This window comes from Sinohyriopsis cumingii, chromosome 3, assembly GCF_028554795.1.
Source record: "Sinohyriopsis cumingii isolate HCF-2022 chromosome 3, ASM2855479v2, whole genome shotgun sequence".
Classification (NCBI taxonomy): Eukaryota; Metazoa; Mollusca; class Bivalvia; order Unionida; family Unionidae; genus Sinohyriopsis; species Sinohyriopsis cumingii.
In genome coordinates this window covers 121575090-121647178 of record NC_142963.1, presented here as the reverse complement: position 1 = coordinate 121647178, position 72089 = coordinate 121575090, and positions in this window count along the sequence as shown.

Genomic DNA, 72089 nt, shown 5'->3' with positions numbered 1-72089 from the left:
GATTATAGGTAATTTTCTTCGCTTATAACGCTAATGTACACGAAAATTTAACGTCAGGTATCCCAATTACATTGCTATACCCTTTCTGTAAGGAAGAAGACTGAAATACAGAAAATCTCTAAATGTATCAAAATCATCACACCAATGAAAGGTGCCTTGCCTCATTTCTCATGCACACAAGTTTGCATGCACAAACGAGCAATCAGGTGGGTTCATCTACTTTCGAGTGTTTCCTCTAAGTACAAACATTCCGGTGGGCTAAGTGATTAGAGCGTCTGTCTCGGATGCGGGAGGTCGCGGGTTTGAACCCAGGCCGAGTCATAGTAAAGACTTTTAAAAATGGTACTAGCAGCTGCCTCGCTAGGCGTTAAGCATTAAAAGGTTAGTGTTAGGACTGGTCGGCCTGGTGTCAGCATAATGTGACTGGGTGGAACATGGTGCTACATGTCTGCAGCATAATAGCACTATGCCCTGGAGGTAGACATCATTATAAACTGCCACACTGCAGACATGGTAGCGATAAGACTGAAAATTGGTAAAGCTACGATAAAAATCCAAAACAAATACCCCTCTAAGTACGACGAGGCGATAAAATCTTTCAACAAAGTTTTGTCACCATCCCGTATTGAATGTGAAGAATTGTTGTTGGCTGTATCAAGTATATGCTCAAATATTTGTAGAAGAAATATTATTTCTGGCCGCCTTGTCTTTAAAAATTTCTTTTAACTTGTGCATCTACCTTCAGTCTGTCCGACTGTTTGTCTTTTTGTCTTCTATTTTTCAATCTTTCGATCACTTTATATCAATACTTTGCCTGCCATACCGTTTCATGAAATGATCTGCATCCGGTGTAGAACAGAGTGCTTATAGAAATGCAGTGTCAGAAAAGGTCATAACAGTAATCAGATGTACTTTTGTCTCTCGGGATGATTTCATTCTGAAAGAATTACACATAGCTGCGGTATACTAACATCTAAACAAGTATTCTGGAGTTTCCTCCCGTACATTTCTAGACGGTGTGATTGTTTTCAACGAGAATAATTACTATTTATAGCAACGCTAAGCGTTAATGAATAAAGTCAGTCCTATGAGACTGGGTGAGCCATGGCACGGTGGGTTATCTATCATCAAACTAAACACAAATCTACTGAGACTAAAGCAGTCAGATACTCCCCTGTCATGGAGACTTCGGTTGAAGTGGTGGGGGATCCGCCGGGCTAACTCGACACTCACCTTTTGGGGTTCAAGTTTCATTTCATTTATTCGAATTTTAATTTTCCACACACACAATTGTTTTAAATGCATGGTTGGTGGTTCGAATCCCTAACCAGACAGCAAATTTTGGCATTACCATAACGTGTGTTTTTTCATATTTTCTTCTTGCCCTCGTTATTCAATCACATTTTTGTTTCTGAAACTGTTTCATCTCTCTTTCCTTTTCTTCATTTCTCGACCCGAGTTATCTCTAATTTCCGGAACAATGATATATTTCTTTCCGACGCTTACAAGTAATATAATCTTGATTAAAAAAAAAGAAAATCTTTCTTGTGTTTTTTTTTAAGTTTACCGTGAATTAAATATACTTTTGGCAGAATATTTTCAAATTTTGTAATTGATAAGGATTTTATACGAAATGATTTATCGTAAAAAATTGGGGTGGGGCTCTTATGCAGTTATTAATTTGGACGTCTTTAAATTAATTCCATAGGACCAATATTGTGCTGACATGCTGCCGAACCAAATGCATACACAAATGTATAGACTGCTGTTAATAAGGAAAATAAATCTAACGTACTTTTATACAGGTTAATGCATCTCCATTCATGCTTTCCCTCTAAAATCAACCAAGCGATATAAACTTGGAAAAGTGTTCTTTCAGCTACCTATATTGAATGTGAGGAAGTTTTGTTATGGATGTATCAAGTATATATTCATACATTTGTAGAAGAAAATGTATTTCTGCCATATTTTGGGGGGAAACGTTTGCTTTCATATGTGTATTTGATTTAAGTCTCTCTGTCTGTTGGATTGTCCTTCTCGAAGTTTGTTAGTTTTCTATTGCTGAATGAATTTACGTTAAAACATACCCCAGTAAAAGATTAATTAAATGATCGTGGGTCCCATGTGTAACGGAGTGCTTATAGCAGGTACTAACCTTGTCTCCTGTACAGTATGATATATTGGGTCCAGTGACAGGTATGGTCATGATAGCAATCTGAGGGACGTTTGATAATTCATAGGAGTTCGTTCCTTCAAACTATTGTCCTCCTTTCAACCGGCCACGGATGGCTCAGTGGTTTAAGGCGCTCGCCTTTTCAGATCACCGACATCTCACCCCTGAATGCGTCGGTACTACTCTCAGGCTCAGCCAGCGTGGGTTTGTTGGAAAGATTGTCATTAACTTTCCATGCCTTGGGGTTCCTCTCGCAATATTTATGGGGTTTTCCTCCACCAGATATACTACTCGACATGTATAGCCTATCATGTGTAGAGAAATAGTCTTAAACCAAAACAACAACAACAAAAACGTCCTTTCAACGTGAAGTTTCCGTTAGCCATCCGTGGTTCAGTCAGGAGTTCTCGAGTATTCTCCCCTATAGAGTGAGAAGGAAGGTTTGTTTTGAATATGTCATCACTATTTATAACCATGCTAAACATTTATAAATAAATTCAGCTCTATATTCCCGGGTGAGCCGTGGCTCGGTGGGTTATCAAACACTTATCTTCTGAGACAAAAGCAGTCAGATACTCCCCTGTCATGGAGACTTCGGTTGAAGTGGTGGGGGGTCCGCCGGGCTAACTCGACACTCACCTTTTTGGGTTTTTAAGTTTCATTTCAATTATTCGAATTTTAATTTTCCACACACACAATTGTTTTAAATGTATGGTTGGTGGTTCGAATCCCTAACCACGTAGCAAATTTTGGCATTACCACAACGTAATTTTTTCATCTTTTCTTCTTTCCCTCGTTATTCCATCACATTTTTGTTTCTGAAACTGTTTCATCATTCTTTTCTTTTCTTCATTTCTCGACCCGAGTTATCTCTAATTTCCAGAACAATATGATATATTCCTTTCTGGTGCTTACTAGTGCTATAATCTTGTTGTTTTGATTTTTTTAAAAAAAATTTAAAAAAGTTTACCTTTAATTAAATATACTTTTTTTTTGCAGAATATTTACAAATTTTGTAATTGATTTTTTTTATTCGAAATAATTTATCGTAGAAAATTGGTGTGGGGCTCTTGTGCAATTATTAATTTGGACGTCTTTAAATTAATTCCATAGGACCAATACTGTGCTGACATGCCGCCAAACCAAATGCATGTACACATGTATAGAATACTGTTAATAAGGAAAATAAATCTAACGTACATTTATACAGAAATTGAGGCAATGATTGAACAAAACACGGTGTGATCAAGATTTCGGGATATTAAACCTACTGTAAAATGAGCTTTTTCTGAAATTTGCAACAATGTGCACAATTTCGAATCCCACAAGCGTTACAGTGAGACATTTGCACAATTCCTTCTCTCTTTCATAACATCATACAGCATTCATAAAGAATAAAATAGACGTTTATATTTCTGCAATCTATGAAAATAAGCTAACTATGCGTTGTCTGCTGTTCCTCGTACAACTTAGAAAGATTAGAAATGTTTCCTTGGCGTTTGTGTACGTCCTGCGACATCCATCCGCACGTTCTTGAGAAATTATTCCGAAAGCATCACACACATACTATTGCATTCGCTCAATGAAAAATCCTTATTTTATGTCCAATGTAAATTGTCTCATTGTCCATCTCTCTATGTATCTACCATTCATGTTTGTTCAATATTTTCTCACTTTCTTGTGAACTGAATTAGTCGTTTAATTTCCCTTTGTATGCATGTGTTCATCTTGCATTTAAATCTTTTGACCATATCCGGAAATTTGACTATATGAACAGACCTACAGTATGAGTAAGTGAAACGCAGTCTGATTGTGTTAACTTAGCCAGAGCTCGCGGGTCTTCAAATCATCTGATCTTCCCAGCCGTGCTCACAAAGATACTGTCACCCCTGGCCAAAAGCAGATGAGGCGTACTTCTGTGTCGATGTTGAGAAAAACGATGGGCTCTTCTCTTTCGACAATCACGTTTTATCTTTTCTGTCTCAATTTTCGCGTAATTGTTTATCATTTCTTAAAGGTTATTATTAATTTATTTTGCTTCTTCTTATCTATCAGAAACTGTATTTCGGAGTTTGTTTCGGCATATAAAAATTAAAAGAAAAGCATAGTTGTCATTCTTTTCTATAGTTTTCAAGCCAACTATCACCAGAAAGGAATACTAGTGATATGTACCGTGGAAAAATGTCATAGCATTCGGACAGCAGAGGGGACAAATTCAAGTCAAGGAGTTTTAATTGATGAGGTTACAATCTCAATATCAGTTGAAACAGAATACTTTGCAAGAAAGAAACCAGGATACTTCTTCAGTGATGTTTCTCCCACTGGTCCAACTTTAGACTATTGAGTTTGGGGATTATAGGTAATTTTCTTCGCTTATAACGCTAATGTACACGAAAATTTAACGTCAGGTATCCCAATTACATTGCTATAACCTTTCTGTAAGGAAGAAGACTGAAATACAGAAAATCTCTAAATGTATCAAAATCATCACACCAATGAAAGGTGCCTTGCCTCATTTCTCATGCACACAAGTTTGCATGCACAAACGAGCAATCAGGTGGGTTCATCTACTTTCGAGTGTTTCCTCTAAGTACAAACATTCCGGTGGGCTAAGTGATTAGAGCGTCTGTCTCGGATGCGGGAGGTCGCGGGTTTGAACCCAGGCCGAGTCATAGTAAAGACTTTTAAAAATGGTACTAGCAGCTGCCTCGCTAGGCGTTAAGCATTAAAAGGTTAGTGTTAGGACTGGTCGGCCTGGTGTCAGCATAATGTGACTGGGTGGAACATGGTGCTACATGTCTGCAGCATAATAGCACTATGCCCTGGAGGTAGACATCATTATAAACTGCCACACTGCAGACATGGTAGCGATAAGGCTGAAAATTGGTAAAGCTACGATAAAAATCCAAAACAAATACCCCTCTAAGTACGACGAGGCGATAAAATCTTTCAACAAAGTTTTGTCACCATCCCGTATTGAATGTGAAGAATTGTTGTTGGCTGTATCAAGTATATGCTCAAATATTTGTAGAAGAAATATTATTTCTGGCCGCCTTGTCTTTAAAAATTTCTTTTAACTTGTGCATCTACCTTCAGTCTGTCCGACTGTTTGTCTTTTTGTCTTCTATTTTTCAATCTTTCGATCACTTTATATCAATACTTTGCCTGCCATACCGTTTCATGAAATGATCTGCATCCGGTGTAGAACAGAGTGCTTATAGAAATGCAGTGTCAGAAAAGGTCATAACAGTAATCAGATGTACTTTTGTCTCTCGGGATGATTTCATTCTGAAAGAATTACACATAGCTGCGGTATACTAACATCTAAACAAGTATTCTGGAGTTTCCTCCCGTACATTTCTAGACGGTGTGATTGCTTTCAACGAGAATAATTACTATTTATAGCAACGCTAAGCGTTAATGAATAAAGTCAGTCCTATGAGACTGGGTGAGCCATGGCACGGTGGGTTATCTATCATCAAACTAAACACAAATCTACTGAGACTAAAGCAGTCAGATACTCCCCTGTCATGGAGACTTCGGTTGAAGTGGTGGGGGATCCGCCGGGCTAACTCGACACTCACCTTTTGGGGTTCAAGTTTCATTTCATTTATTCGAATTTTAATTTTCCACACACACAATTGTTTTAAATGCATGGTTGGTGGTTCGAATCCCTAACCAGACAGCAAATTTTGGCATTACCATAACGTGTGTTTTTTCATATTTTCTTCTTGCCCTCGTTATTCAATCACATTTTTGTTTCTGAAACTGTTTCATCTCTCTTTCCTTTTCTTCATTTCTCGACCCGAGTTATCTCTAATTTCCGGAACAATGATATATTTCTTTCCGACGCTTACAAGTAATATAATCTTGATTAAAAAAAAAGAAAATCTTTCTTGTGTTTTTTTTTAAGTTTACCGTGAATTAAATATACTTTTGGCAGAATATTTTCAAATTTTGTAATTGATAAGGATTTTATACGAAATGATTTATCGTAAAAAATTGGGGTGGGGCTCTTATGCAGTTATTAATTTGGACGTCTTTAAATTAATTCCATAGGACCAATATTGTGCTGACATGCTGCCGAACCAAATGCATACACAAATGTATAGACTGCTGTTAATAAGGAAAATAAATCTAACGTACTTTTATACAGGTTAATGCATCTCCATTCATGCTTTCCCTCTAAAATCAACCAAGCGATATAAACTTGGAAAAGTGTTCTTTCAGCTACCTATATTGAATGTGAGGAAGTTTTGTTATGGATGTATCAAGTATATATTCATACATTTGTAGAAGAAAATGTATTTCTGCCATATTTTGGGGGGAAACGTTTGCTTTCATATGTGTATTTGATTTAAGTCTCGCTGTCTGTTGGATTGTCCTTCTCGAAGTTTGTTAGTTTTCTATTGCTGAATGAATTTACGTTAAAACATACCCCAGTAAAAGATTAATTAAATGATCGTGGGTCCCATGTGCAACGGAGTGCTTATAGCAGGTACTAACCTTGTCTCCTGTACAGTATGATATATTGGGTCCAGTGACAGGTATGGTCATGATAGCAATCTGAGGGACGTTTGATAATTCATAGGAGTTCGTTCCTTCAAACTATTGTCCTCCTTTCAACCGGCCACGGATGGCTCAGTGGTTTAAGGCGCTCGCCTTTTCAGATCACCGACATCTCACCCCTGAATGCGTCGGTACTACTCTCAGGCTCAGCCAGCGTGGGTTTGTTGGAAAGATTGTCATTAACTTTCCATGCCTTGGGGTTCCTCTCGCAATATTTATGGGGTTTTCCTCCACCAGATATACTACTCGACATGTATAGCCTATCATGTGTAGAGAAATAGTCTTAAACCAAAACAACAACAACAAAAACGTCCTTTCAACGTGAAGTTTCCGTTAGCCATCCGTGGTTCAGTCAGGAGTTCTCGAGTATTCTCCCCTATAGAGTGAGAAGGAAGGTTTGTTTTGAATATGTCATCACTATTTATAACCATGCTAAACATTTATAAATAAATTCAGCTCTATATTCCCGGGTGAGCCGTGGCTCGGTGGGTTATCAAACACTTATCTTCTGAGACAAAAGCAGTCAGATACTCCCCTGTCATGGAGACTTCGGTTGAAGTGGTGGGGGGTCCGCCGGGCTAACTCGACACTCACCTTTTTGGGTTTTTAAGTTTCATTTCAATTATTCGAATTTTAATTTTCCACACACACAATTGTTTTAAATGTATGGTTGGTGGTTCGAATCCCTAACCACGTAGCAAATTTTGGCATTACCACAACGTAATTTTTTCATCTTTTCTTCTTTCCCTCGTTATTCCATCACATTTTTGTTTCTGAAACTGTTTCATCATTCTTTTCTTTTCTTCATTTCTCGACCCGAGTTATCTCTAATTTCCAGAACAATATGATATATTCCTTTCTGGTGCTTACTAGTGCTATAATCTTGTTGTTTTGATTTTTTTTTAAAAAAATTTAAAAAAGTTTACCTTTAATTAAATATACTTTTTTTTGCAGAATATTTACAAATTTTGTAATTGATTTTTTTTATTCGAAATAATTTATCGTAGAAAATTGGTGTGGGGCTCTTGTGCAATTATTAATTTGGACGTCTTTAAATTAATTCCATAGGACCAATACTGTGCTGACATGCCGCCAAACCAAATGCATGTACACATGTATAGAATACTGTTAATAAGGAAAATAAATCTAACGTACATTTATACAGAAATTGAGGCAATGATTGAACAAAACACGGTGTGATCAAGATTTCGGGATATTAAACCTACTGTAAAATGAGCTTTTTCTGAAATTTGCAACAATGTGCACAATTTCGAATCCCACAAGCGTTACAGTGAGACATTTGCACAATTCCTTCTCTCTTTCATAACATCATACAGCATTCATAAAGAATAAAATAGACGTTTATATTTCTGCAATCTATGAAAATAAGCTAACTATGCGTTGTCTGCTGTTCCTCGTACAACTTAGAAAGATTAGAAATGTTTCCTTGGCGTTTGTGTACGTCCTGCGACATCCATCCGCACGTTCTTGAGAAATTATTCCGAAAGCATCACACACATACTACTGCATTCGCTCAATGAAAAATCCTTATTTTATGTCCAATGTAAATTGTCTCATTGTCCATCTCTCTATGTATCTACCATTCATGTTTGTTCAATATTTTCTCACTTTCTTGTGAACTGAATTAGTCGTTTAATTTCCCTTTGTATGCATGTGTTCATCTTGCATTTAAATCTTTTGACCATATCCGGAAATTTGACTATATGAACAGACCTACAGTATGAGTAAGTGAAACGCAGTCTGATTGTGTTAACTTAGCCAGAGCTCGCGGGTCTTCAAATCATCTGATCTTCCCAGCCGTGCTCACAAAGATACTGTCACCCCTGGCCAAAAGCAGATGAGGCGTACTTCTGTGTCGATGTTGAGAAAAACGATGGGCTCTTCTCTTTCGACAATCACGTTTTATCTTTTCTGTCTCAATTTTCGCGTAATTGTTTATCATTTCTTAAAGGTTATTATTAATTTATTTTGCTTCTTCTTATCTATCAGAAACTGTATTTCGGAGTTTGTTTCGGCATATAAAAATTAAAAGAAAAGCATAGTTGTCATTCTTTTCTATAGTTTTCAAGCCAACTATCACCAGAAAGGAATACTAGTGATATGTACCGTGGAAAAATGTCATAGCATTCGGACAGCAGAGGGGACAAATTCAAGTCAAGGAGTTTTAATTGATGAGGTTACAATCTCAATATCAGTTGAAACAGAATACTTTGCAAGAAAGAAACCAGGATACTTCTTCAGTGATGTTTCTCCCACTGGTCCAACTTTAGACTATTGAGTTTGGGGATTATAGGTAATTTTCTTCGCTTATAACGCTAATGTACACGAAAATTTAACGTCAGGTATCCCAATTACATTGCTATAACCTTTCTGTAAGGAAGAAGACTGAAATACAGAAAATCTCTAAATGTATCAAAATCATCACACCAATGAAAGGTGCCTTGCCTCATTTCTCATGCACACAAGTTTGCATGCACAAACGAGCAATCAGGTGGGTTCATCTACTTTCGAGTGTTTCCTCTAAGTACAAACATTCCGGTGGGCTAAGTGATTAGAGCGTCTGTCTCGGATGCGGGAGGTCGCGGGTTTGAACCCAGGCCGAGTCATAGTAAAGACTTTTAAAAATGGTACTAGCAGCTGCCTCGCTAGGCGTTAAGCATTAAAAGGTTAGTGTTAGGACTGGTCGGCCTGGTGTCAGCATAATGTGACTGGGTGGAACATGGTGCTACATGTCTGCAGCATAATAGCACTATGCCCTGGAGGTAGACATCATTATAAACTGCCACACTGCAGACATGGTAGCGATAAGGCTGAAAATTGGTAAAGCTACGATAAAAATCCAAAACAAATACCCCTCTAAGTACGACGAGGCGATAAAATCTTTCAACAAAGTTTTGTCACCATCCCGTATTGAATGTGAAGAATTGTTGTTGGCTGTATCAAGTATATGCTCAAATATTTGTAGAAGAAATATTATTTCTGGCCGCCTTGTCTTTAAAAATTTCTTTTAACTTGTGCATCTACCTTCAGTCTGTCCGACTGTTTGTCTTTTTGTCTTCTATTTTTCAATCTTTCGATCACTTTATATCAATACTTTGCCTGCCATACCGTTTCATGAAATGATCTGCATCCGGTGTAGAACAGAGTGCTTATAGAAATGCAGTGTCAGAAAAGGTCATAACAGTAATCAGATGTACTTTTGTCTCTCGGGATGATTTCATTCTGAAAGAATTACACATAGCTGCGGTATACTAACATCTAAACAAGTATTCTGGAGTTTCCTCCCGTACATTTCTAGACGGTGTGATTGTTTTCAACGAGAATAATTACTATTTATAGCAACGCTAAGCGTTAATGAATAAAGTCAGTCCTATAAGACTGGGTGAGCCATGGCACGGTGGGTTATCTATCATCAAACTAAACACAAATCTACTGAGACTAAAGCAGTCAGATACTCCCCTGTCATGGAGACTTCGGTTGAAGTGGTGGGGGATCCGCCGGGCTAACTCGACACTCACCTTTTGGGGTTCAAGTTTCATTTCATTTATTCGAATTTTAATTTTCCACACACACAATTGTTTTAAATGCATGGTTGGTGGTTCGAATCCCTAACCAGACAGCAAATTTTGGCATTACCATAACGTGTGTTTTTTCATATTTTCTTCTTGCCCTCGTTATTCAATCACATTTTTGTTTCTGAAACTGTTTCATCTCTCTTTCCTTTTCTTCATTTCTCGACCCGAGTTATCTCTAATTTCCGGAACAATGATATATTTCTTTCCGACGCTTACAAGTAATATAATCTTGATTAAAAAAAAAGAAAATCTTTCTTGTGTTTTTTTTTAAGTTTACCGTGAATTAAATATACTTTTGGCAGAATATTTTCAAATTTTGTAATTGATAAGGATTTTATACGAAATGATTTATCGTAAAAAATTGGGGTGGGGCTCTTATGCAGTTATTAATTTGGACGTCTTTAAATTAATTCCATAGGACCAATATTGTGCTGACATGCTGCCGAACCAAATGCATACACAAATGTATAGACTGCTGTTAATAAGGAAAATAAATCTAACGTACTTTTATACAGGTTAATGCATCTCCATTCATGCTTTCCCTCTAAAATCAACCAAGCGATATAAACTTGGAAAAGTGTTCTTTCAGCTACCTATATTGAATGTGAGGAAGTTTTGTTATGGATGTATCAAGTATATATTCATACATTTGTAGAAGAAAATGTATTTCTGCCATATTTTGGGGGGAAACGTTTGCTTTCATATGTGTATTTGATTTAAGTCTCTCTGTCTGTTGGATTGTCCTTCTCGAAGTTTGTTAGTTTTCTATTGCTGAATGAATTTACGTTAAAACATACCCCAGTAAAAGATTAATTAAATGATCGTGGGTCCCATGTGCAACGGAGTGCTTATAGCAGGTACTAACCTTGTCTCCTGTACAGTATGATATATTGGGTCCAGTGACAGGTATGGTCATGATAGCAATCTGAGGGACGTTTGATAATTCATAGGAGTTCGTTCCTTCAAACTATTGTCCTCCTTTCAACCGGCCACGGATGGCTCAGTGGTTTAAGGCGCTCGCCTTTTCAGATCACCGACATCTCACCCCTGAATGCGTCGGTACTACTCTCAGGCTCAGCCAGCGTGGGTTTGTTGGAAAGATTGTCATTAACTTTCCATGCCTTGGGGTTCCTCTCGCAATATTTATGGGGTTTTCCTCCACCAGATATACTACTCGACATGTATAGCCTATCATGTGTAGAGAAATAGTCTTAAACCAAAACAACAACAACAAAAACGTCCTTTCAACGTGAAGTTTCCGTTAGCCATCCGTGGTTCAGTCAGGAGTTCTCGAGTATTCTCCCCTATAGAGTGAGAAGGAAGGTTTGTTTTGAATATGTCATCACTATTTATAACCATGCTAAACATTTATAAATAAATTCAGCTCTATATTCCCGGGTGAGCCGTGGCTCGGTGGGTTATCAAACACTTATCTTCTGAGACAAAAGCAGTCAGATACTCCCCTGTCATGGAGACTTCGGTTGAAGTGGTGGGGGGTCCGCCGGGCTAACTCGACACTCACCTTTTTGGGTTTTTAAGTTTCATTTCAATTATTCGAATTTTAATTTTCCACACACACAATTGTTTTAAATGTATGGTTGGTGGTTCGAATCCCTAACCACGTAGCAAATTTTGGCATTACCACAACGTAATTTTTTCATCTTTTCTTCTTTCCCTCGTTATTCCATCACATTTTTGTTTCTGAAACTGTTTCATCTTTCTTTTCTTTTCTTCATTTCTCGACCCGAGTTATCTCTAATTTCCAGAACAATATGATATATTCCTTTCTGGTGCTTACTAGTGCTATAATCTTGTTGTTTTGATTTTTTTTTAAAAAAATTTAAAAAAGTTTACCTTTAATTAAATATACTTTTTTTTGCAGAATATTTACAAATTTTGTAATTGATTTTTTTTATTCGAAATAATTTATCGTAGAAAATTGGTGTGGGGCTCTTGTGCAATTATTAATTTGGACGTCTTTAAATTAATTCCATAGGACCAATACTGTGCTGACATGCCGCCAAACCAAATGCATGTACACATGTATAGAATACTGTTAATAAGGAAAATAAATCTAACGTACATTTATACAGAAATTGAGGCAATGATTGAACAAAACACGGTGTGATCAAGATTTCGGGATATTAAACCTACTGTAAAATGAGCTTTTTCTGAAATTTGCAACAATGTGCACAATTTCGAATCCCACAAGCGTTACAGTGAGACATTTGCACAATTCCTTCTCTCTTTCATAACATCATACAGCATTCATAAAGAATAAAATAGACGTTTATATTTCTGCAATCTATGAAAATAAGCTAACTATGCGTTGTCTGCTGTTCCTCGTACAACTTAGAAAGATTAGAAATGTTTCCTTGGCGTTTGTGTACGTCCTGCGACATCCATCCGCACGTTCTTGAGAAATTATTCCGAAAGCATCACACACATACTACTGCATTCGCTCAATGAAAAATCCTTATTTTATGTCCAATGTAAATTGTCTCATTGTCCATCTCTCTATGTATCTACCATTCATGTTTGTTCAATATTTTCTCACTTTCTTGTGAACTGAATTAGTCGTTTAATTTCCCTTTGTATGCATGTGTTCATCTTGCATTTAAATCTTTTGACCATATCCGGAAATTTGACTATATGAACAGACCTACAGTATGAGTAAGTGAAACGCAGTCTGATTGTGTTAACTTAGCCAGAGCTCGCGGGTCTTCAAATCATCTGATCTTCCCAGCCGTGCTCACAAAGATACTGTCACCCCTGGCCAAAAGCAGATGAGGCGTACTTCTGTGTCGATGTTGAGAAAAACGATGGGCTCTTCTCTTTCGACAATCACGTTTTATCTTTTCTGTCTCAATTTTCGCGTAATTGTTTATCATTTCTTAAAGGTTATTATTAATTTATTTTGCTTCTTCTTATCTATCAGAAACTGTATTTCGGAGTTTGTTTCGGCATATAAAAATTAAAAGAAAAGCATAGTTGTCATTCTTTTCTATAGTTTTCAAGCCAACTATCACCAGAAAGGAATACTAGTGATATGTACCGTGGAAAAATGTCATAGCATTCGGACAGCAGAGGGGACAAATTCAAGTCAAGGAGTTTTAATTGATGAGGTTACAATCTCAATATCAGTTGAAACAGAATACTTTGCAAGAAAGAAACCAGGATACTTCTTCAGTGATGTTTCTCCCACTGGTCCAACTTTAGACTATTGAGTTTGGGGATTATAGGTAATTTTCTTCGCTTATAACGCTAATGTACACGAAAATTTAACGTCAGGTATCCCAATTACATTGCTATAACCTTTCTGTAAGGAAGAAGACTGAAATACAGAAAATCTCTAAATGTATCAAAATCATCACACCAATGAAAGGTGCCTTGCCTCATTTCTCATGCACACAAGTTTGCATGCACAAACGAGCAATCAGGTGGGTTCATCTACTTTCGAGTGTTTCCTCTAAGTACAAACATTCCGGTGGGCTAAGTGATTAGAGCGTCTGTCTCGGATGCGGGAGGTCGCGGGTTTGAACCCAGGCCGAGTCATAGTAAAGACTTTTAAAAATGGTACTAGCAGCTGCCTCGCTAGGCGTTAAGCATTAAAAGGTTAGTGTTAGGACTGGTCGGCCTGGTGTCAGCATAATGTGACTGGGTGGAACATGGTGCTACATGTCTGCAGCATAATAGCACTATGCCCTGGAGGTAGACATCATTATAAACTGCCACACTGCAGACATGGTAGCGATAAGGCTGAAAATTGGTAAAGCTACGATAAAAATCCAAAACAAATACCCCTCTAAGTACGACGAGGCGATAAAATCTTTCAACAAAGTTTTGTCACCATCCCGTATTGAATGTGAAGAATTGTTGTTGGCTGTATCAAGTATATGCTCAAATATTTGTAGAAGAAATATTATTTCTGGCCGCCTTGTCTTTAAAAATTTCTTTTAACTTGTGCATCTACCTTCAGTCTGTCCGACTGTTTGTCTTTTTGTCTTCTATTTTTCAATCTTTCGATCACTTTATATCAATACTTTGCCTGCCATACCGTTTCATGAAATGATCTGCATCCGGTGTAGAACAGAGTGCTTATAGAAATGCAGTGTCAGAAAAGGTCATAACAGTAATCAGATGTACTTTTGTCTCTCGGGATGATTTCATTCTGAAAGAATTACACATAGCTGCGGTATACTAACATCTAAACAAGTATTCTGGAGTTTCCTCCCGTACATTTCTAGACGGTGTGATTGTTTTCAACGAGAATAATTACTATTTATAGCAACGCTAAGCGTTAATGAATAAAGTCAGTCCTATAAGACTGGGTGAGCCATGGCACGGTGGGTTATCTATCATCAAACTAAACACAAATCTACTGAGACTAAAGCAGTCAGATACTCCCCTGTCATGGAGACTTCGGTTGAAGTGGTGGGGGATCCGCCGGGCTAACTCGACACTCACCTTTTGGGGTTCAAGTTTCATTTCATTTATTCGAATTTTAATTTTCCACACACACAATTGTTTTAAATGCATGGTTGGTGGTTCGAATCCCTAACCAGACAGCAAATTTTGGCATTACCATAACGTGTGTTTTTTCATATTTTCTTCTTGCCCTCGTTATTCAATCACATTTTTGTTTCTGAAACTGTTTCATCTCTCTTTCCTTTTCTTCATTTCTCGACCCGAGTTATCTCTAATTTCCGGAACAATGATATATTTCTTTCCGACGCTTACAAGTAATATAATCTTGATTAAAAAAAAAGAAAATCTTTCTTGTGTTTTTTTTTAAGTTTACCGTGAATTAAATATACTTTTGGCAGAATATTTTCAAATTTTGTAATTGATAAGGATTTTATACGAAATGATTTATCGTAAAAAATTGGGGTGGGGCTCTTATGCAGTTATTAATTTGGACGTCTTTAAATTAATTCCATAGGACCAATATTGTGCTGACATGCTGCCGAACCAAATGCATACACAAATGTATAGACTGCTGTTAATAAGGAAAATAAATCTAACGTACTTTTATACAGGTTAATGCATCTCCATTCATGCTTTCCCTCTAAAATCAACCAAGCGATATAAACTTGGAAAAGTGTTCTTTCAGCTACCTATATTGAATGTGAGGAAGTTTTGTTATGGATGTATCAAGTATATATTCATACATTTGTAGAAGAAAATGTATTTCTGCCATATTTTGGGGGGAAACGTTTGCTTTCATATGTGTATTTGATTTAAGTCTCTCTGTCTGTTGGATTGTCCTTCTCGAAGTTTGTTAGTTTTCTATTGCTGAATGAATTTACGTTAAAACATACCCCAGTAAAAGATTAATTAAATGATCGTGGGTCCCATGTGCAACGGAGTGCTTATAGCAGGTACTAACCTTGTCTCCTGTACAGTATGATATATTGGGTCCAGTGACAGGTATGGTCATGATAGCAATCTGAGGGACGTTTGATAATTCATAGGAGTTCGTTCCTTCAAACTATTGTCCTCCTTTCAACCGGCCACGGATGGCTCAGTGGTTTAAGGCGCTCGCCTTTTCAGATCACCGACATCTCACCCCTGAATGCGTCGGTACTACTCTCAGGCTCAGCCAGCGTGGGTTTGTTGGAAAGATTGTCATTAACTTTCCATGCCTTGGGGTTCCTCTCGCAATATTTATGGGGTTTTCCTCCACCAGATATACTACTCGACATGTATAGCCTATCATGTGTAGAGAAATAGTCTTAAACCAAAACAACAACAACAAAAACGTCCTTTCAACGTGAAGTTTCCGTTAGCCATCCGTGGTTCAGTCAGGAGTTCTCGAGTATTCTCCCCTATAGAGTGAGAAGGAAGGTTTGTTTTGAATATGTCATCACTATTTATAACCATGCTAAACATTTATAAATAAATTCAGCTCTATATTCCCGGGTGAGCCGTGGCTCGGTGGGTTATCAAACACTTATCTTCTGAGACAAAAGCAGTCAGATACTCCCCTGTCATGGAGACTTCGGTTGAAGTGGTGGGGGGTCCGCCGGGCTAACTCGACACTCACCTTTTTGGGTTTTTAAGTTTCATTTCAATTATTCGAATTTTAATTTTCCACACACACAATTGTTTTAAATGTATGGTTGGTGGTTCGAATCCCTAACCACGTAGCAAATTTTGGCATTACCACAACGTAATTTTTTCATCTTTTCTTCTTTCCCTCGTTATTCCATCACATTTTTGTTTCTGAAACTGTTTCATCTTTCTTTTCTTTTCTTCATTTCTCGACCCGAGTTATCTCTAATTTCCAGAACAATATGATATATTCCTTTCTGGTGCTTACTAGTGCTATAATCTTGTTGTTTTGATTTTTTTTAAAAAAATTTAAAAAAGTTTACCTTTAATTAAATATACTTTTTTTTGCAGAATATTTACAAATTTTGTAATTGATTTTTTTTATTCGAAATAATTTATCGTAGAAAATTGGTGTGGGGCTCTTGTGCAATTATTAATTTGGACGTCTTTAAATTAATTCCATAGGACCAATACTGTGCTGACATGCCGCCAAACCAAATGCATGTACACATGTATAGAATACTGTTAATAAGGAAAATAAATCTAACGTACATTTATACAGAAATTGAGGCAATGATTGAACAAAACACGGTGTGATCAAGATTTCGGGATATTAAACCTACTGTAAAATGAGCTTTTTCTGAAATTTGCAACAATGTGCACAATTTCGAATCCCACAAGCGTTACAGTGAGACATTTGCACAATTCCTTCTCTCTTTCATAACATCATACAGCATTCATAAAGAATAAAATAGACGTTTATATTTCTGCAATCTATGAAAATAAGCTAACTATGCGTTGTCTGCTGTTCCTCGTACAACTTAGAAAGATTAGAAATGTTTCCTTGGCGTTTGTGTACGTCCTGCGACATCCATCCGCACGTTCTTGAGAAATTATTCCGAAAGCATCACACACATACTACTGCATTCGCTCAATGAAAAATCCTTATTTTATGTCCAATGTAAATTGTCTCATTGTCCATCTCTCTATGTATCTACCATTCATGTTTGTTCAATATTTTCTCACTTTCTTGTGAACTGAATTAGTCGTTTAATTTCCCTTTGTATGCATGTGTTCATCTTGCATTTAAATCTTTTGACCATATCCGGAAATTTGACTATATGAACAGACCTACAGTATGAGTAAGTGAAACGCAGTCTGATTGTGTTAACTTAGCCAGAGCTCGCGGGTCTTCAAATCATCTGATCTTCCCAGCCGTGCTCACAAAGATACTGTCACCCCTGGCCAAAAGCAGATGAGGCGTACTTCTGTGTCGATGTTGAGAAAAACGATGGGCTCTTCTCTTTCGACAATCACGTTTTATCTTTTCTGTCTCAATTTTCGCGTAATTGTTTATCATTTCTTAAAGGTTATTATTAATTTATTTTGCTTCTTCTTATCTATCAGAAACTGTATTTCGGAGTTTGTTTCGGCATATAAAAATTAAAAGAAAAGCATAGTTGTCATTCTTTTCTATAGTTTTCAAGCCAACTATCACCAGAAAGGAATACTAGTGATATGTACCGTGGAAAAATGTCATAGCATTCGGACAGCAGAGGGGACAAATTCAAGTCAAGGAGTTTTAATTGATGAGGTTACAATCTCAATATCAGTTGAAACAGAATACTTTGCAAGAAAGAAACCAGGATACTTCTTCAGTGATGTTTCTCCCACTGGTCCAACTTTAGACTATTGAGTTTGGGGATTATAGGTAATTTTCTTCGCTTATAACGCTAATGTACACGAAAATTTAACGTCAGGTATCCCAATTACATTGCTATACCCTTTCTGTAAGGAAGAAGACTGAAATACAGAAAATCTCTAAATGTATCAAAATCATCACACCAATGAAAGGTGCCTTGCCTCATTTCTCATGCACACAAGTTTGCATGCACAAACGAGCAATCAGGTGGGTTCATCTACTTTCGAGTGTTTCCTCTAAGTACAAACATTCCGGTGGGCTAAGTGATTAGAGCGTCTGTCTCGGATGCGGGAGGTCGCGGGTTTGAACCCAGGCCGAGTCATAGTAAAGACTTTTAAAAATGGTACTAGCAGCTGCCTCGCTAGGCGTTAAGCATTAAAAGGTTAGTGTTAGGACTGGTCGGCCTGGTGTCAGCATAATGTGACTGGGTGGAACATGGTGCTACATGTCTGCAGCATAATAGCACTATGCCCTGGAGGTAGACATCATTATAAACTGCCACACTGCAGACATGGTAGCGATAAGACTGAAAATTGGTAAAGCTACGATAAAAATCCAAAACAAATACCCCTCTAAGTACGACGAGGCGATAAAATCTTTCAACAAAGTTTTGTCACCATCCCGTATTGAATGTGAAGAATTGTTGTTGGCTGTATCAAGTATATGCTCAAATATTTGTAGAAGAAATATTATTTCTGGCCGCCTTGTCTTTAAAAATTTCTTTTAACTTGTGCATCTACCTTCAGTCTGTCCGACTGTTTGTCTTTTTGTCTTCTATTTTTCAATCTTTCGATCACTTTATATCAATACTTTGCCTGCCATACCGTTTCATGAAATGATCTGCATCCGGTGTAGAACAGAGTGCTTATAGAAATGCAGTGTCAGAAAAGGTCATAACAGTAATCAGATGTACTTTTGTCTCTCGGGATGATTTCATTCTGAAAGAATTACACATAGCTGCGGTATACTAACATCTAAACAAGTATTCTGGAGTTTCCTCCCGTACATTTCTAGACGGTGTGATTGTTTTCAACGAGAATAATTACTATTTATAGCAACGCTAAGCGTTAATGAATAAAGTCAGTCCTATAAGACTGGGTGAGCCATGGCACGGTGGGTTATCTATCATCAAACTAAACACAAATCTACTGAGACTAAAGCAGTCAGATACTCCCCTGTCATGGAGACTTCGGTTGAAGTGGTGGGGGATCCGCCGGGCTAACTCGACACTCACCTTTTGGGGTTCAAGTTTCATTTCATTTATTCGAATTTTAATTTTCCACACACACAATTGTTTTAAATGCATGGTTGGTGGTTCGAATCCCTAACCAGACAGCAAATTTTGGCATTACCATAACGTGTGTTTTTTCATATTTTCTTCTTGCCCTCGTTATTCAATCACATTTTTGTTTCTGAAACTGTTTCATCTCTCTTTCCTTTTCTTCATTTCTCGACCCGAGTTATCTCTAATTTCCGGAACAATGATATATTTCTTTCCGACGCTTACAAGTAATATAATCTTGATTAAAAAAAAAGAAAATCTTTCTTGTGTTTTTTTTTAAGTTTACCGTGAATTAAATATACTTTTGGCAGAATATTTTCAAATTTTGTAATTGATAAGGATTTTATACGAAATGATTTATCGTAAAAAATTGGGGTGGGGCTCTTATGCAGTTATTAATTTGGACGTCTTTAAATTAATTCCATAGGACCAATATTGTGCTGACATGCTGCCGAACCAAATGCATACACAAATGTATAGACTGCTGTTAATAAGGAAAATAAATCTAACGTACTTTTATACAGGTTAATGCATCTCCATTCATGCTTTCCCTCTAAAATCAACCAAGCGATATAAACTTGGAAAAGTGTTCTTTCAGCTACCTATATTGAATGTGAGGAAGTTTTGTTATGGATGTATCAAGTATATATTCATACATTTGTAGAAGAAAATGTATTTCTGCCATATTTTGGGGGGAAACGTTTGCTTTCATATGTGTATTTGATTTAAGTCTCTCTGTCTGTTGGATTGTCCTTCTCGAAGTTTGTTAGTTTTCTATTGCTGAATGAATTTACGTTAAAACATACCCCAGTAAAAGATTAATTAAATGATCGTGGGTCCCATGTGCAACGGAGTGCTTATAGCAGGTACTAACGTTGTCTCCTGTACAGTATGATATATTGGGTCCAGTGACAGGTATGGTCATGATAGCAATCTGAGGGACGTTTGATAATTCATAGGAGTTCGTTCCTTCAAACTATTGTCCTCCTTTCAACCGGCCACGGATGGCTCAGTGGTTTAAGGCGCTCGCCTTTTCAGATCACCGACATCTCACCCCTGAATGCGTCGGTACTACTCTCAGGCTCAGCCAGCGTGGGTTTGTTGGAAAGATTGTCATTAACTTTCCATGCCTTGGGGTTCCTCTCGCAATATTTATGGGGTTTTCCTCCACCAGATATACTACTCGACATGTATAGCCTATCATGTGTAGAGAAATAGTCTTAAACCAAAACAACAACAACAGCAGCAGAGGGGGCGAACAGACCAAAAGCTTTTTGCACAATAAGCCCTCCCCACGGAAACTATTCGATAGAGGGCTTATTTCGTCGAAATAACACTTTTATTCAGAAAACGAGACAAAAAAAAATGTCCCCGATCCCTCGAAGAGTTTTCGCGGGGAAATTAAATCGTGGACAAATAAATAATGGCAAATATTGGAGAAGCATTCACAACTAGATTGGCACGACAACGACTAGCCGCGATTAAAAAATTTATTCCTGTCCGTGATTCCGTCAGAGAAAAATTAAAAGCAAGACAAGAAGCGCAAGTTGAGTTTGCAACATCCGCGGAGGAATTATTTAAGCCTATTACAGCAGCTACTGGTGAAGTTAAAACTGCAATTGTAGGAAAACCTGATCCTGCTGACCCTACCAAAACAAAACGAGGGTTACTTCAAGCAATAGAAGAACTTAAACAGCAACAGGCAGATGAAGGTGCTGTAGTTGATCCAGGTGCAGGAGTAGTGACAGTTGCTAAGGAAACATTTATTAATAAATTTACCGAAGATGGTATTACTGATATAAAAAATATTCCACTTACTAGCGTGGATGAGCTTAGGGAGTTTTCTGCTTGGATTGTCTTAAATTATCCTAACCGGCAAGATTTTCTAAAACCAGAAGCTGCTTCAGGTATGACCCTGAATGATTGGAGGGATTATGTTTACAAAATAAACCGAGGTATTTCTCGAATATCTAAAATTGATGATACCTATAATTTCATAAAAACTGGCGTAATTGGGGTTAGTAAGGAACTAAGAGACCAACAAATGAGGGCAAAGGAAAGGGAAAGGCAGGCAAAAATACAGGAAATGGAAATGAAAAGGCAGGAAAGGGAGGAAGAAAAGAAGAAAAAAATACAGGAAAAGGAAATGAAAAAACAGTCGAGACTACAGGAGAAGAAACCACCAGCTCTAAAAATAGACCCCGCAATAACACTGCCTGATCCAGTGCCTGAAATTTCATCACCTGAACAAATGGGGGCTAGCGCTCCTGATGATGATTTTACCACTCCTGTTTCGTCCATCCCCCCAAATATATCAGAAAAAAGAAAAAAATTAGAGGGGGAACTAGCCAATTTAAATGATATATTAAGAGAATTAAACGATGAAATAGAAGAACAAAAAACATTGAAGGGTACTTCTGCTAAAATGGTTTTATCAGATAAAATAGCTCAGAAAAATGATGTAATTTCTGATATTAAAAGGGTACAAAAGGAAATAAGGAAAATAGGAAAAGGTTACACTGGTCGCGGATATAACAACCACATCTGTCCTGACAATATCGTCAATGACGTATCACGGTTGGAAGTTCTCATCGGAGGAAGACGCGCCGGAAACAACTCTCCGGAAATCATAAATGAGGCCGCAAATATTTGTCAGCGACTATTTCAGAGCGGAATTATGGATATCGGCGTTTACCGGGGACTTATTGATGAACTCGCAGACGGTTACTACAGCGACTAAGTTAGAGAAACAATAATTAAATAAAATGATACTACACGATTCTTTTCGCAGACCAAGAAGTGTCAGAGTAGTAAACTCACGATTACCAGTATACGAGGTTGTTTACGGAGATGGAGTCGGTGATGTTGTTAGGGATTTAGTCACAAGAATCGCTCCGAAAGCTGGACCGTTAGTAAAACAATTCGCGATGAAAGCCGCTGATGTTGTCAAGGATAAAGCCATTGGCACTGTTGGTAGTCTTGCCGGAAAAGCATTTCAATCAATTAAGGATCGACTAGCACAGCTGATACAAAAAAAAACCCCAATTAAGAGGCCCGCGCCAGTAAAACTACCATCCACTGAAGTTATGCCGGCAAATGTTAGTAGCGTAGTAAATAAGGCCGTAAATCAGAAATTAGCTGAGATCGCAACAGCGGGAATTACCTCCAAAGCGTTGCAAGATAGTGTAACTGCTAATTTGATAGCTGGTAGTGGTTTCCGGTGACGATAACATTTTAATTAGACCATCACAAATAATAATAATGTTTGTGCGAAAATCCAATGACGCGTTTGATATGTCCAAACCAGTACTTAAAGATGATTCTGTACGTGATTTTCAATATTATTCTTATGAAGCACGTAATCCTAACCAACGGGGAAGAATTGAACTACAGGTCCAGGATACAAGCAGATACTTCTTGCCCGCTGAGGCATTCATCGAAGTTGAAGGTAGGTTTTTAAGAAATGATAACACCGCCTACGGAATCGGCGACCGAGTTGGATTTGTTAATAATGGGATCATGGCGTTATTTAAATCCGCTATTTATATGATAGATGGAAAAGAAATTGAAACAATTCATGATAACGTTGATGTTGCCACAACAATTCTCGGGTTGGCGAGATACTCGGATGATTACACTAGATCAGCCGGACCATCAATGATGTTTGCAAAGGATATAACCGACCACCCCGAGAACAGGAATACAACATTGAATGCTGCCGGTGACGTGGTTGCATCGATGAACGAAAATTTTAATTTGGGTTTTGCAACACGCAGATCGATGTTAAGTGGAGATGAAGAGTTCTCAGGTGTGATTCCATTATCTCACATTTTTGGATTCTGCAGAGATGTTCAAAAGGTTATATTCGGTGCCAAACACACAGTTATACTTGTGCGAAAACCTGATGATAATGACGCTATCTGGCGAGATGCTGCTGTTGCCGCTGGTCAGGTAATACTAACTAAACTGTGGTTGTGGATGCCAGTGTTGTCTCCGTCAATCACCGAAGAACAACGACTGTTGTCTTTTATGGACACGGGTGGTAAATCACTGCTATCCTGGAAAACAACAACCACAGACGTTATTCAGGGTGATCACGGCGGGTTGTTTACATGGCATATATCATCGCAACAAGGAGTATCAGCACCACGACATATTTTCATTGCATTTCAATACCGTGCTAGAATAAGTGACCAGACAAGAACTCCAATGGTATTTGATACACTTGGAGTTTCTGAAGTTTCGTTGAGAATAAATGGGCATCAGGAGCCATCTGAGGATATATTAATAGATTTCGAACATCATCGTGTCGCACGCGCGTATCATCGTCTGATGTCATTTATGGGGCGCGACCTTAATGTAGACACTGGCCTGCAAATATCACAGCGAGACTTTATGAGTTTATATCCAATTTATTACTTTTCGCTGGAACATCTTGATCTGGTTAAACAATCTGTTGTCGACCTACATTTCCGAGCTCGTGTAGGTGCTCCTGCTGGTGGTTACAGAGCGATTGCTGTCATACTCTCCGATAAAGCCATGCTACTTGAAGGTGTTGGTGGCCGAATGAGAGTTATTGACGCTCCAGTAGAAAATATGTAACAATTAGATTAGTTTCTGAAATATAATGTCATACAGTCATGTTAATGTCACCTTGACTTCCGGTCAAACGAAGAAATTGCAATCGAAGAACGCAAGCACATGCGGGACATCAATAACACTAAAACGAGATCAACTTGTTGGTGGTCCAAACAAGCTGTCGTTGACTAATACTCAGATTAAACATTTTAATAAGGCACTAACAGCAAAAACCGGTGTCCGACTTAATTTCTCTGCTGCAGCTATCAAGGACATGACCAAAACCGGTGGAATATTTCCTCTTCTCGCAGCAATACCGGCGTTGATTGCCGCGGCAGCACCAGCCGTAGCAAAAGCTGCAGCGTTAGGTGCAGTTGGAACCGCAGCTGGAATGGCACTAAAGAAAGCAACCGGACACGGGTATAAGAAAAAAAAGGGGAGATCCACTCGCGGATCAGGGCTAAGACTACCAGGAACTCCACCATCATGGTATCCAAAAAAATTCTAACGCCGTTGACGCTTCCAGCTTCTAATTTTGATTTACTCGATGCTGTTAAAAAATTGCGTATAAAACATTTCAGAGGAGTATTTATGCGAGATCAATTACCGACGCGGCCGAATAATCCAGAAACTGGCATTATCAATCTCGACAACAAAGATGGTCCGGGAACTCACTGGGTTGCTTACGCGATCGATCCACGTGGAATTATCTATTTTGATTCGTACGGTTTAGCACCGCCAGTTGAGTTTCTCAGGTATGTCCGCGGAGTGCCTCGCACTCTCAACAGCAGATTTTCTAATGTTCCAGTGTGGCAGTCGACGCTACCAACACAAACATTAGTTGATCCGCCCATTTGTGGGAACGAGGTTTTAAATGTTCTTGATGCAATCTCAAGAAATCCAGCAACGTCTCCGCATCGAGTAGTGTATGAATATACCGCATCGAGAAATGCTAGGCATTTTCATGCTCGCATTTGAAAAACAGTAATAAGAATAATGGTGGATATTTACGGAAGACCTTTCACACGAGGAGGTAAACCAAGCACAGATGTTGATCTCTCAAAATATGCGACCCGAGATGAAGTCGATAATCTTTTGAATATAGCTGGAGTTGACCCAGATGAAGTTGCTATTTTCCAAGACAAGCAGGGAAAACTAAGAACGAGCAACATTAAGTGGAATGATATAATTCGCAGAGTTCTTGGAGCTACCAAGGATAACTTCGTTGCATTTAGTGATGGCGGCCGGATCAAGGACTCGAATATATCAATCGCAAGCATCAAAGACAGTATTGATAAAGGTGTTGATAAATGTGTGAAAAAAACCGGCGACGTAATGACCGGCGAACTCAGCATGAGCGGCAACAAAATAACCGTTCTAAAAAATCCGGAAGGTCCCGAAGATGCCGCAAATAAACAATACGTCGACACGCAGTACCAACACGTTGCTGGCCTAATCATCGATAAAGTAACAAAATCCGGCGACGTAATGACCGGCGGACTTGACATGAGCGGCAACAAAATAACCGCGTTAGCAAATCCCGAATCCGACCAGGATGCGTCAAACAAACAATACGTGGACATCGTCAACGGTAAACTAAATACGCTGCGTGCAGAGTATGATGTTCACGTGGGCGCGTTTACAAGACTTCGAAGAAACTTCTCAAAAACTGATGAGGCCGTGGATAAGTTCTTTGGGGATCCTCCAGTCGTCGACACGAAACTTTCTGAAATCATATCAAATCTTACTAATAACGCCAACGATATCAATAAGATTAATACCCGGTTAGGTGTAGTCAGAACGGAAAAAAGTTTTTCAGATCAAGTTCAGATAATAGAAAATAACATTAACACGATCAAACAAACACAGCAGAATATAGTATCGGGTATTCCTGAGATCGTTAACAAAACCAGTCTGATTAAAGTTCCCACTGGAGTTACTCCCGGGCATATCACCAACATCGTATTCACGGTATCATCGGGATTCGCAACATGGTCACGACAAAACAACAACACTATCAAATATACAGCAACAGCCACCGGTGTTTACAGGTTGTCTGTGTTTTCAGCCGCTAAATTTGAAATCTTCACAACATATCCTTGGAGACATTCCACCGATAAGTATTCCGGGGTTTGCACTGTAATACTAAACAGCGGAACCGAGGAAACATTTATGCTTGAAGCCGCCGACGATACTTTAACAGCAACATCTTACTGGTGGTGTTTGGAATTCGTCGCTGCAACGCCTCAATTGGTTACCGCGTAATTGAAAATCGCCGGCGATTTTAAATAATAATGTCAACGTTGAAATCCGAAGGATTTCCAGATGCTCAACAATATCGATATAATCAAGTCCGTGAGTGGCAATCTGAGTTAAAAACTGTCATCGAAGTAACCAGTCAAAAAGTAAAAAAATACCGCAGACGCATAACAGTGCTGGATATTATGGTTTATTCAGTATCTGCCGTTGTTGCATCCGCGGGAGTAATACTATCAGCGGTCACTCCAGTGACTGCAGTAGTCGCTGCCACGATTTCTGTTTCCGCTGCTACAGCAACAGCAGGAGTTTTCGGCATCATAGCAAAAAAAATATCCTCGTGCGCGGTCACAAAATTACACGATTACACGACAAAATTAAATACAGCCACGACCGCATATCAGAAATTATCATCGCTGATATCATCATCGTTAGACGCGCAATCCAGCGACGCTGCGTTGATATCAGATTCTGAATTCAAACTAATGTCAGATGTGTACAATGACTATTTGAAAACTAAACAAATAAATAATGTCAACGGCAACGCCACAGGAACTGCTTCAGCAAATAGTCACAAACACAACACCGGTAAAAACAACGATGATCTCAGTGTCCTCGACGACACCAGAATTCAGCATTAATTTTCGAACTCCAATTGCCGTGAATGAAATCGCATTAGCAAAGCTCAGTGTGTATCACAGCTGGCCTAATGTCAGAGCGGCATCATTTTCCGGTTTGCAGCCAAATAATTCGTTCGTGTTCGGAAAACCAAGTACAGACCCACAACGTGAATTTGAATGGGATACAATTACGCTACCCACTGGGAGTTATCAAATCGAAGAAATCAACAATGAGATACAACGCCAAATAAAACGAACCACCGGCAGGGAATCCAAAATATCTATATCCGCACACGAACCAACACTGTCTACGGTCATTGAAATCTCAACACCGGGATACGCTGTGGATATTTATAACAGCTCAATCAGAACCGTATTAGGATGGCCACAAGACCCTCCCGTCGAGGTTAAAACGCGTCCACCACCACCATCAAAGTCGGATTTTGAGACCAACAAAGAAGCACTACACGACCTCGTCGGGGATCATTTATTATTTACAGATAAATTACAATCCGGCGAGGCCTGGCTTGCAACCCCCCCTCGCCCCTTTGATATAAAGATAGATTTCAAAACCGGGAGATCCCATTATTACATTATAGAAGATGATATTGAAGCTCAGTTTTTTAATCCGATCAAACAAGCACATAAACAACAGCTAGAACTGTTGCGAGTGTATTTTCAAAGTTATATCTTTGATATAACAAGTGGAACTACAAGCAGTTCTCGGAGTGAAAAGCATTCTCGTGATAAAATTATCACCATCATAGAAAAACTAAACAAACTTGCATCCGCGATGGAAATTATAAATCAAAAAATAATCCAGTATCAACTGAATTTCGAGGGCGATCACGGAAACAAAAGAGAATTGGAGTTTTTTGCAACCCGATTTGGTATTTCCGTGAAGGATATTCCAGATTTTAAATTTCCTGGATATAACGCACCTGCGCTACGAAAATCAGTCCAAGTTCTCATCGATGAATCCTACAGAGATATTTCCGCCGCGTACGCGCGAACAAAACCACAACCTGTTATTTTAAAATACGACAACAGTACAGCATCCGATGGCAGACACATATCTCCCGGGATCGTAAATATCACAGATGTTATTGCGGTCAATCTTGTATGTGACGTCATCGACGGTAGCTACAGCGCATCAGATAATACTACGGCGACGCAGGGGTTTATCCTGTATACGTTCACACCAAAAGACCCCCCTGGTTTTCTGATTGTGCAAGAACCAATCAATGTGGTCTATCTGCGGTGTAATAATCCGTGGTTGTCAACGATAAATTTTAAACTCACCGACCAACGGGGGGGGTTGTTGGACCTGCGTGGCGAGACTGTCTCCGTGAACTTACTGGTGAAGTCCTGAAACTCTTCGAGTTTCCACGCTCACGCATTTAAAAAAAAACAGTTGTATATAATGTGTGAATACATTCACGCACGAGTTCATATTCATGATAAGCAAATTCTTCACACGGCAATAAAAACCGCATTTGGAAACTCAAAGAGTCAGCCCCCAGAACAGTATTTCCCCGTTAAAATAATCGTTGACGTGTACGGCGACGAAGACTTCTTGTTAACGTCGTCACAATTAACAGAGCTACAGCAAAATAATACAATCACAGTTTGGTGTCAACGAGAACAGATTATGAACTATTCTCATTGTTGTATTGATGTTGAAACGCTTAAGCAAATCCTGAAAATCTGAAATGGAAATGCTTTGCATTTCTGGCTTTGGACTTCCGCTTGAGTTTCTGGCGATGCTAGCATCGCTAGGGCAAAAAAAATAATACACTTTTTTTTTACCCGTGAAATGTGCTTGTGAAATGCTCTGCATTTTCGCTTCCGCTTTGAGTTTCCACGCTAGCTCAGGTTCTACTTTCACTTTGTGCTGTGAGTCACACGCGGCTGTATTTATACTTCCTTGTCGGCCTCGTAGTCACAAATACTAGTATTTTCAGGCATTTCCGTGTCCTTTATATAACCTTTTAACTGCCTCACCCTGGTGCTAATTAATTTTCGAGTCTCATACTCTTGTGACAATCCAAGACGAATCTTCTCAACTGCACGGCACAGTGGAATAAATTCAGATACCTGATTTTCAGTTATCGTGGCAAGTGATCTGTAAATGCGATCTTGCAAACCCTTAATGAACCTATATCTCGCAGAGAGATTGTTCTTTCCCTGCCGTGATAGCTCATTCAAGGATTCAAAATCTGACATAATTGTTTCAGTGTCTAGTAAAATATTAAAACCTCGCTGTTGTAATTCTTTAATTTCAACAAGTATGGTATTTATATTTTCGTGATTCATATTATTATATATTTTCATATTTTTAAATGCATGAAAAATACTAGCATCGCCAAAAAACAAAACGAGACATCCTGGCTTCTAGGATCGAGTTTTCTAGCAAGCCCGGCAAACATTTATTTGACAACACAAACAACCTTTACCTCTGATTCGAGTGTCATAGCAGGCAAAGGCACAATGAACATGTAATCTTATCCTAACTTATCCTAACTTATCCTAAGACGACACAAACATGCAGGGGGGTCATTTTCTACGGTCAGCAGCAGAGCAAAACCATCCATTGAATCGACCATTGGATGGTGCACAAAAGACACCCGCCATTGGCGGATTAAATTTATGGTTTTGCTTGCGCGTGCTGACTTTCGATCGACCCAAAGGTCTTAGGGAGCGATTTCGTATATAACCCAACTGTTACTTGCGAGTTCCAAATTCGCTCTAGTAGTGGGCGGGACTTGTTTAAAATATTTTAATTGTATGTTTTCTTGAGCGCGGTCATATAACAAGCACAGAAGAGCAAAACAGTCGGATATATTCAGTAAAACGAGGATATTGTTTGTAAAAAAATATATATTCTACGGTAAATAAATAATTATATTTCATGAACTCGATAAAATATTTTATCAAGGTGGCTTTCTTAGGGGAAGTAAATCCTCTGACGACGACAACTCTGCAAAGCGTTACACACTCGTGGAGGAGTTATCGTCGTTTGTGTCAACGATAAGAGTTATATAACAGAATGAAATCTTCTGTTTGAGCTTCTTTGAAAATGCTGTTTTGCGGATCCCATCTGCGACATACTGTACAGCAGGTGGACAAATATCGAAATACCTACTGGCGGCGTTTATTGACTGGAATACAATTTCTTCACCGGTTGCGTTTATGGATTTGATAGCTCTTCTTGCAACTGTTTTACAACACCCTGTGTTACCCAGTAGGCAGTTCTTGCTCTGAGTGACCACGCGAAGATTGTTTATAGAGTTATCAAGTATGTTACCGTTAATGTGATCAATGACAAAACCCTTAGGGATCACTCCGTTAAAAACCTCATAGACGAAACGATGACATAAATACCTCTTTGAGCACGTGGCAGTAAATCTTAAATAACCAGCATTATCAACTGTACCAACTGGTCGTCTTCGCGTGCAGTGTCGCACCGTGCCATCTCGGTTTGCCTCATAATTTGGAATAGTTGGATGTGCAACAAATTCTTGTTCGGGAACAAATTCTTGTTCGGGAACAAATTCTTGTTCGGGGACGAATTCTTGATTCATTATACTATAAGCAAATCATTTGTCTAATTCATAATTTGTCTGAAAACTTATTTATGTAATCACGCTCCGAGAACGTGTTCGAGTCTGGATTTTTTTTATCATAATACCGTTTTAGTTCTCGATAGCGTTTTCCCCCACACGCTGAACATAATTGCGTTTTTCCTCGTACTCCAATGCCGCATCTGATACACGGTATCGGTCCTAGACTCCCACCGCGGACCTGTTGAGCATGTTGTCCACAGTATTCGTGTCTGCATGGTTTGCTACACGGCGCTGATGAATTTAGTTTAATCCACTTGCATTGGTGCATATAATATATTTGTCTATTTAAATACTTGTCTTAATTATAATAATGAGTTTTGAAAGACTATCCAGAATAAAACCTGGAAATCTCCAATTTCCCCGAGGTCGATTTGATCTTGACCGGTTAACTTTTGATCGACGACGACGAGAACTCACACTCGTAATTGGTGTTATCAAGAACGCCAAAGAAGAGTTTCGTCGTGATGGTGCCGCACATGTGTGGTCTTCGTATAAAATCATTTCTGAAAACGCCGACGTTTCTGAAAACACGATCATTGATGGTACCATCAACGATACAATCGCGTCGAACATAATTGGGTATCTCGATGATAAAAAATATTTCATTCAGATAAAATTTATCGTTGGCGTCGACGACACGGAAACAGGTGAAACAACGTGGATTATCAGAGACAAACTAGACCCTATTCTTGATGCCCGACGGGGAAAAACCGTCGTCGTAACCAAAGACTCAAACCCGGGAGTACTTGTTGGGATTGATACACCGTATTATGCCAGAGCGTATCCTGTGACCGCAGTCATTTATGGAATTTATCCGATGAAGAAACCACGCGTTGATAAACTCGCCCCGATGAAGATGTCAGAGTCATTGATAAAATCCCCAGGGTTGAATTGTGTAGCCGAGCGAGTAATGGAACATTTTAAAAATGCCGCGCGAGGAAACGGCCTAACACCGCTAAGACAGACTAAAATAGCAGCGTGGGCGGCAAAAGTAGTGGATGAAGGAGCGTCAATAAATGATGTTGCCGAGCTCGAACGATTACTAAAATTTCCTATAACGGTTTCATCGTTGACCGGTGAGGTATTGTACAAGAGTAAATATGATTCCCGTGGAGCACCAATAACTATTATCGATCATAACAGTCACGCCTGGACTGACTCGGTTAGGATATTTCCTCGAGACCGTGTTGTAAAGTATTATCCGGAATTGGAAAATGCTAGTGGTTCCACGAGCGGAAATGCCAGCATTGAAACTCGAAGAGTTTCCATGTTTGATTTTATTTATCAGATAAGTAAAACCGATCCAGTGTCGGTGTGGTTATTCCGAAGTGACCTCGAGGGAGAGTTTGATCAGTTTGTGAAACCCAACGGGGAGGTATACAGAACGGCGGCATTACATCACGAAATGAAAAAACTCGCAGAAAAATATCATGCGACGAACACTGATACGTTACTGACGCAGTGTTTTACTGTCCCGGGTGTTGTCACGCATATAGCCCGAGAACGAAATTCATGGAGACCAACCCCAAAGAGTTTTCTCGAGGATATTCAACAGAGCTGTATCGAATACGGGCACGGTGGTTTGTGGAATACCCAGTATGATCACCGCGATATGATATCCGTGGATATGACGGCGTGTTATCCAGGAAGTTTTCTTGGGCGGGGGGAATGTAGTGAGTATTTTAAACGGTTTGGTCATATTACAAGCTCGATGACAAGAGTTGCCATAAACGGACCATTGCCTGATTTTGACCTGACCGGGGTTGCTTGTGTGTCGTCGTTTAAACTCGCTACGGGTTTACATCCTGTGTGTTATGCTTGGTTTGGTAAACATTTCGTTGAGAAGCGATGGGCACCAATAGTGTTATTGCGATACATGCTTGACAGTCGAATACTGCTGTCGCTGACGGTCAGTACCGCGATTATATGCTACTGTCGTCAAACCGAAGTTTGGTTGCCAACTCCGCAAGTCACCGTAGAAATTGAAAATTTCCGAGAATATCCAGAATCGTTTATCGACACTATCATCGAAAGAGCTCCCCGAACTGATGAAAGCACAGCAAAAGATCTAGGACGAAGAATAATAGGAAAATTTACTCAAGGTGGAGCGTATGATCATAAACTACATCATAGTCGATTAATCATGGACGAGGCCGAATTGGATCTTATTGTCGCTGATGCCGCCACGAATAATACGTTTTGTACCCGCGAAGATGTGTTTCTGTCAAACGGGGAAAAATTAGGAACTGTTGTTAGTTACATCGACGGAGAATCATCTCAGTACACACATTTGAGATCTTCGATGCTAGCTTATGTATCAATAAACCTATTGTCGATGATTAATAGGTTTCCCGTTGACGCAGTGAGAGTTGCAACGGATTCATTCTATATCGATAAAAAACACTTAGCGGCGTTGAATAAGGTTATACCGAATGATCCATCGTGGGGTTCATGGAGAATAAAAAATGAAATGTTGCATGGATATTGTGAATCGGCTGATGTTGAAATCGAGGATGAATATCGCGGCGCAGAAATATCTGGGAAATTTTCAATTTCTACGACAACTTCGCTGCCGCCGGTGCACGATCCTATTACAAGACACAAAACAGTTTATCTGAACGGGCCTGGTGGTTCTGGTAAGACAACTCGGGCGATTGAATTATTTCGCGGTTCTGACATGATTGTGCTGACTCCCACACACAGACTTGCCAGGGAGATGAGACAACGGAAAGTTAACGCGTGCACGTATCACAGTTTTTTCAAATACAGCGGCGGCACGTGGACACCTGAACGAATGGGTACGAAATATATTCCCGAGAAAATAATCTGGGATGAGATAGACACTGTGCCGTTGGATACATTAAAACAGTTTCTGGATTGGTTGCTAAAGAAAAATACCGCAGTGGTGATGTGCGGCGATCATGGTCAACCACCACCATTTACAGGTGAATCTCCACACACGTGGTTGAAAACTTTTGTAGATTATTATGAGGAAATAACTAATGATGTTAGATCACTCGATGAAACGCTGAAAGAGTTTAAGGCGTTGATCAGGCTACAAACCAATAAAGTCCAATGTGAGATAATGCGTGAAATAATTCCAGAGACGGAGCTGAGCGACTTTTGGGAAACGTGGAAACCAGGTGATTTAATTGTGGCAAGTAGAAAGATAGTCAGGGACACACTTCAGCAGCGGTTATTTCAGTTACATCAGAAGAAATTTCCCATGTTGCCAGTGCCGTTGTGTTATAGACCAGCTGATACGCGATTGCAGAATACCGACGTTGATATTCCAGGGCGCCTGACTGCGTCGGGTCCGGAGAAACAGAATTTAGTATTAAATGATATTGTCACAGTTGATGTTGATGCTGTTGAACAGGCACTGAAAATGAGCAAATCCCCGTGGACGCTAGGATACGCTATGACCATCCACAGTTCGCAGGGACTAACTATTTCAGATACAACAGTTTGGATTGTTGATGATCGCATCGAGTGGTCAAATTTAGTTTATTTAGCCGTGTCAAGAGTAAGAAGGATAGCTCAGTTACGAAGAATTGTATTAGATGATGTTATCAACGACAGCATCAACAGCTCAATCGCTGATGATACAATAAGAAAGAAATTAGCCGGTTACAAACAGAGCGACAAAAAAAATGGCAGAGAGTTTGATCCAAGTTTGGATGTTGAATTTGTAATACAATTACAACAACAGCAGAATAATCACTGTGCGAGTTGTAATTGTTTATTGCTGTGGCAGTATTCGAAAAATAATCCAAGGCAATTTACCGTAGATAGAATAGATAGTAATCGCGGTCATACGCGTGAAAATGTGATGTTGACCTGTCTTGAGTGTAATCGACGCAGAGGTGCTGCTGCAGTTATTTAAGTGATCGAGGTGGTAATTGTGTATCCGCGGGGATCACCTGAAGTTGCTCGCGTGTGAATCCACGCTGAGGAGCAGTTGAATCTAATCTGTAGATTGCGTTTCTCCCAGTTGATCTGGTTATGCTAGATATCTTATGTGTTGTAACGCTCCATATAGGATCAGTTGCCCTTTTTTTTCCTCCTTCGAGTTCGCCGGGTTCGTATAAATACCTAACGGTGACATTACCCAGCAACGGGGACGCTAGCGTCGTTGGCTGCGTTGAAACACGTTCACTGACGCGGGGTATATATTTTTTTGTGATTGCATTTACAGGTCTCATGTTTGTTGTTCTGGTAATTTCATTATTCAGTGCGGCTATCACGTTTGGCAGTCTTGCAACCCATTCACGAGATCTCGTATCGTAAATGAATTCCCTCGCGTACTGGTATCCGAATAATCTCTCAGCGAGTGTTCTATTAAATCGCTCAACAATTGCCTGATCCCGATGAATTTCAGTATGTCCTCGTCGTATGGTAACGTTATGCTGCTTTGTCAGTGATGACACCGCGCCCTGAAATTCTTTACCAGGATCAACTTGTAATAATCGTGGCCAGTTTAGAGGTCCTCGCTGATAAATTCGCGAAAACGCAGAGGCGACTTCGGACGCTGTTTTAGTCGCTAACGGTTCTGCTTCTTTGTATCTACTAGCAACATCAACTACTGTTAGCGCGTATTTGTATATTTTTCTGCGGACAGTATCATGAGGCAGGAATAGTATGTCAGCCTGATGAACTTCATTGGGGGTACTAACATCAAAATGTGCAAAGTTGATTTGTCGAGGTGGTGGTAAGTAGATTTGCCATATTGCTTGTTTTGACAGCCATTTTTTGGCAACCTCGCGTGTTACTGATGCCGCGTTGGCGAGTTTATTAATTGCTGAGTTACCTCTCCAGTATCCGATTGGGGAATAATAAATCGCTTGCATGGAAACACTAGCGTTGGAAGTCCTTGGACTTGTCTGCATCGTTATTAATTATCCAGCGCCTAATGCTAATTTAGATTTCATCGCTGATCTTACTAACCAATTAGCGAGTGACTCCCTAAATGATTTATTTTTTATGGCGCTTAGTGCATGAATTAATTTCACATCCGCGATATGCCTGTCTTGTAGATCTTTACTTCGATAAGCAATATCATGTATGTGACACGCTGCGTCGATAGCGTTTATCGGATACTCGCCGGGTTTGGGCTGATCGTTGCTGTCAAGCCTGATATCTAGTCGTGTTCCCGGACCGCAGTAATTGTATCCTGGGAGATGTTTTTCTCCGGGATACTTTCCCCAAGGGGTACCTGGAAGTCGTCCGAGGGCGGCTGCAATGTCACCACCTCGTTTTTTTTTTGAAATTTAAATTTTTTTGTGCCACATCGCGTACACGTACCTGAAGTTGCTAGTCTGTTATTTTTTGTTGTAACCGTTGTTAGATCATTCGTAGGGGTTCGTGCCCGACACTTCACACAATATAGATCCATAATTATTATTCTTTGTATACAAATGGAAATTACAGACTTTTCTGCGACGCGGCGAAGGGAGCCAATCAAGCATAATTCGGTGTTGCCAAATTCTATCAGAATGATTATCATTGGACCGTCAGGATCGGGTAAAACGCAGTTGTTGCTGAACCTGATTATGAAGTGGATGAAGTGGGATAAGCTGTATTTGGTAGCACCATCTGTAGACGATCAGCGATGCTATAATGTTATAAAAGATTTTAATGAGAGTGCAAAAGCGCTGAGTGAAGACGGTGAGGAAGTAGTTGAATTTATCACTGATATCGAAGAAGCTCCCAGCGTTGAGGACCTCGACGGGGAAAAAAATAACCTAGTAGTGTACGATGATGTGATGCTGGACAAGCAAAAAAATCCCGCAAGAATATTTTCCCGGGGTCGTCATAAAAACACTGATGTCATTTATGTTACTCAACGTTACACACAAATACCAAAAGTAATCAGGGATAACTGTAATCTTCTTGCGATATTCAATGGAGTTGATGTTCATACGCTGAGAAATATTCATCAAACCTGGTGTGGTGGCGATATGGATTTAAATAAATTTAAAAATTTCTTCAGTCATGCTCAAAGAAAACCTCACGGATTTGTAACAATAAATTTACACGACCCGCGGACACGATACCGTATTGGACTTGATACACTATTTGCAACATAAAAATGTTTTCTTAGGAATCGAAGATTCCCATGGAAACTCATTTCGTAGAGCAGCAGAGGGGGGGCTGGACACGACCCATGGATTTTTCAACAACGACCCCGCCACGGAAACTGTTTCAGATTTATTGAAGTAACCCAAGTTGGGCAGTGCAAACTCAACACGGGTTGTCCCTGGAAACTCTTCGAGGGATCGGGGACATTTTTTTTTGTCTCGTTTTCTGAATAAAAGTGTTATTTCGACGAAATAAGCCCTCTATCGAATAGTTTCCGTGGGGAGGGCTTATTGTGCAAAAAGCTTTTGGTCTGTTCGCCCCCTCTGCTGCTACAACAAAAACGTCCTTTCAACGTGAAGTTTCCGTTAGCCATCCGTGATTCAGTCAGGAGTTCTCGAGTATTCTCCCCTATAGAGTGAGAAGGAAGGTTTGTTTTGAATATGTCATCACTATTTATAACCATGCTAAACATTTATAAATAAATTCAGCTCTATATTCCCGGGTGAGCCGTGGCTCGGTGGGTTATCAAACACTTATCTTCTGAGACAAAAGCAGTCAGATACTCCCCTGTCATGGAGACTTCGGTTGAAGTGGTGGGGGGTCCGCCGGGCTAACTCGACACTCACCTTTTTGGGTTTTTAAGTTTCATTTCAATTATTCGAATTTTAATTTTCCACACACACAATTGTTTTAAATGTATGGTTGGTGGTTCGAATCCCTAACCACGTAGCAAATTTTGGCATTACCACAACGTAATTTTTTCATCTTTTCTTCTTTCCCTCGTTATTCCATCACATTTTTGTTTCTGAAACTGTTTCATCATTCTTTTCTTTTCTTCATTTCTCGACCCGAGTTATCTCTAATTTCCAGAACAATATGATATATTCCTTTCTGGTGCTTACTAGTGCTATAATCTTGTTGTTTTGATTTTTTTTTAAAAAATTTAAAAAAGTTTACCTTTAATTAAATATACTTTTTTTTGCAGAATATTTACAAATTTTGTAATTGATTTTTTTTATTCGAAATAATTTATCGTAGAAAATTGGTGTGGGGCTCTTGTGCAATTATTAATTTGGACGTCTTTAAATTAATTCCATAGGACCAATACTGTGCTGACATGCCGCCAAACCAAATGCATGTACACATGTATAGAATACTGTTAATAAGGAAAATAAATCTAACGTACATTTATACAGAAATTGAGGCAATGATTGAACAAAACACGGTGTGATCAAGATTTCGGGATATTAAACCTACTGTAAAATGAGCTTTTTCTGAAATTTGCAACAATGTGCACAATTTCGAATCCCACAAGCGTTACAGTGAGACATTTGCACAATTCCTTCTCTCTTTCATAACATCATACAGCATTCATAAAGAATAAAATAGACGTTTATATTTCTGCAATCTATGAAAATAAGCTAACTATGCGTTGTCTGCTGTTCCTCGTACAACTTAGAAAGATTAGAAATGTTTCCTTGGCGTTTGTGTACGTCCTGCGACATCCATCCGCACGTTCTTGAGAAATTATTCCGAAAGCATCACACACATACTACTGCATTCGCTCAATGAAAAATCCTTATTTTATGTCCAATGTAAATTGTCTCATTGTCCATCTCTCTATGTATCTACCATTCATGTTTGTTCAATATTTTCTCACTTTCTTGTGAACTGAATTAGTCGTTTAATTTCCCTTTGTATGCATGTGTTCATCTTGCATTTAAATCTTTTGACCATATCCGGAAATTTGACTATATGAACAGACCTACAGTATGAGTAAGTGAAACGCAGTCTGATTGTGTTAACTTAGCCAGAGCTCGCGGGTCTTCAAATCATCTGATCTTCCCAGCCGTGCTCACAAAGATACTGTCACCCCTGGCCAAAAGCAGATGAGGCGTACTTCTGTGTCGATGTTGAGAAAAACGATGGGCTCTTCTCTTTCGACAATCACGTTTTATCTTTTCTGTCTCAATTTTCGCGTAATTGTTTATCATTTCTTAAAGGTTATTATTAATTTATTTTGCTTCTTCTTATCTATCAGAAACTGTATTTCGGAGTTTGTTTCGGCATATAAAAATTAAAAGAAAAGCATAGTTGTCATTCTTTTCTATAGTTTTCAAGCCAACTATCACCAGAAAGGAATACTAGTGATATGTACCGTGGAAAAATGTCATAGCATTCGGACAGCAGAGGGGACAAATTCAAGTCAAGGAGTTTTAATTGATGAGGTTACAATCTCAATATCAGTTGAAACAGAATACTTTGCAAGAAAGAAACCAGGATACTTCTTCAGTGATGTTTCTCCCACTGGTCCAACTTTAGACTATTGAGTTTGGGGATTATAGGTAATTTTCTTCGCTTATAACGCTAATGTACACGAAAATTTAACGTCAGGTATCCCAATTACATTGCTATACCCTTTCTGTAAGGAAGAAGACTGAAATACAGAAAATCTCTAAATGTATCAAAATCATCACACCAATGAAAGGTGCCTTGCCTCATTTCTCATGCACACAAGTTTGCATGCACAAACGAGCAATCAGGTGGGTTCATCTACTTTCGAGTGTTTCCTCTAAGTACAAACATTCCGGTGGGCTAAGTGATTAGAGCGTCTGTCTCGGATGCGGGAGGTCGCGGGTTTGAACCCAGGCCGAGTCATAGTAAAGACTTTTAAAAATGGTACTAGCAGCTGCCTCGCTAGGCGTTAAGCATTAAAAGGTTAGTGTTAGGACTGGTCGGCCTGGTGTCAGCATAATGTGACTGGGTGGAACATGGTGCTACATGTCTGCAGCATAATAGCACTATGCCCTGGAGGTAGACATCATTATAAACTGCCACACTGCAGACATGGTAGCGATAAGACTGAAAATTGGTAAAGCTACGATAAAAATCCAAAACAAATACCCCTCTAAGTACGACGAGGCGATAAAATCTTTCAACAAAGTTTTGTCACCATCCCGTATTGAATGTGAAGAATTGTTGTTGGCTGTATCAAGTATATGCTCAAATATTTGTAGAAGAAATATTATTTCTGGCCGCCTTGTCTTTAAAAATTTCTTTTAACTTGTGCATCTACCTTCAGTCTGTCCGACTGTTTGTCTTTTTGTCTTCTATTTTTCAATCTTTCGATCACTTTATATCAATACTTTGCCTGCCATACCGTTTCATGAAATGATCTGCATCCGGTGTAGAACAGAGTGCTTATAGAAATGCAGTGTCAGAAAAGGTCATAACAGTAATCAGATGTACTTTTGTCTCTCGGGATGATTTCATTCTGAAAGAATTACACATAGCTGCGGTATACTAACATCTAAACAAGTATTCTGGAGTTTCCTCCCGTACATTTCTAGACGGTGTGATTGTTTTCAACGAGAATAATTACTATTTATAGCAACACTAAGCGTTAATGAATAAAGTCAGTCCTATGAGACTGGGTGAGCCATGGCACGGTGGGTTATCTATCATCAAACTAAACACAAATCTACTGAGACTAAAGCAGTCAGATACTCCCCTGTCATGGAGACTTCGGTTGAAGTGGTGGGGGATCCGCCGGGCTAACTCGACACTCACCTTTTGGGGTTCAAGTTTCATTTCATTTATTCGAATTTTAATTTTCCACACACACAATTGTTTTAAATGCATGGTTGGTGGTTCGAATCCCTAACCAGACAGCAAATTTTGGCATTACCATAACGTGTGTTTTTTCATATTTTCTTCTTGCCCTCGTTATTCAATCACATTTTTGTTTCTGAAACTGTTTCATCTCTCTTTCCTTTTCTTCATTTCTCGACCCGAGTTATCTCTAATTTCCGGAACAATGATATATTTCTTTCCGACGCTTACAAGTAATATAATCTTGATTAAAAAAAAAGAAAATCTTTCTTGTGTTTTTTTTTAAGTTTACCGTGAATTAAATATACTTTTGGCAGAATATTTTCAAATTTTGTAATTGATAAGGATTTTATACGAAATGATTTATCGTAAAAAATTGGGGTGGGGCTCTTATGCAGTTATTAATTTGGACGTCTTTAAATTAATTCCATAGGACCAATATTGTGCTGACATGCTGCCGAACCAAATGCATACACAAATGTATAGACTGCTGTTAATAAGGAAAATAAATCTAACGTACTTTTATACAGGTTAATGCATCTCCATTCATGCTTTCCCTCTAAAATCAACCAAGCGATATAAACTTGGAAAAGTGTTCTTTCAGCTACCTATATTGAATGTGAGGAAGTTTTGTTATGGATGTATCAAGTATATATTCATACATTTGTAGAAGAAAATGTATTTCTGCCATATTTTGGGGGGAAACGTTTGCTTTCATATGTGTATTTGATTTAAGTCTCTCTGTCTGTTGGATTGTCCTTCTCGAAGTTTGTTAGTTTTCTATTGCTGAATGAATTTACGTTAAAACATACCCCAGTAAAAGATTAATTAAATGATCGTGGGTCCCATGTGCAACGGAGTGCTTATAGCAGGTACTAACCTTGTCTCCTGTACAGTATGATATATTGGGTCCAGTGACAGGTATGGTCATGATAGCAATCTGAGGGACGTTTGATAATTCATAGGAGTTCGTTCCTTCAAACTATTGTCCTCCTTTCAACCGGCCACGGATGGCTCAGTGGTTTAAGGCGCTCGCCTTTTCAGATCACCGACATCTCACCCCTGAATGCGTCGGTACTACTCTCAGGCTCAGCCAGCGTGGGTTTGTTGGAAAGATTGTCATTAACTTTCCATGCCTTGGGGTTCCTCTCGCAATATTTATGGGGTTTTCCTCCACCAGATATACTACTCGACATGTATAGCCTATCATGTGTAGAGAAATAGTCTTAAACCAAAACAACAACAACAAAAACGTCCTTTCAACGTGAAGTTTCCGTTAGCCATCCGTGGTTCAGTCAGGAGTTCTCGAGTATTCTCCCCTATAGAGTGAGAAGGAAGGTTTGTTTTGAATATGTCATCACTATTTATAACCATGCTAAACATTTATAAATAAATTCAGCTCTATATTCCCGGGTGAGCCGTGGCTCGGTGGGTTATCAAACACTTATCTTCTGAGACAAAAGCAGTCAGATACTCCCCTGTCATGGAGACTTCGGTTGAAGTGGTGGGGGGTCCGCCGGGCTAACTCGACACTCACCTTTTTGGGTTTTTAAGTTTCATTTCAATTATTCGAATTTTAATTTTCCACACACACAATTGTTTTAAATGTATGGTTGGTGGTTCGAATCCCTAACCACGTAGCAAATTTTGGCATTACCACAACGTAATTTTTTCATCTTTTCTTCTTTCCCTCGTTATTCCATCACATTTTTGTTTCTGAAACTGTTTCATCTTTCTTTTCTTTTCTTCATTTCTCGACCCGAGTTATCTCTAATTTCCAGAACAATATGATATATTCCTTTCTGGTGCTTACTAGTGCTATAATCTTGTTGTTTTGATTTTTTTTAAAAAAATTTAAAAAAGTTTACCTTTAATTAAATATACTTTTTTTTGCAGAATATTTACAAATTTTGTAATTGATTTTTTTTATTCGAAATAATTTATCGTAGAAAATTGGTGTGGGGCTCTTGTGCAATTATTAATTTGGACGTCTTTAAATTAATTCCATAGGACCAATACTGTGCTGACATGCCGCCAAACCAAATGCATGTACACATGTATAGAATACTGTTAATAAGGAAAATAAATCTAACGTACATTTATACAGAAATTGAGGCAATGATTGAACAAAACACGGTGTGATCAAGATTTCGGGATATTAAACCTACTGTAAAATGAGCTTTTTCTGAAATTTGCAACAATGTGCACAATTTCGAATCCCACAAGCGTTACAGTGAGACATTTGCACAATTCCTTCTCTCTTTCATAACATCATACAGCATTCATAAAGAATAAAATAGACGTTTATATTTCTGCAATCTATGAAAATAAGCTAACTATGCGTTGTCTGCTGTTCCTCGTACAACTTAGAAAGATTAGAAATGTTTCCTTGGCGTTTGTGTACGTCCTGCGACATCCATCCGCACGTTCTTGAGAAATTATTCCGAAAGCATCACACACATACTACTGTATTCGCTCAATGAAAAATCCTTATTTTATGTCCAATGTAAATTGTCTCATTGTCCATCTCTCTATGTATCTACCATTCATGTTTGTTCAATATTTTCTCACTTTCTTGTGAACTGAATTAGTCGTTTAATTTCCCTTTGTATGCATGTGTTCATCTTGCATTTAAATCTTTTGACCATATCCGGAAATTTGACTATATGAACAGACCTACAGTATGAGTAAGTGAAACGCAGTCTGATTGTGTTAACTTAGCCAGAGCTCGCGGGTCTTCAAATCATCTGATCTTCCCAGCCGTGCTCACAAAGATACTGTCACCCCTGGCCAAAAGCAGATGAGGCGTACTTCTGTGTCGATGTTGAGAAAAACGATGGGCTCTTCTCTTTCGACAATCACGTTTTATCTTTTCTGTCTCAATTTTCGCGTAATTGTTTATCATTTCTTAAAGGTTATTATTAATTTATTTTGCTTCTTCTTATCTATCAGAAACTGTATTTCGGAGTTTGTTTCGGCATATAAAAATTAAAAGAAAAGCATAGTTGTCATTCTTTTCTATAGTTTTCAAGCCAACTATCACCAGAAAGGAATACTAGTGATATGTACCGTGGAAAAATGTCATAGCATTCGGACAGCAGAGGGGACAAATTCAAGTCAAGGAGTTTTAATTGATGAGGTTACAATCTCAATATCAGTTGAAACAGAATACTTTGCAAGAAAGAAACCAGGATACTTCTTCAGTGATGTTTCTCCCACTGGTCCAACTTTAGACTATTGAGTTTGGGGATTATAGGTAATTTTCTTCGCTTATAACGCTAATGTACACGAAAATTTAACGTCAGGTATCCCAATTACATTGCTATAACCTTTCTGTAAGGAAGAAGACTGAAATACAGAAAATCTCTAAATGTATCAAAATCATCACACCAATGAAAGGTGCCTTGCCTCATTTCTCATGCACACAAGTTTGCATGCACAAACGAGCAATCAGGTGGGTTCATCTACTTTCGAGTGTTTCCTCTAAGTACAAACATTCCGGTGGGCTAAGTGATTAGAGCGTCTGTCTCGGATGCGGGAGGTCGCGGGTTTGAACCCAGGCCGAGTCATAGTAAAGACTTTTAAAAATGGTACTAGCAGCTGCCTCGCTAGGCGTTAAGCATTAAAAGGTTAGTGTTAGGACTGGTCGGCCTGGTGTCAGCATAATGTGACTGGGTGGAACATGGTGCTACATGTCTGCAGCATAATAGCACTATGCCCTGGAGGTAGACATCATTATAAACTGCCACACTGCAGACATGGTAGCGATAAGGCTGAAAATTGGTAAAGCTACGATAAAAATCCAAAACAAATACCCCTCTAAGTACGACGAGGCGATAAAATCTTTCAACAAAGTTTTGTCACCATCCCGTATTGAATGTGAAGAATTGTTGTTGGCTGTATCAAGTATATGCTCAAATATTTGTAGAAGAAATATTATTTCTGGCCGCCTTGTCTTTAAAAATTTCTTTTAACTTGTGCATCTACCTTCAGTCTGTCCGACTGTTTGTCTTTTTGTCTTCTATTTTTCAATCTTTCGATCACTTTATATCAATACTTTGCCTGCCATACCGTTTCATGAAATGATCTGCATCCGGTGTAGAACAGAGTGCTTATAGAAATGCAGTGTCAGAAAAGGTCATAACAGTAATCAGATGTACTTTTGTCTCTCGGGATGATTTCATTCTGAAAGAATTACACATAGTTGCGGTATACTAACATCTAAACAAGTATTCTGGAGTTTCCTCCCGTACATTTCTAGACGGTGTGATTGCTTTCAACGAGAATAATTACTATTTATAGCAACGCTAAGCGTTAATGAATAAAGTCAGTCCTATGAGACTGGGTGAGCCATGGCACGGTGGGTTATCTATCATCAAACTAAACACAAATCTACTGAGACTAAAGCAGTCAGATACTCCCCTGTCATGGAGACTTCGGTTGAAGTGGTGGGGGATCCGCCGGGCTAACTCGACACTCACCTTTTGGGGTTCAAGTTTCATTTCATTTATTCGAATTTTAATTTTCCACACACACAATTGTTTTAAATGCATGGTTGGTGGTTCGAATCCCTAACCAGACAGCAAATTTTGGCATTACCATAACGTGTGTTTTTTCATATTTTCTTCTTGCCCTCGTTATTCAATCACATTTTTGTTTCTGAAACTGTTTCATCTCTCTTTCCTTTTCTTCATTTCTCGACCCGAGTTATCTCTAATTTCCGGAACAATGATATATTTCTTTCCGACGCTTACAAGTAATATAATCTTGATTAAAAAAAAAGAAAATCTTTCTTGTGTTTTTTTTTAAGTTTACCGTGAATTAAATATACTTTTGGCAGAATATTTTCAAATTTTGTAATTGATAAGGATTTTATACGAAATGATTTATCGTAAAAAATTGGGGTGGGGCTCTTATGCAGTTATTAATTTGGACGTCTTTAAATTAATTCCATAGGACCAATATTGTGCTGACATGCTGCCGAACCAAATGCATACACAAATGTATAGACTGCTGTTAATAAGGAAAATAAATCTAACGTACTTTTATACAGGTTAATGCATCTCCATTCATGCTTTCCCTCTAAAATCAACCAAGCGATATAAACTTGGAAAAGTGTTCTTTCAGCTACCTATATTGAATGTGAGGAAGTTTTGTTATGGATGTATCAAGTATATATTCATACATTTGTAGAAGAAAATGTATTTCTGCCATATTTTGGGGGGAAACGTTTGCTTTCATATGTGTATTTGATTTAAGTCTCTCTGTCTGTTGGATTGTCCTTCTCGAAGTTTGTTAGTTTTCTATTGCTGAATGAATTTACGTTAAAACATACCCCAGTAAAAGATTAATTAAATGATCGTGGGTCCCATGTGCAACGGAGTGCTTATAGCAGGTACTAACCTTGTCTCCTGTACAGTATGATATATTGGGTCCAGTGACAGGTATGGTCATGATAGCAATCTGAGGGACGTTTGATAATTCATAGGAGTTCGTTCCTTCAAACTATTGTCCTCCTTTCAACCGGCCACGGATGGCTCAGTGGTTTAAGGCGCTCGCCTTTTCAGATCACCGACATCTCACCCCTGAATGCGTCGGTACTACTCTCAGGCTCAGCCAGCGTGGGTTTGTTGGAAAGATTGTCATTAACTTTCCATGCCTTGGGGTTCCTCTCGCAATATTTATGGGGTTTTCCTCCACCAGATATACTACTCGACATGTATAGCCTATCATGTGTAGAGAAATAGTCTTAAACCAAAACAACAACAACAAAAACGTCCTTTCAACGTGAAGTTTCCGTTAGCCATCCGTGGTTCAGTCAGGAGTTCTCGAGTATTCTCCCCTATAGAGTGAGAAGGAAGGTTTGTTTTGAATATGTCATCACTATTTATAACCATGCTAAACATTTATAAATAAATTCAGCTCTATATTCCCGGGTGAGCCGTGGCTCGGTGGGTTATCAAACACTTATCTTCTGAGACAAAAGCAGTCAGATACTCCCCTGTCATGGAGACTTCGGTTGAAGTGGTGGGGGATCCGCCGGGCTAACTCGACACTCACCTTTTTGGGTTTTTAAGTTTCATTTCAATTATTCGAATTTTAATTTTCCACACACACAATTGTTTTAAATGTATGGTTGGTGGTTCGAATCCCTAACCACGTAGCAAATTTTGGCATTACCACAACGTAATTTTTTCATCTTTTCTTCTTTCCCTCGTTATTCCATCACATTTTTGTTTCTGAAACTGTTTCATCTTTCTTTTCTTTTCTTCATTTCTCGACCCGAGTTATCTCTAATTTCCAGAACAATATGATATATTCCTTTCTGGTGCTTACTAGTGCTATAATCTTGTTGTTTTGATTTTTTTTTTAAAATTTAAAAAAGTTTACCTTTAATTAAATATACTTTTTTTTGCAGAATATTTACAAATTTTGTAATTGATTTTTTTTATTCGAAATAATTTATCGTAGAAAATTGGTGTGGGGCTCTTGTGCAATTATTAATTTGGACGTCTTTAAATTAATTCCATAGGACCAATACTGTGCTGACATGCCGCCAAACCAAATGCATGTACACATGTATAGAATACTGTTAATAAGGAAAATAAATCTAACGTACATTTATACAGAAATTGAGGCAATGATTGAACAAAACACGGTGTGATCAAGATTTCGGGATATTAAACCTACTGTAAAATGAGCTTTTTCTGAAATTTGCAACAATGTGCACAATTTCGAATCCCACAAGCGTTACAGTGAGACATTTGCACAATTCCTTCTCTCTTTCATAACATCATACAGCATTCATAAAGAATAAAATAGACGTTTATATTTCTGCAATCTATGAAAATAAGCTAACTATGCGTTGTCTGCTGTTCCTCGTACAACTTAGAAAGATTAGAAATGTTTCCTTGGCGTTTGTGTACGTCCTGCGACATCCATCCGCACGTTCTTGAGAAATTATTCCGAAAGCATCACACACATACTACTGCATTCGCTCAATGAAAAATCCTTATTTTATGTCCAATGTAAATTGTCTCATTGTCCATCTCTCTATGTATCTACCATTCATGTTTGTTCAATATTTTCTCACTTTCTTGTGAACTGAATTAGTCGTTTAATTTCCCTTTGTATGCATGTGTTCATCTTGCATTTAAATCTTTTGACCATATCCGGAAATTTGACTATATGAACAGACCTACAGTATGAGTAAGTGAAACGCAGTCTGATTGTGTTAACTTAGCCAGAGCTCGCGGGTCGTCAAATCATCTGATCTTCCCAGCCGTGCTCACAAAGATACTGTCACCCCTGGCCAAAAGCAGATGAGGCGTACTTCTGTGTCGATGTTGAGAAAAACGATGGGCTCTTCTCTTTCGACAATCACGTTTTATCTTTTCTGTCTCAATTTTCGCGTAATTGTTTATCATTTCTTAAAGGTTATTATTAATTTATTTTGCTTCTTCTTATCTATCAGAAACTGTATTTCGGAGTTTGTTTCGGCATATAAAAATTAAAAGAAAAGCATAGTTGTCATTCTTTTCTATAGTTTTCAAGCCAACTATCACCAGAAAGGAATACTAGTGATATGTACCGTGGAAAAATGTCATAGCATTCGGACAGCAGAGGGGACAAATTCAAGTCAAGGAGTTTTAATTGATGAGGTTACAATCTCAATATCAGTTGAAACAGAATACTTTGCAAGAAAGAAACCAGGATACTTCTTCAGTGATGTTTCTCCCACTGGTCCAACTTTAGACTATTGAGTTTGGGGATTATAGGTAATTTTCTTCGCTTATAACGCTAATGTACACGAAAATTTAACGTCAGGTATCCCAATTACATTGCTATACCCTTTCTGTAAGGAAGAAGACTGAAATACAGAAAATCTCTAAATGTATCAAAATCATCACACCAATGAAAGGTGCCTTGCCTCATTTCTCATGCACACAAGTTTGCATGCACAAACGAGCAATCAGGTGGGTTCATCTACTTTCGAGTGTTTCCTCTAAGTACAAACATTCCGGTGGGCTAAGTGATTAGAGCGTCTGTCTCGGATGCGGGAGGTCGCGGGTTTGAACCCAGGCCGAGTCATAGTAAAGACTTTTAAAAATGGTACTAGCAGCTGCCTCGCTAGGCGTTAAGCATTAAAAGGTTAGTGTTAGGACTGGTCGGCCTGGTGTCAGCATAATGTGACTGGGTGGAACATGGTGCTACATGTCTGCAGCATAATAGCACTATGCCCTGGAGGTAGACATCATTATAAACTGCCACACTGCAGACATGGTAGCGATAAGACTGAAAATTGGTAAAGCTACGATAAAAATCCAAAACAAATACCCCTCTAAGTACGACGAGGCGATAAAATCTTTCAACAAAGTTTTGTCACCATCCCGTATTGAATGTGAAGAATTGTTGTTGGCTGTATCAAGTATATGCTCAAATATTTGTAGAAGAAATATTATTTCTGGCCGCCTTGTCTTTAAAAATTTCTTTTAACTTGTGCATCTACCTTCAGTCTGTCCGACTGTTTGTCTTTTTGTCTTCTATTTTTCAATCTTTCGATCACTTTATATCAATACTTTGCCTGCCATACCGTTTCATGAAATGATCTGCATCCGGTGTAGAACAGAGTGCTTATAGAAATGCAGTGTCAGAAAAGGTCATAACAGTAATCAGATGTACTTTTGTCTCTCGGGATGATTTCATTCTGAAAGAATTACACATAGCTGCGGTATACTAACATCTAAACAAGTATTCTGGAGTTTCCTCCCGTACATTTCTAGACGGTGTGATTGTTTTCAACGAGAATAATTACTATTTATAGCAACGCTAAGCGTTAATGAATAAAGTCAGTCCTATGAGACTGGGTGAGCCATGGCACGGTGGGTTATCTATCATCAAACTAAACACAAATCTACTGAGACTAAAGCAGTCAGATACTCCCCTGTCATGGAGACTTCGGTTGAAGTGGTGGGGGATCCGCCGGGCTAACTCGACACTCACCTTTTGGGGTTCAAGTTTCATTTCATTTATTCGAATTTTAATTTTCCACACACACAATTGTTTTAAATGCATGGTTGGTGGTTCGAATCCCTAACCAGACAGCAAATTTTGGCATTACCATAACGTGTGTTTTTTCATATTTTCTTCTTGCCCTCGTTATTCAATCACATTTTTGTTTCTGAAACTGTTTCATCTCTCTTTCCTTTTCTTCATTTCTCGACCCGAGTTATCTCTAATTTCCGGAACAATGATATATTTCTTTCCGACGCTTACAAGTAATATAATCTTGATTAAAAAAAAAGAAAATCTTTCTTGTGTTTTTTTTTAAGTTTACCGTGAATTAAATATACTTTTGGCAGAATATTTTCAAATTTTGTAATTGATAAGGATTTTATACGAAATGATTTATCGTAAAAAATTGGGGTGGGGCTCTTATGCAGTTATTAATTTGGACGTCTTTAAATTAATTCCATAGGACCAATATTGTGCTGACATGCTGCCGAACCAAATGCATACACAAATGTATAGACTGCTGTTAATAAGGAAAATAAATCTAACGTACTTTTATACAGGTTAATGCATCTCCATTCATGCTTTCCCTCTAAAATCAACCAAGCGATATAAACTTGGAAAAGTGTTCTTTCAGCTACCTATATTGAATGTGAGGAAGTTTTGTTATGGATGTATCAAGTATATATTCATACATTTGTAGAAGAAAATGTATTTCTGCCATATTTTGGGGGGAAACGTTTGCTTTCATATGTGTATTTGATTTAAGTCTCTCTGTCTGTTGGATTGTCCTTCTCGAAGTTTGTTAGTTTTCTATTGCTGAATGAATTTACGTTAAAACATACCCCAGTAAAAGATTAATTAAATGATCGTGGGTCCCATGTGCAACGGAGTGCTTATAGCAGGTACTAACCTTGTCTCCTGTACAGTATGATATATTGGGTCCAGTGACAGGTATGGTCATGATAGCAATCTGAGGGACGTTTGATAATTCATAGGAGTTCGTTCCTTCAAACTATTGTCCTCCTTTCAACCGGCCACGGATGGCTCAGTGGTTTAAGGCGCTCGCCTTTTCAGATCACCGACATCTCACCCCTGAATGCGTCGGTACTACTCTCAGGCTCAGCCAGCGTGGGTTTGTTGGAAAGATTGTCATTAACTTTCCATGCCTTGGGGTTCCTCTCGCAATATTTATGGGGTTTTCCTCCACCAGATATACTACTCGACATGTATAGCCTATCATGTGTAGAGAAATAGTCTTAAACCAAAACAACAACAACAAAAACGTCCTTTCAACGTGAAGTTTCCGTTAGCCATCCGTGGTTCAGTCAGGAGTTCTCGAGTATTCTCCCCTATAGAGTGAGAAGGAAGGTTTGTTTTGAATATGTCATCACTATTTATAACCATGCTAAACATTTATAAATAAATTCAGCTCTATATTCCCGGGTGAGCCGTGGCTCGGTGGGTTATCAAACACTTATCTTCTGAGACAAAAGCAGTCAGATACTCCCCTGTCATGGAGACTTCGGTTGAAGTGGTGGGGGGTCCGCCGGGCTAACTCGACACTCACCTTTTGGGTTTTTAAGTTTCATTTCAATTATTCGAATTTTAATTTTCCACACACACAATTGTTTTAAATGTATGGTTGGTGGTTCGAATCCCTAACCACGTAGCAAATTTTGGCATTACCACAACGTAATTTTTTCATCTTTTCTTCTTTCCCTCGTTATTCCATCACATTTTTGTTTCTGAAACTGTTTCATCTTTCTTTTCTTTTCTTCATTTCTCGACCCGAGTTATCTCTAATTTCCAGAACAATATGATATATTCCTTTCTGGTGCTTACTAGTGCTATAATCTTGTTGTTTTGATTTTTTTTTTAAAATTTAAAAAAGTTTACCTTTAATTAAATATACTTTTTTTTGCAGAATATTTACAAATTTTGTAATTGATTTTTTTTATTCGAAATAATTTATCGTAGAAAATTGGTGTGGGGCTCTTGTGCAATTATTAATTTGGACGTCTTTAAATTAATTCCATAGCACCAATACTGTGCTGACATGCCGCCAAACCAAATGCATGTACACATGTATAGAATACTGTTAATAAGGAAAATAAATCTAACGTACATTTATACAGAAATTGAGGCAATGATTGAACAAAACACGGTGTGATCAAGATTTCGGGATATTAAACCTACTGTAAAATGAGCTTTTTCTGAAATTTGCAACAATGTGCACAATTTCGAATCCCACAAGCGTTACAGTGAGACATTTGCACAATTCCTTCTCTCTTTCATAACATCATACAGCATTCATAAAGAATAAAATAGACGTTTATATTTCTGCAATCTATGAAAATAAGCTAACTATGCGTTGTCTGCTGTTCCTCGTACAACTTAGAAAGATTAGAAATGTTTCCTTGGCGTTTGTGTACGTCCTGCGACATCCATCCGCACGTTCTTGAGAAATTATTCCGAAAGCATCACACACATACTACTGCATTCGCTCAATGAAAAATCCTTATTTTATGTCCAATGTAAATTGTCTCATTGTCCATCTCTCTATGTATCTACCATTCATGTTTGTTCAATATTTTCTCACTTTCTTGTGAACTGAATTAGTCGTTTAATTTCCCTTTGTATGCATGTGTTCATCTTGCATTTAAATCTTTTGACCATATCCGGAAATTTGACTATATGAACAGACCTACAGTATGAGTAAGTGAAACGCAGTCTGATTGTGTTAACTTAGCCAGAGCTCGCGGGTCTTCAAATCATCTGATCTTCCCAGCCGTGCTCACAAAGATACTGTCACCCCTGGCCAAAAGCAGATGAGGCGTACTTCTGTGTCGATGTTGAGAAAAACGATGGGCTCTTCTCTTTCGACAATCACGTTTTATCTTTTCTGTCTCAATTTTCGCGTAATTGTTTATCATTTCTTAAAGGTTATTATTAATTTATTTTGCTTCTTCTTATCTATCAGAAACTGTATTTCGGAGTTTGTTTCGGCATATAAAAATTAAAAGAAAAGCATAGTTGTCATTCTTTTCTATAGTTTTCAAGCCAACTATCACCAGAAAGGAATACTAGTGATATGTACCGTGGAAAAATGTCATAGCATTCGGACAGCAGAGGGGACAAATTCAAGTCAAGGAGTTTTAATTGATGAGGTTACAATCTCAATATCAGTTGAAACAGAATACTTTGCAAGAAAGAAACCAGGATACTTCTTCAGTGATGTTTCTCCCACTGGTCCAACTTTAGACTATTGAGTTTGGGGATTATAGGTAATTTTCTTCGCTTATAACGCTAATGTACACGAAAATTTAACGTCAGGTATCCCAATTACATTGCTATACCCTTTCTGTAAGGAAGAAGACTGAAATACAGAAAATCTCTAAATGTATCAAAATCATCACACCAATGAAAGGTGCCTTGCCTCATTTCTCATGCACACAAGTTTGCATGCACAAACGAGCAATCAGGTGGGTTCATCTACTTTCGAGTGTTTCCTCTAAGTACAAACATTCCGGTGGGCTAAGTGATTAGAGCGTCTGTCTCGGATGCGGGAGGTCGCGGGTTTGAACCCAGGCCGAGTCATAGTAAAGACTTTTAAAAATGGTACTAGCAGCTGCCTCGCTAGGCGTTAAGCATTAAAAGGTTAGTGTTAGGACTGGTCGGCCTGGTGTCAGCATAATGTGACTGGGTGGAACATGGTGCTACATGTCTGCAGCATAATAGCACTATGCCCTGGAGGTAGACATCATTATAAACTGCCACACTGCAGACATGGTAGCGATAAGACTGAAAATTGGTAAAGCTACGATAAAAATCCAAAACAAATACCCCTCTAAGTACGACGAGGCGATAAAATCTTTCAACAAAGTTTTGTCACCATCCCGTATTGAATGTGAAGAATTGTTGTTGGCTGTATCAAGTATATGCTCAAATATTTGTAGAAGAAATATTATTTCTGGCCGCCTTGTCTTTAAAAATTTCTTTTAACTTGTGCATCTACCTTCAGTCTGTCCGACTGTTTGTCTTTTTGTCTTCTATTTTTCAATCTTTCGATCACTTTATATCAATACTTTGCCTGCCATACCGTTTCATGAAATGATCTGCATCCGGTGTAGAACAGAGTGCTTATAGAAATGCAGTGTCAGAAAAGGTCATAACAGTAATCAGATGTACTTTTGTCTCTCGGGATGATTTCATTCTGAAAGAATTACACATAGCTGCGGTATACTAACATCTAAACAAGTATTCTGGAGTTTCCTCCCGTACATTTCTAGACGGTGTGATTGTTTTCAACGAGAATAATTACTATTTATAGCAACGCTAAGCGTTAATGAATAAAGTCAGTCCTATGAGACTGGGTGAGCCATGGCACGGTGGGTTATCTATCATCAAACTAAACACAAATCTACTGAGACTAAAGCAGTCAGATACTCCCCTGTCATGGAGACTTCGGTTGAAGTGGTGGGGGATCCGCCGGGCTAACTCGACACTCACCTTTTGGGGTTCAAGTTTCATTTCATTTATTCGAATTTTAATTTTCCACACACACAATTGTTTTAAATGCATGGTTGGTGGTTCGAATCCCTAACCAGACAGCAAATTTTGGCATTACCATAACGTGTGTTTTTTCATATTTTCTTCTTGCCCTCGTTATTCAATCACATTTTTGTTTCTGAAACTGTTTCATCTCTCTTTCCTTTTCTTCATTTCTCGACCCGAGTTATCTCTAATTTCCGGAACAATGATATATTTCTTTCCGACGCTTACAAGTAATATAATCTTGATTAAAAAAAAAGAAAATCTTTCTTGTGTTTTTTTTTAAGTTTACCGTGAATTAAATATACTTTTGGCAGAATATTTTCAAATTTTGTAATTGATAAGGATTTTATACGAAATGATTTATCGTAAAAAATTGGGGTGGGGCTCTTATGCAGTTATTAATTTGGACGTCTTTAAATTAATTCCATAGGACCAATATTGTGCTGACATGCTGCCGAACCAAATGCATACACAAATGTATAGACTGCTGTTAATAAGGAAAATAAATCTAACGTACTTTTATACAGGTTAATGCATCTCCATTCATGCTTTCCCTCTAAAATCAACCAAGCGATATAAACTTGGAAAAGTGTTCTTTCAGCTACCTATATTGAATGTGAGGAAGTTTTGTTATGGATGTATCAAGTATATATTCATACATTTGTAGAAGAAAATGTATTTCTGCCATATTTTGGGGGGAAACGTTTGCTTTCATATGTGTATTTGATTTAAGTCTCTCTGTCTGTTGGATTGTCCTTCTCGAAGTTTGTTAGTTTTCTATTGCTGAATGAATTTACGTTAAAACATACCCCAGTAAAAGATTAATTAAATGATCGTGGGTCCCATGTGCAACGGAGTGCTTATAGCAGGTACTAACCTTGTCTCCTGTACAGTATGATATATTGGGTCCAGTGACAGGTATGGTCATGATAGCAATCTGAGGGACGTTTGGTAATTCATAGGAGTTCGTTCCTTCAAACTATTGTCCTCCTTTCAACCGGCCACGGATGGCTCAGTGGTTTAAGGCGCTCGCCTTTTCAGATCACCGACATCTCACCCCTGAATGCGTCGGTACTACTCTCAGGCTCAGCCAGCGTGGGTTTGTTGGAAAGATTGTCATTAACTTTCCATGCCTTGGGGTTCCTCTCGCAATATTTATGGGGTTTTCCTCCACCAGATATACTACTCGACATGTATAGCCTATCATGTGTAGAGAAATAGTCTTAAACCAAAACAACAACAACAAAAACGTCCTTTCAACGTGAAGTTTCCGTTAGCCATCCGTGGTTCAGTCAGGAGTTCTCGAGTATTCTCCCCTATAGAGTGAGAAGGAAGGTTTGTTTTGAATATGTCATCACTATTTATAACCATGCTAAACATTTATAAATAAATTCAGCTCTATATTCCCGGGTGAGCCGTGGCTCGGTGGGTTATCAAACACTTATCTTCTGAGACAAAAGCAGTCAGATACTCCCCTGTCATGGAGACTTCGGTTGAAGTGGTGGGGGGTCCGCCGGGCTAACTCGACACTCACCTTTTTGGGTTTTTAAGTTTCATTTCAATTATTCGAATTTTAATTTTCCACACACACAATTGTTTTAAATGTATGGTTGGTGGTTCGAATCCCTAACCACGTAGCAAATTTTGGCATTACCACAACGTAATTTTTTCATCTTTTCTTCTTTCCCTCGTTATTCCATCACATTTTTGTTTCTGAAACTGTTTCATCTTTCTTTTCTTTTCTTCATTTCTCGACCCGAGTTATCTCTAATTTCCAGAACAATATGATATATTCCTTTCTGGTGCTTACTAGTGCTATAATCTTGTTGTTTTGATTTTTTTTTTAAAATTTAAAAAAGTTTACCTTTAATTAAATATACTTTTTTTTGCAGAATATTTACAAATTTTGTAATTGATTTTTTTTTATTCGAAATAATTTATCGTAGAAAATTGGTGTGGGGCTCTTGTGCAATTATTAATTTGGACGTCTTTAAATTAATTCCATAGCACCAATACTGTGCTGACATGCCGCCAAACCAAATGCATGTACACATGTATAGAATACTGTTAATAAGGAAAATAAATCTAACGTACATTTATACAGAAATTGAGGCAATGATTGAACAAAACACGGTGTGATCAAGATTTCGGGATATTAAACCTACTGTAAAATGAGCTTTTTCTGAAATTTGCAACAATGTGCACAATTTCGAATCCCACAAGCGTTACAGTGAGACATTTGCACAATTCCTTCTCTCTTTCATAACATCATACAGCATTCATAAAGAATAAAATAGACGTTTATATTTCTGCAATCTATGAAAATAAGCTAACTATGCGTTGTCTGCTGTTCCTCGTACAACTTAGAAAGATTAGAAATGTTTCCTTGGCGTTTGTGTACGTCCTGCGACATCCATCCGCACGTTCTTGAGAAATTATTCCGAAAGCATCACACACATACTACTGCATTCGCTCAATGAAAAATCCTTATTTTATGTCCAATGTAAATTGTCTCATTGTCCATCTCTCTATGTATCTACCATTCATGTTTGTTCAATATTTTCTCACTTTCTTGTGAACTGAATTAGTCGTTTAATTTCCCTTTGTATGCATGTGTTCATCTTGCATTTAAATCTTTTGACCATATCCGGAAATTTGACTATATGAACAGACCTACAGTATGAGTAAGTGAAACGCAGTCTGATTGTGTTAACTTAGCCAGAGCTCGCGGGTCTTCAAATCATCTGATCTTCCCAGCCGTGCTCACAAAGATACTGTCACCCCTGGCCAAAAGCAGATGAGGCGTACTTCTGTGTCGATGTTGAGAAAAACGATGGGCTCTTCTCTTTCGACAATCACGTTTTATCTTTTCTGTCTCAATTTTCGCGTAATTGTTTATCATTTCTTAAAGGTTATTATTAATTTATTTTGCTTCTTCTTATCTATCAGAAACTGTATTTCGGAGTTTGTTTCGGCATATAAAAATTAAAAGAAAAGCATAGTTGTCATTCTTTTCTATAGTTTTCAAGCCAACTATCACCAGAAAGGAATACTAGTGATATGTACCGTGGAAAAATGTCATAGCATTCGGACAGCAGAGGGGACAAATTCAAGTCAAGGAGTTTTAATTGATGAGGTTACAATCTCAATATCAGTTGAAACAGAATACTTTGCAAGAAAGAAACCAGGATACTTCTTCAGTGATGTTTCTCCCACTGGTCCAACTTTAGACTATTGAGTTTGGGGATTATAGGTAATTTTCTTCGCTTATAACGCTAATGTACACGAAAATTTAACGTCAGGTATCCCAATTACATTGCTATACCCTTTCTGTAAGGAAGAAGACTGAAATACAGAAAATCTCTAAATGTATCAAAATCATCACACCAATGAAAGGTGCCTTGCCTCATTTCTCATGCACACAAGTTTGCATGCACAAACGAGCAATCAGGTGGGTTCATCTACTTTCGAGTGTTTCCTCTAAGTACAAACATTCCGGTGGGCTAAGTGATTAGAGCGTCTGTCTCGGATGCGGGAGGTCGCGGGTTTGAACCCAGGCCGAGTCATAGTAAAGACTTTTAAAAATGGTACTAGCAGCTGCCTCGCTAGGCGTTAAGCATTAAAAGGTTAGTGTTAGGACTGGTCGGCCTGGTGTCAGCATAATGTGACTGGGTGGAACATGGTGCTACATGTCTGCAGCATAATAGCACTATGCCCTGGAGGTAGACATCATTATAAACTGCCACACTGCAGACATGGTAGCGATAAGACTGAAAATTGGTAAAGCTACGATAAAAATCCAAAACAAATACCCCTCTAAGTACGACGAGGCGATAAAATCTTTCAACAAAGTTTTGTCACCATCCCGTATTGAATGTGAAGAATTGTTGTTGGCTGTATCAAGTATATGCTCAAATATTTGTAGAAGAAATATTATTTCTGGCCGCCTTGTCTTTAAAAATTTCTTTTAACTTGTGCATCTACCTTCAGTCTGTCCGACTGTTTGTCTTTTTGTCTTCTATTTTTCAATCTTTCGATCACTTTATATCAATACTTTGCCTGCCATACCGTTTCATGAAATGATCTGCATCCGGTGTAGAACAGAGTGCTTATAGAAATGCAGTGTCAGAAAAGGTCATAACAGTAATCAGATGTACTTTTGTCTCTCGGGATGATTTCATTCTGAAAGAATTACACATAGCTGCGGTATACTAACATCTAAACAAGTATTCTGGAGTTTCCTCCCGTACATTTCTAGACGGTGTGATTGTTTTCAACGAGAATAATTACTATTTATAGCAACGCTAAGCGTTAATGAATAAAGTCAGTCCTATGAGACTGGGTGAGCCATGGCACGGTGGGTTATCTATCATCAAACTAAACACAAATCTACTGAGACTAAAGCAGTCAGATACTCCCCTGTCATGGAGACTTCGGTTGAAGTGGTGGGGGATCCGCCGGGCTAACTCGACACTCACCTTTTGGGGTTCAAGTTTCATTTCATTTATTCGAATTTTAATTTTCCACACACACAATTGTTTTAAATGCATGGTTGGTGGTTCGAATCCCTAACCAGACAGCAAATTTTGGCATTACCATAACGTGTGTTTTTTCATATTTTCTTCTTGCCCTCGTTATTCAATCACATTTTTGTTTCTGAAACTGTTTCATCTCTCTTTCCTTTTCTTCATTTCTCGACCCGAGTTATCTCTAATTTCCGGAACAATGATATATTTCTTTCCGACGCTTACAAGTAATATAATCTTGATTAAAAAAAAAGAAAATCTTTCTTGTGTTTTTTTTTAAGTTTACCGTGAATTAAATATACTTTTGGCAGAATATTTTCAAATTTTGTAATTGATAAGGATTTTATACGAAATGATTTATCGTAAAAAATTGGGGTGGGGCTCTTATGCAGTTATTAATTTGGACGTCTTTAAATTAATTCCATAGGACCAATATTGTGCTGACATGCTGCCGAACCAAATGCATACACAAATGTATAGACTGCTGTTAATAAGGAAAATAAATCTAACGTACTTTTATACAGGTTAATGCATCTCCATTCATGCTTTCCCTCTAAAATCAACCAAGCGATATAAACTTGGAAAAGTGTTCTTTCAGCTACCTATATTGAATGTGAGGAAGTTTTGTTATGGATGTATCAAGTATATATTCATACATTTGTAGAAGAAAATGTATTTCTGCCATATTTTGGGGGGAAACGTTTGCTTTCATATGTGTATTTGATTTAAGTCTCTCTGTCTGTTGGATTGTCCTTCTCGAAGTTTGTTAGTTTTCTATTGCTGAATGAATTTACGTTAAAACATACCCCAGTAAAAGATTAATTAAATGATCGTGGGTCCCATGTGCAACGGAGTGCTTATAGCAGGTACTAACCTTGTCTCCTGTACAGTATGATATATTGGGTCCAGTGACAGGTATGGTCATGATAGCAATCTGAGGGACGTTTGATAATTCATAGGAGTTCGTTCCTTCAAACTATTGTCCTCCTTTCAACCGGCCACGGATGGCTCAGTGGTTTAAGGCGCTCGCCTTTTCAGATCACCGACATCTCACCCCTGAATGCGTCGGTACTACTCTCAGGCTCAGCCAGCGTGGGTTTGTTGGAAAGATTGTCATTAACTTTCCATGCCTTGGGGTTCCTCTCGCAATATTTATGGGGTTTTCCTCCACCAGATATACTACTCGACATGTATAGCCTATCATGTGTAGAGAAATAGTCTTAAACCAAAACAACAACAACAAAAACGTCCTTTCAACGTGAAGTTTCCGTTAGCCATCCGTGGTTCAGTCAGGAGTTCTCGAGTATTCTCCCCTATAGAGTGAGAAGGAAGGTTTGTTTTGAATATGTCATCACTATTTATAACCATGCTAAACATTTATAAATAAATTCAGCTCTATATTCCCGGGTGAGCCGTGGCTCGGTGGGTTATCAAACACTTATCTTCTGAGACAAAAGCAGTCAGATACTCCCCTGTCATGGAGACTTCGGTTGAAGTGGTGGGGGGTCCGCCGGGCTAACTCGACACTCACCTTTTTGGGTTTTTAAGTTTCATTTCAATTATTCGAATTTTAATTTTCCACACACACAATTGTTTTAAATGTATGGTTGGTGGTTCGAATCCCTAACCACGTAGCAAATTTTGGCATTACCACAACGTAATTTTTTCATCTTTTCTTCTTTCCCTCGTTATTCCATCACATTTTTGTTTCTGAAACTGTTTCATCTTTCTTTTCTTTTCTTCATTTCTCGACCCGAGTTATCTCTAATTTCCAGAACAATATGATATATTCCTTTCTGGTGCTTACTAGTGCTATAATCTTGTTGTTTTGATTTTTTTTTTAAAATTTAAAAAAGTTTACCTTTAATTAAATATACTTTTTTTTTGCAGAATATTTACAAATTTTGTAATTGATTTTTTTTATTCGAAATAATTTATCGTAGAAAATTGGTGTGGGGCTCTTGTGCAATTATTAATTTGGACGTCTTTAAATTAATTCCATAGCACCAATACTGTGCTGACATGCCGCCAAACCAAATGCATGTACACATGTATAGAATACTGTTAATAAGGAAAATAAATCTAACGTACATTTATACAGAAATTGAGGCAATGATTGAACAAAACACGGTGTGATCAAGATTTCGGGATATTAAACCTACTGTAAAATGAGCTTTTTCTGAAATTTGCAACAATGTGCACAATTTCGAATCCCACAAGCGTTACAGTGAGACATTTGCACAATTCCTTCTCTCTTTCATAACATCATACAGCATTCATAAAGAATAAAATAGACGTTTATATTTCTGCAATCTATGAAAATAAGCTAACTATGCGTTGTCTGCTGTTCCTCGTACAACTTAGAAAGATTAGAAATGTTTCCTTGGCGTTTGTGTACGTCCTGCGACATCCATCCGCACGTTCTTGAGAAATTATTCCGAAAGCATCACACACATACTACTGCATTCGCTCAATGAAAAATCCTTATTTTATGTCCAATGTAAATTGTCTCATTGTCCATCTCTCTATGTATCTACCATTCATGTTTGTTCAATATTTTCTCACTTTCTTGTGAACTGGATTAGTCGTTTAATTTCCCTTTGTATGCATGTGTTCATCTTGCATTTAAATCTTTTGACCATATCCGGAAATTTGACTATATGAACAGACCTACAGTATGAGTAAGTGAAACGCAGTCTGATTGTGTTAACTTAGCCAGAGCTCGCGGGTCGTCAAATCATCTGATCTTCCCAGCCGTGCTCACAAAGATACTGTCACCCCTGGCCAAAAGCAGATGAGGCGTACTTCTGTGTCGATGTTGAGAAAAACGATGGGCTCTTCTCTTTCGACAATCACGTTTTATCTTTTCTGTCTCAATTTTCGCGTAATTGTTTATCATTTCTTAAAGGTTATTATTAATTTATTTTGCTTCTTCTTATCTATCAGAAACTGTATTTCGGAGTTTGTTTCGGCATATAAAAATTAAAAGAAAAGCATAGTTGTCATTCTTTTCTATAGTTTTCAAGCCAACTATCACCAGAAAGGAATACTAGTGATATGTACCGTGGAAAAATGTCATAGCATTCGGACAGCAGAGGGGACAAATTCAAGTCAAGGAGTTTTAATTGATGAGGTTACAATCTCAATATCAGTTGAAACAGAATACTTTGCAAGAAAGAAACCAGGATACTTCTTCAGTGATGTTTCTCCCACTGGTCCAACTTTAGACTATTGAGTTTGGGGATTATAGGTAATTTTCTTCGCTTATAACGCTAATGTACACGAAAATTTAACGTCAGGTATCCCAATTACATTGCTATACCCTTTCTGTAAGGAAGAAGACTGAAATACAGAAAATCTCTAAATGTATCAAAATCATCACACCAATGAAAGGTGCCTTGCCTCATTTCTCATGCACACAAGTTTGCATGCACAAACGAGCAATCAGGTGGGTTCATCTACTTTCGAGTGTTTCCTCTAAGTACAAACATTCCGGTGGGCTAAGTGATTAGAGCGTCTGTCTCGGATGCGGGAGGTCGCGGGTTTGAACCCAGGCCGAGTCATAGTAAAGACTTTTAAAAATGGTACTAGCAGCTGCCTCGCTAGGCGTTAAGCATTAAAAGGTTAGTGTTAGGACTGGTCGGCCTGGTGTCAGCATAATGTGACTGGGTGGAACATGGTGCTACATGTCTGCAGCATAATAGCACTATGCCCTGGAGGTAGACATCATTATAAACTGCCACACTGCAGACATGGTAGCGATAAGACTGAAAATTGGTAAAGCTACGATAAAAATCCAAAACAAATACCCCTCTAAGTACGACGAGGCGATAAAATCTTTCAACAAAGTTTTGTCACCATCCCGTATTGAATGTGAAGAATTGTTGTTGGCTGTATCAAGTATATGCTCAAATATTTGTAGAAGAAATATTATTTCTGGCCGCCTTGTCTTTAAAAATTTCTTTTAACTTGTGCATCTACCTTCAGTCTGTCCGACTGTTTGTCTTTTTGTCTTCTATTTTTCAATCTTTCGATCACTTTATATCAATACTTTGCCTGCCATACCGTTTCATGAAATGATCTGCATCCGGTGTAGAACAGAGTGCTTATAGAAATGCAGTGTCAGAAAAGGTCATAACAGTAATCAGATGTACTTTTGTCTCTCGGGATGATTTCATTCTGAAAGAATTACACATAGCTGCGGTATACTAACATCTAAACAAGTATTCTGGAGTTTCCTCCCGTACATTTCTAGACGGTGTGATTGTTTTCAACGAGAATAATTACTATTTATAGCAACGCTAAGCGTTAATGAATAAAGTCAGTCCTATGAGACTGGGTGAGCCATGGCACGGTGGGTTATCTATCATCAAACTAAACACAAATCTACTGAGACTAAAGCAGTCAGATACTCCCCTGTCATGGAGACTTCGGTTGAAGTGGTGGGGGATCCGCCGGGCTAACTCGACACTCACCTTTTGGGGTTCAAGTTTCATTTCATTTATTCGAATTTTAATTTTCCACACACACAATTGTTTTAAATGCATGGTTGGTGGTTCGAATCCCTAACCAGACAGCAAATTTTGGCATTACCATAACGTGTGTTTTTTCATATTTTCTTCTTGCCCTCGTTATTCAATCACATTTTTGTTTCTGAAACTGTTTCATCTCTCTTTCCTTTTCTTCATTTCTCGACCCGAGTTATCTCTAATTTCCGGAACAATGATATATTTCTTTCCGACGCTTACAAGTAATATAATCTTGATTAAAAAAAAAGAAAATCTTTCTTGTGTTTTTTTTTAAGTTTACCGTGAATTAAATATACTTTTGGCAGAATATTTTCAAATTTTGTAATTGATAAGGATTTTATACGAAATGATTTATCGTAAAAAATTGGGGTGGGGCTCTTATGCAGTTATTAATTTGGACGTCTTTAAATTAATTCCATAGGACCAATATTGTGCTGACATGCTGCCGAACCAAATGCATACACAAATGTATAGACTGCTGTTAATAAGGAAAATAAATCTAACGTACTTTTATACAGGTTAATGCATCTCCATTCATGCTTTCCCTCTAAAATCAACCAAGCGATATAAACTTGGAAAAGTGTTCTTTCAGCTACCTATATTGAATGTGAGGAAGTTTTGTTATGGATGTATCAAGTATATATTCATACATTTGTAGAAGAAAATGTATTTCTGCCATATTTTGGGGGGAAACGTTTGCTTTCATATGTGTATTTGATTTAAGTCTCTCTGTCTGTTGGATTGTCCTTCTCGAAGTTTGTTAGTTTTCTATTGCTGAATGAATTTACGTTAAAACATACCCCAGTAAAAGATTAATTAAATGATCGTGGGTCCCATGTGCAACGGAGTGCTTATAGCAGGTACTAACCTTGTCTCCTGTACAGTATGATATATTGGGTCCAGTGACAGGTATGGTCATGATAGCAATCTGAGGGACGTTTGATAATTCATAGGAGTTCGTTCCTTCAAACTATTGTCCTCCTTTCAACCGGCCACGGATGGCTCAGTGGTTTAAGGCGCTCGCCTTTTCAGATCACCGACATCTCACCCCTGAATGCGTCGGTACTACTCTCAGGCTCAGCCAGCGTGGGTTTGTTGGAAAGATTGTCATTAACTTTCCATGCCTTGGGGTTCCTCTCGCAATATTTATGGGGTTTTCCTCCACCAGATATACTACTCGACATGTATAGCCTATCATGTGTAGAGAAATAGTCTTAAACCAAAACAACAACAACAAAAACGTCCTTTCAACGTGAAGTTTCCGTTAGCCATCCGTGGTTCAGTCAGGAGTTCTCGAGTATTCTCCCCTATAGAGTGAGAAGGAAGGTTTGTTTTGAATATGTCATCACTATTTATAACCATGCTAAACATTTATAAATAAATTCAGCTCTATATTCCCGGGTGAGCCGTGGCTCGGTGGGTTATCAAACACTTATCTTCTGAGACAAAAGCAGTCAGATACTCCCCTGTCATGGAGACTTCGGTTGAAGTGGTGGGGGGTCCGCCGGGCTAACTCGACACTCACCTTTTTGGGTTTTTAAGTTTCATTTCAATTATTCGAATTTTAATTTTCCACACACACAATTGTTTTAAATGTATGGTTGGTGGTTCGAATCCCTAACCACGTAGCAAATTTTGGCATTACCACAACGTAATTTTTTCATCTTTTCTTCTTTCCCTCGTTATTCCATCACATTTTTGTTTCTGAAACTGTTTCATCTTTCTTTTCTTTTCTTCATTTCTCGACCCGAGTTATCTCTAATTTCCAGAACAATATGATATATTCCTTTCTGGTGCTTACTAGTGCTATAATCTTGTTGTTTTGATTTTTTTTTTAAAATTTAAAAAAGTTTACCTTTAATTAAATATACTTTTTTTTGCAGAATATTTACAAATTTTGTAATTGATTTTTTTTATTCGAAATAATTTATCGTAGAAAATTGGTGTGGGGCTCTTGTGCAATTATTAATTTGGACGTCTTTAAATTAATTCCATAGCACCAATACTGTGCTGACATGCCGCCAAACCAAATGCATGTACACATGTATAGAATACTGTTAATAAGGAAAATAAATCTAACGTACATTTATACAGAAATTGAGGCAATGATTGAACAAAACACGGTGTGATCAAGATTTCGGGATATTAAACCTACTGTAAAATGAGCTTTTTCTGAAATTTGCAACAATGTGCACAATTTCGAATCCCACAAGCGTTACAGTGAGACATTTGCACAATTCCTTCTCTCTTTCATAACATCATACAGCATTCATAAAGAATAAAATAGACGTTTATATTTCTGCAATCTATGAAAATAAGCTAACTATGCGTTGTCTGCTGTTCCTCGTACAACTTAGAAAGATTAGAAATGTTTCCTTGGCGTTTGTGTACGTCCTGCGACATCCATCCGCACGTTCTTGAGAAATTATTCCGAAAGCATCACACACATACTACTGCATTCGCTCAATGAAAAATCCTTATTTTATGTCCAATGTAAATTGTCTCATTGTCCATCTCTCTATGTATCTACCATTCATGTTTGTTCAATATTTTCTCACTTTCTTGTGAACTGAATTAGTCGTTTAATTTCCCTTTGTATGCATGTGTTCATCTTGCATTTAAATCTTTTGACCATATCCGGAAATTTGACTATATGAACAGACCTACAGTATGAGTAAGTGAAACGCAGTCTGATTGTGTTAACTTAGCCAGAGCTCGCGGGTCTTCAAATCATCTGATCTTCCCAGCCGTGCTCACAAAGATACTGTCACCCCTGGCCAAAAGCAGATGAGGCGTACTTCTGTGTCGATGTTGAGAAAAACGATGGGCTCTTCTCTTTCGACAATCACGTTTTATCTTTTCTGTCTCAATTTTCGCGTAATTGTTTATCATTTCTTAAAGGTTATTATTAATTTATTTTGCTTCTTCTTATCTATCAGAAACTGTATTTCGGAGTTTGTTTCGGCATATAAAAATTAAAAGAAAAGCATAGTTGTCATTCTTTTCTATAGTTTTCAAGCCAACTATCACCAGAAAGGAATACTAGTGATATGTACCGTGGAAAAATGTCATAGCATTCGGACAGCAGAGGGGACAAATTCAAGTCAAGGAGTTTTAATTGATGAGGTTACAATCTCAATATCAGTTGAAACAGAATACTTTGCAAGAAAGAAACCAGGATACTTCTTCAGTGATGTTTCTCCCACTGGTCCAACTTTAGACTATTGAGTTTGGGGATTATAGGTAATTTTCTTCGCTTATAACGCTAATGTACACGAAAATTTAACGTCAGGTATCCCAATTACATTGCTATACCCTTTCTGTAAGGAAGAAGACTGAAATACAGAAAATCTCTAAATGTATCAAAATCATCACACCAATGAAAGGTGCCTTGCCTCATTTCTCATGCACACAAGTTTGCATGCACAAACGAGCAATCAGGTGGGTTCATCTACTTTCGAGTGTTTCCTCTAAGTACAAACATTCCGGTGGGCTAAGTGATTAGAGCGTCTGTCTCGGATGCGGGAGGTCGCGGGTTTGAACCCAGGCCGAGTCATAGTAAAGACTTTTAAAAATGGTACTAGCAGCTGCCTCGCTAGGCGTTAAGCATTAAAAGGTTAGTGTTAGGACTGGTCGGCCTGGTGTCAGCATAATGTGACTGGGTGGAACATGGTGCTACATGTCTGCAGCATAATAGCACTATGCCCTGGAGGTAGACATCATTATAAACTGCCACACTGCAGACATGGTAGCGATAAGACTGAAAATTGGTAAAGCTACGATAAAAATCCAAAACAAATACCCCTCTAAGTACGACGAGGCGATAAAATCTTTCAACAAAGTTTTGTCACCATCCCGTATTGAATGTGAAGAATTGTTGTTGGCTGTATCAAGTATATGCTCAAATATTTGTAGAAGAAATATTATTTCTGGCCGCCTTGTCTTTAAAAATTTCTTTTAACTTGTGCATCTACCTTCAGTCTGTCCGACTGTTTGTCTTTTTGTCTTCTATTTTTCAATCTTTCGATCACTTTATATCAATACTTTGCCTGCCATACCGTTTCATGAAATGATCTGCATCCGGTGTAGAACAGAGTGCTTATAGAAATGCAGTGTCAGAAAAGGTCATAACAGTAATCAGATGTACTTTTGTCTCTCGGGATGATTTCATTCTGAAAGAATTACACATAGCTGCGGTATACTAACATCTAAACAAGTATTCTGGAGTTTCCTCCCGTACATTTCTAGACGGTGTGATTGTTTTCAACGAGAATAATTACTATTTATAGCAACGCTAAGCGTTAATGAATAAAGTCAGTCCTATGAGACTGGGTGAGCCATGGCACGGTGGGTTATCTATCATCAAACTAAACACAAATCTACTGAGACTAAAGCAGTCAGATACTCCCCTGTCATGGAGACTTCGGTTGAAGTGGTGGGGGATCCGCCGGGCTAACTCGACACTCACCTTTTGGGGTTCAAGTTTCATTTCATTTATTCGAATTTTAATTTTCCACACACACAATTGTTTTAAATGCATGGTTGGTGGTTCGAATCCCTAACCAGACAGCAAATTTTGGCATTACCATAACGTGTGTTTTTTCATATTTTCTTCTTGCCCTCGTTATTCAATCACATTTTTGTTTCTGAAACTGTTTCATCTCTCTTTCCTTTTCTTCATTTCTCGACCCGAGTTATCTCTAATTTCCGGAACAATGATATATTTCTTTCCGACGCTTACAAGTAATATAATCTTGATTAAAAAAAAAGAAAATCTTTCTTGTGTTTTTTTTTAAGTTTACCGTGAATTAAATATACTTTTGGCAGAATATTTTCAAATTTTGTAATTGATAAGGATTTTATACGAAATGATTTATCGTAAAAAATTGGGGTGGGGCTCTTATGCAGTTATTAATTTGGACGTCTTTAAATTAATTCCATAGGACCAATATTGTGCTGACATGCTGCCGAACCAAATGCATACACAAATGTATAGACTGCTGTTAATAAGGAAAATAAATCTAACGTACTTTTATACAGGTTAATGCATCTCCATTCATGCTTTCCCTCTAAAATCAACCAAGCGATATAAACTTGGAAAAGTGTTCTTTCAGCTACCTATATTGAATGTGAGGAAGTTTTGTTATGGATGTATCAAGTATATATTCATACATTTGTAGAAGAAAATGTATTTCTGCCATATTTTGGGGGGAAACGTTTGCTTTCATATGTGTATTTGATTTAAGTCTCTCTGTCTGTTGGATTGTCCTTCTCGAAGTTTGTTAGTTTTCTATTGCTGAATGAATTTACGTTAAAACATACCCCAGTAAAAGATTAATTAAATGATCGTGGGTCCCATGTGCAACGGAGTGCTTATAGCAGGTACTAACCTTGTCTCCTGTACAGTATGATATATTGGGTCCAGTGACAGGTATGGTCATGATAGCAATCTGAGGGACGTTTGATAATTCATAGGAGTTCGTTCCTTCAAACTATTGTCCTCCTTTCAACCGGCCACGGATGGCTCAGTGGTTTAAGGCGCTCGCCTTTTCAGATCACCGACATCTCACCCCTGAATGCGTCGGTACTACTCTCAGGCTCAGCCAGCGTGGGTTTGTTGGAAAGATTGTCATTAACTTTCCATGCCTTGGGGTTCCTCTCGCAATATTTATGGGGTTTTCCTCCACCAGATATACTACTCGACATGTATAGCCTATCATGTGTAGAGAAATAGTCTTAAACCAAAACAACAACAACAAAAACGTCCTTTCAACGTGAAGTTTCCGTTAGCCATCCGTGGTTCAGTCAGGAGTTCTCGAGTATTCTCCCCTATAGAGTGAGAAGGAAGGTTTGTTTTGAATATGTCATCACTATTTATAACCATGCTAAACATTTATAAATAAATTCAGCTCTATATTCCCGGGTGAGCCGTGGCTCGGTGGGTTATCAAACACTTATCTTCTGAGACAAAAGCAGTCAGATACTCCCCTGTCATGGAGACTTCGGTTGAAGTGGTGGGGGGTCCGCCGGGCTAACTCGACACTCACCTTTTTGGGTTTTTAAGTTTCATTTCAATTATTCGAATTTTAATTTTCCACACACACAATTGTTTTAAATGTATGGTTGGTGGTTCGAATCCCTAACCACGTAGCAAATTTTGGCATTACCACAACGTAATTTTTTCATCTTTTCTTCTTTCCCTCGTTATTCCATCACATTTTTGTTTCTGAAACTGTTTCATCTTTCTTTTCTTTTCTTCATTTCTCGACCCGAGTTATCTCTAATTTCCAGAACAATATGATATATTCCTTTCTGGTGCTTACTAGTGCTATAATCTTGTTGTTTTGATTTTTTTTTTAAAATTTAAAAAAGTTTACCTTTAATTAAATATACTTTTTTTTGCAGAATATTTACAAATTTTGTAATTGATTTTTTTTATTCGAAATAATTTATCGTAGAAAATTGGTGTGGGGCTCTTGTGCAATTATTAATTTGGACGTCTTTAAATTAATTCCATAGCACCAATACTGTGCTGACATGCCGCCAAACCAAATGCATGTACACATGTATAGAATACTGTTAATAAGGAAAATAAATCTAACGTACATTTATACAGAAATTGAGGCAATGATTGAACAAAACACGGTGTGATCAAGATTTCGGGATATTAAACCTACTGTAAAATGAGCTTTTTCTGAAATTTGCAACAATGTGCACAATTTCGAATCCCACAAGCGTTACAGTGAGACATTTGCACAATTCCTTCTCTCTTTCATAACATCATACAGCATTCATAAAGAATAAAATAGACGTTTATATTTCTGCAATCTATGAAAATAAGCTAACTATGCGTTGTCTGCTGTTCCTCGTACAACTTAGAAAGATTAGAAATGTTTCCTTGGCGTTTGTGTACGTCCTGCGACATCCATCCGCACGTTCTTGAGAAATTATTCCGAAAGCATCACACACATACTACTGCATTCGCTCAATGAAAAATCCTTATTTTATGTCCAATGTAAATTGTCTCATTGTCCATCTCTCTATGTATCTACCATTCATGTTTGTTCAATATTTTCTCACTTTCTTGTGAACTGAATTAGTCGTTTAATTTCCCTTTGTATGCATGTGTTCATCTTGCATTTAAATCTTTTGACCATATCCGGAAATTTGACTATATGAACAGACCTACAGTATGAGTAAGTGAAACGCAGTCTGATTGTGTTAACTTAGCCAGAGCTCGCGGGTCGTCAAATCATCTGATCTTCCCAGCCGTGCTCACAAAGATACTGTCACCCCTGGCCAAAAGCAGATGAGGCGTACTTCTGTGTCGATGTTGAGAAAAACGATGGGCTCTTCTCTTTCGACAATCACGTTTTATCTTTTCTGTCTCAATTTTCGCGTAATTGTTTATCATTTCTTAAAGGTTATTATTAATTTATTTTGCTTCTTCTTATCTATCAGAAACTGTATTTCGGAGTTTGTTTCGGCATATAAAAATTAAAAGAAAAGCATAGTTGTCATTCTTTTCTATAGTTTTCAAGCCAACTATCACCAGAAAGGAATACTAGTGATATGTACCGTGGAAAAATGTCATAGCATTCGGACAGCAGAGGGGACAAATTCAAGTCAAGGAGTTTTAATTGATGAGGTTACAATCTCAATATCAGTTGAAACAGAATACTTTGCAAGAAAGAAACCAGGATACTTCTTCAGTGATGTTTCTCCCACTGGTCCAACTTTAGACTATTGAGTTTGGGGATTATAGGTAATTTTCTTCGCTTATAACGCTAATGTACACGAAAATTTAACGTCAGGTATCCCAATTACATTGCTATACCCTTTCTGTAAGGAAGAAGACTGAAATACAGAAAATCTCTAAATGTATCAAAATCATCACACCAATGAAAGGTGCCTTGCCTCATTTCTCATGCACACAAGTTTGCATGCACAAACGAGCAATCAGGTGGGTTCATCTACTTTCGAGTGTTTCCTCTAAGTACAAACATTCCGGTGGGCTAAGTGATTAGAGCGTCTGTCTCGGATGCGGGAGGTCGCGGGTTTGAACCCAGGCCGAGTCATAGTAAAGACTTTTAAAAATGGTACTAGCAGCTGCCTCGCTAGGCGTTAAGCATTAAAAGGTTAGTGTTAGGACTGGTCGGCCTGGTGTCAGCATAATGTGACTGGGTGGAACATGGTGCTACATGTCTGCAGCATAATAGCACTATGCCCTGGAGGTAGACATCATTATAAACTGCCACACTGCAGACATGGTAGCGATAAGACTGAAAATTGGTAAAGCTACGATAAAAATCCAAAACAAATACCCCTCTAAGTACGACGAGGCGATAAAATCTTTCAACAAAGTTTTGTCACCATCCCGTATTGAATGTGAAGAATTGTTGTTGGCTGTATCAAGTATATGCTCAAATATTTGTAGAAGAAATATTATTTCTGGCCGCCTTGTCTTTAAAAATTTCTTTTAACTTGTGCATCTACCTTCAGTCTGTCCGACTGTTTGTCTTTTTGTCTTCTATTTTTCAATCTTTCGATCACTTTATATCAATACTTTGCCTGCCATACCGTTTCATGAAATGATCTGCATCCGGTGTAGAACAGAGTGCTTATAGAAATGCAGTGTCAGAAAAGGTCATAACAGTAATCAGATGTACTTTTGTCTCTCGGGATGATTTCATTCTGAAAGAATTACACATAGCTGCGGTATACTAACATCTAAACAAGTATTCTGGAGTTTCCTCCCGTACATTTCTAGACGGTGTGATTGTTTTCAACGAGAATAATTACTATTTATAGCAACGCTAAGCGTTAATGAATAAAGTCAGTCCTATGAGACTGGGTGAGCCATGGCACGGTGGGTTATCTATCATCAAACTAAACACAAATCTACTGAGACTAAAGCAGTCAGATACTCCCCTGTCATGGAGACTTCGGTTGAAGTGGTGGGGGATCCGCCGGGCTAACTCGACACTCACCTTTTGGGGTTCAAGTTTCATTTCATTTATTCGAATTTTAATTTTCCACACACACAATTGTTTTAAATGCATGGTTGGTGGTTCGAATCCCTAACCAGACAGCAAATTTTGGCATTACCATAACGTGTGTTTTTTCATATTTTCTTCTTGCCCTCGTTATTCAATCACATTTTTGTTTCTGAAACTGTTTCATCTCTCTTTCCTTTTCTTCATTTCTCGACCCGAGTTATCTCTAATTTCCGGAACAATGATATATTTCTTTCCGACGCTTACAAGTAATATAATCTTGATTAAAAAAAAAGAAAATCTTTCTTGTGTTTTTTTTT